Source organism: Magnolia sinica, chromosome 5 (assembly GCF_029962835.1).
Source record: "Magnolia sinica isolate HGM2019 chromosome 5, MsV1, whole genome shotgun sequence".
Classification (NCBI taxonomy): domain Eukaryota; kingdom Viridiplantae; phylum Streptophyta; class Magnoliopsida; order Magnoliales; family Magnoliaceae; genus Magnolia; species Magnolia sinica.
The window spans coordinates 113,514,122-113,586,210 of record NC_080577.1 but is presented as its reverse complement, the minus strand read 5'-3'; the positions used below and the strand labels follow the sequence as shown (position 1 = coordinate 113,586,210).

The 72,089-nt window shown below is 39.8% G+C and overlaps 3 protein-coding genes and 1 long non-coding RNA gene across 5 annotated transcripts; all 4 read left to right on the top strand.

Moving 5' to 3' along the window:
- The first annotated feature begins 11,866 nt into the window (after positions 1–11,866).
- Positions 11,867–19,759, top strand: LOC131246792 (small ribosomal subunit protein uS7-like). Its single transcript, XM_058247202.1, has 4 exons — positions 11,867–12,019; positions 17,818–18,089; positions 18,178–18,381; positions 19,516–19,759. Exons 1-4 carry the CDS (start codon positions 11,942–11,944, stop codon positions 19,568–19,570), a joined length of 609 nt encoding a protein of 202 aa, XP_058103185.1. The 5' UTR covers positions 11,867–11,941; the 3' UTR covers positions 19,571–19,759.
- Positions 19,760–21,160: 1,401 nt separating this feature from the next.
- Positions 21,161–58,826, top strand: LOC131246791 (signal peptide peptidase-like 2). The gene is made up of 14 exons (XM_058247201.1): positions 21,161–21,428; positions 22,531–22,689; positions 22,822–22,933; positions 23,065–23,184; positions 27,605–27,753; positions 34,727–34,909; positions 48,681–48,715; positions 48,835–48,991; positions 52,211–52,264; positions 52,418–52,510; positions 54,060–54,202; positions 55,985–56,055; positions 58,065–58,148; positions 58,277–58,826. Exons 1-14 carry the CDS (start codon positions 21,285–21,287, stop codon positions 58,369–58,371), a joined length of 1,599 nt encoding a protein of 532 aa, XP_058103184.1. The 5' UTR covers positions 21,161–21,284; the 3' UTR covers positions 58,372–58,826.
- Positions 41,028–46,220, top strand: LOC131246793 (uncharacterized). The gene is made up of 2 exons (XR_009171506.1): positions 41,028–45,253; positions 45,321–46,220. It is a non-coding gene; the product is annotated as an uncharacterized LOC131246793 (long non-coding RNA).
- Positions 58,827–60,699: 1,873 nt separating the features above from the next.
- On the top strand, positions 60,700–67,523 carry LOC131246790 (protein FLOWERING LOCUS D). Of its 2 annotated transcripts, XR_009171505.1 has the most exons (3): positions 60,700–62,488; positions 65,519–66,405; positions 66,981–67,523. XR_009171505.1 is itself a non-coding variant. In XM_058247200.1 (2 exons), the coding sequence occupies exons 1-2, from the start codon at positions 60,814–60,816 to the stop codon at positions 66,286–66,288; spliced, it is 2,445 nt and encodes an 814-aa protein (XP_058103183.1). In that variant the 5' UTR covers positions 60,700–60,813; the 3' UTR covers positions 66,289–66,977. The 2 variants fall into 2 exon arrangements, 1 of the variants encoding a protein (XP_058103183.1); XM_058247200.1 differs by lacking the exon at positions 66,981–67,523 and having other exon boundaries at positions 65,519–66,977.
- Positions 67,524–72,089: the final 4,566 nt, after the last annotated feature.

Here is a 72,089-nt window from a genome sequence, read left to right as displayed (position 1 = left end):
TCACATACATCACAGTGTGCCCCACAGTCAGGGTCCCACCCACCTCAATGGATCCGGTGTCTCACCTAATCCGCTCCCGGTGACAGTGCGATTTCACTGATGAGCCCATGGGGGAGAACGAAATAACGTGGCACATGCACACGTGTGTGGCTGAATCCTTCTAACCCCGAGCTTCGTGGGGCTACCGTGATGTTTCTGTTAAATCTGCTCCATCCATCCATCTTTAGTTCATTTGAAGGCATTAACACAATCATATAATAAGAGATCCAAAACTTAAGTGTGCCACACCGCGAGAAACATTGAAAATAGAAATGCCATTGATGGCCATTTACATGCCACCCAACCTGCTCATAAGGTGGGTCCCTCCCACCTGAAAAGTTTCAACGGTGGATGTCCAATCACCAAGGTTTCATACTAGCCAGACGGATGAACGGTGTGGATGTAGGAAATCAAAGTGAGCCCCTGAGGTTATGAGAATCCTCTGTAACGCTGGTTGCATGCAAGTGAAGTCGCCTCCATGGCAGAGCTGATGGTGAATCAAGATATCCGCTCGGCGGGACAGACCGTGGAGAGCCCACATCAATACATCGTACGGATTGAATGATGTAGGACGTCGAATGGATATTGCTAAAATGCGAAGTGGGTATTCAGTGGGACAACGGATGGCTGGGATGGTTGGCAGGTGTGACTCGTTCAGTATTGCAATGAATGTACTGCGGTACTGCATAACGCATTTAGATGCCTGATACGTGTACTGCAGATAAATTGTCTGTCAGATTCGTACAAGGACGTGTCATCGCATCACTCGGAGAATCTCGAGCAGCACTCACCGATGGCGGAAGCGGATTTCGTCCCAGCCCCGCCGGGATGATAATCCGTCCGGGTGGGGCTCTGTGGGGCCCACCATGATGTAAGGGTTTTATCCATTCCGTCCATCCATATTTACATATCATTTTAGGGAATGTACCCAAAAATGAGGTAGGTTTACATCTCGAATGGACCGTACCAAAGGAAGCAGCTAGCGGTGATAATGACACCCACAGCTGAAACCTTTCTCGGGGCCACCGTGATTTTTATTTTATTTTACCATCCAACCCATCCATATACCTATCCATACGAAGTCGACGTCAAATCGGCCCAACCTAATCTAACCTCAACCCAACGAAATATATTTGATTATTACTAACCCATGCAAATATGCTCAACTCAACTCAGCTCAACCCAAATTCTCATGAGGTTGGTGTTTTATTCGAAAATGTGGAATGAAGACGAGAGAATTTCTTTTTAATATTTTTTTTTTTCACACACGCACACATACCCCCACATACTTACACTGTAGTGGAATTTCATCACCTATGGGTACTCAAACCCTTGACCAGGTGTTGAAACTCCCGAGAGTCTACCACCAGAGCCAGAGTAAGGACCCGAAGATGAGAGAATTTTACTCCTAGTTTACATGTACAAAATACGCCACACTTCAGGTAGCCATCAACCATCTTAACTCTTTGCATACGGGATAGTCCATCTTTTATGGTATTTGTGTTGTTAGATGTCTTCAATTTAACTGGAAAAGGGTTTATTGATGCCAACAACAAGCTACTCAATCCCATCGAGCGTCTATCCATCATATTGACAAACCACTCGATCATATTAATAAAATTTTGAATTTTAGATTTTCTTTGTTAGACAATTTTTGAACTATTATTCAATCCCATCCAAGGTGGTTTTAATTCCACTGACAAGCCTCAATGGCTGTCGATCCTATCAGATGTCTTATTAACTATGTGCGTGGTTTTGCGTAAGTGCGCAATTTATTTCTTATTCAGGTGTGACACATATATATGGGTGTAAACGAGATTAGGGTAAATTTTAATCGAGGGCTAAATGTTTATAGGATTCGGGGAGGTGAAAATGAGAATTTTTTTGAACATTATAAGTAATTTTATCTCTTTTACCTTTTTGCTTTCATAGCAATTCGTCATTGCTTTGTGCAATGGTTTTTTTCCCACCAAGGTTATTTTATATAAAATCGTTGTTGTTTGTAATTGCTTTGTTTATATTTACTTAATCTTGTGTGATTTAAATTTGAAATTTGCTTTCATAAATTTATAACCGTTTAACAAACAATATTCAAAATAGCTAGATTGAAACAACATGACCTATACAGCGCAAGTCTAAAGAGACTGTTAAAGAGATTCTTAAGAAGCATATGGGTAGAATGTTGGCGGGATAAGTGATCCTAATGAATGTGTCACACATGTACATTGAACATGGATAGTTGCTCATCTCACTTTCCATTTTATTCCATGCGCAGATGACCTAACTAATCAACAGACTTGCTTGCTTCTTAAAAAAATGTTTAAATATTTCTTAACTTGTGACATTTCAAAATTTAGGTACGACGAGTGAATACATATTGTATGCATGATCATACATTGCTCCATGTTGTGTCCCACCTATGTTTTTAATGGAAATGATGTTTAAGTGTGTATTGTATGGTGAAAGTGAGCAGCCTCACTAAATGCATGGTGTGGATTCTACATACACATCACAGGTAGGGCCCCATACAGCCTGAATGGTACAACAAGCATCATGTGCTGGAACTAATACATGGGATCATTCCCCATCGACTTCTTTTCACATTAGCAAACTGGTGAAAATAGACCTCAAGGGCCGTCATCATCCATGTGAAGGATTTCCTCGTGCTTAGAATTTGTTCAGATTTTTTTATTGGCCCCAGGCCTAGGCCATTGACAGGTCACTTGTCCATAGGCCCGTTAATGGGCTGGGTTAAGGTTGAGCCAAGCTTTGTCCAAGACCCACTAGCAATTTTGAACCTAAGCCCAAGTCCAGGACAAGCTGAAAAGTCTGTCTCAAGTCTGTCCCAAACATTTAAACAAAGCCTGACCTGAGTCCAAGCCCTGAATATCTATGTCAGTAAATGATATTTTGATGTACCTCGTGTGTGAAACAGAGGGATAGAAATGAATGAAAGAAAATGGGAAAAATTAGAGGTCGTTTGGTACCATGGATTTAGAAGGATTTGAGGGGATTTCAATTCCCTTGATTGTTTAGCGCAGAAAGTAATTAGGGATTTCAAATCCAAGGGGTTTCAAATCCCCTCGAAGAGGGGGGTTTGAAATGCACCGTGAGAGTTTGGATTACATCTAAAATCCTTTTAAGAGTTGTATGTGTAACATGTATGTCACCATACTATATTTCTATTTCTATTGGGCACGTGGCTTACTAATGATTTCCCAAAATAATTAGATTATCAATTGCATCAATATAAATACTTTAATATTGTAACACCCAGCCCATCCAGAACAGTGTCCTGAGGCGCCCACATGGGAACTGCTACAGGACAGCACGATTAGACCACTCGTGTGAGACATACCTTTAACAAAATTAACTTGGGATATGCCACTAATGCAGTCGAGTCTAATTATGTTCGGACTGAGCGCGAACTGTAAAGCCGGTTTGCCTGACTGTACTTGGTGGCTGCTTGTACAGGCCGTGTAACGCCCAAGGAAAGGCAAAAAAATCTAAAACTTGAGAGGCCATAAGCCTCACTGGGCTTGTGGTCCGTCACGAACTACGGACTCAGAAGACGCCTGGAAACGAAAAATTCACGCCACCTAGTTGGCACTTGCCAAGTGCAACTCGCCCCGGCCTTAGCCTAAAGTTAAAAATTTCAAATCAATGGCCCTTTGCTTGAAACAGAAAAATGGGACATTTCAGCCGTCAGATCTCTTCTAAATTTACATCGAAGGTTGAAAACATTTCTATGCACCCATCCACAAAATCTAAACCTCGATCGTGGAACGGTGATCGTTGATCGCAAATCGGACCCTTGCGATAAAACCCCACATCCATTTGATGTCAAAATTTGCACAGCCCTTCATCGGGCCGTGAGGCACCCATCCTACAAATTTCATGACCAGGGTGTCATCAGGGCAACCTCAGCAGCAAAAAATGGGGTCCCACAGAGCCATTTGAAGGGATTAATAGAACTCAGGGCCATTTGGCCCAAATCCAGAGTATAAAACCCTTTAACTCTCTCTCCCTCACTCACTCCCACAATAGATTCCAGCAATGAAAGAGGGAGAAGAGAAAAAGAAGAGAGAGAAGGAAAGTGTGGTAGGAGGTAGGGCCCAAGGGACCTGGAATCTTGGAGAATCTCCCCCATCTTCCCCAATGAATCTCACATCCACAACCAAAAGCAAATTCCAGCTAATTGGGAGGTAATCACCCATTTTTTCTCCATAAATTTATTTTATTAAGCTAGACCTTTACATGTGCCCTAACATGCGGATTTAATTAACTTGAGACCTCGTCAAATCGACCCGTGAGTTCGGCACCCCTGGGACGACTCCACAAGCTCTCAGCAAACCTTAGGTGCAGACCATTATTCTTAGGTGACCAATTACCAATCTAGGATAAACTTAATGATTATGGATGCTAGGTTGATGTGCATGTGCAAATTATAGGAATATCTATCTAGGAACCTGCCTGATAAGTCTGCCTAACGTGCGTGCAAAGATAAATTGATGTTAGATTAATCTTCAATATTGTTTAGACTTGGAAACTATGCTGCATGTTCATCCTTGCATTTGATTTCCCGTATATTTTTCCTTGTTGCTTGCATGACTGCATGACTGCATTATGAATGGCTTATGATTTTCTTGTATCTTAAGAAATCCAATACCATATACATGCATGTCTAATTTCTACTGCTACGAGTAGTTTATATTCACTTTGGTATCCTGAAATTTATGTCTCGACTAATTGTGTGTTTACTCCATTACTACTTGAGGATACATCATGACTATCTTGATATGTTTAGGATTGTAGCTCATTATCTGGGCTAGTTGAGAATCTATAAATTGTGAGGACAGCCCCGTCGGTCGGGCTGTCCCGTGACTAGAATGACCAATTTGGGCAGACGCAAATGGACGACAAGAGTGGGACTCCGTGGGTTACTTGCACCCGATGTTGTACGTTACGTGCTCACCTAAATTTGGGCGGTTTGGTCCACCAACTGACCAACCATGTTTGTTAACTATGTTTGCTCACGCCTGTTTGGAACTTGGAACACTCCACACCCACGGACGTCCACCCGGAATTTGATCGGGAAGACCGCAGAAGCCTATGGAACGGTACGGTCTAGGATACGGGGCTTACATGCTGGGGTGACGAGCCTTTCCGTAGTGACCGCGAACGATCCCGCCTTCTAACACTCCTCACGTGCTTTCATTGGGGGTGAGGGACCCAATGAGATCACAAATCGTGGAGCCTAAGCCTCGCAAATAGTTAAGGGCATTGATATCGTTAGGGTGTACCAGTTTCTCCAAATTTGTAGGATGAACGGAATTAACTAAACACTCGGCTAACACGTTTATGATCATATCGCATTAGTTAGGTTGGCGACTCGGCAGTTGAGGTCGCAATGAAGGAGTGTTTGTCATGCACGAATGTTAGATGAAGTCGCTTGAGGGATTGGTGTTGGTGAGGTCATGCATCATACCATAATTCATACATACACATTAATAAAGATTAGTTAGAGATTTGTGAATGTATGCCTTTCATTAATTTTATCATGAAATTGTTATTTGATGTAATCTATTGCTAATGGCACCCGCTGAGTTGATTAGATGCAGGTGACGCGGAGCTCGACGAGCCGAGCGGGGTGAGCATAGACGAGGAAGAGGAGCTTTTCTATTTCCAGCTTACGGGCTGGTCTCTGTAAACTATGCGAGCTGACTATGGGTTGTTGAACAGGGGATTTAGCGCACAATTTCTTTTAGACATTTCATATGTGTATTTTGTCGGGCGACGCCTTGTGCAACTCATTTAATGTTTCCTATAAACTCGTATTTCTTAGCCGCCTTTATTTCAGGAGAGTAGTTGTGGTTGTGGTTTATGTTCTAGTCGATTTCTTTATTGCTCATTTAAATTGATTTGTATATAAATCACTACAATTAGGATATAAGTAACACCTGGAACTTAGAAGTCGAGTGTTGCTCAACCCCTAAATTTCATAGCGTTACAAATATGATGATTAGCACCATACAAATATTATCCATGTAAATCAACGGTAAAAAATTGTTGGTTAGTCTCTAGGACATGATTTTGTGCTTGTGGCCCATCCAAGGTTTGGAATTTTATCATTTTCGGGCAAAACATATATTTCATAACCATTATACCAAACATTACGTACGTTAACTAATTAGAGATATTAAAGTTGATTTAGTAATTATATTCAAGGCCCTGTAAATATACCATGCATAACTACTTTTGGATTAAAGTTGATTCCCAGTCTAGGGTGCTATACACAACAAGGGGTTGTTTGGCACTGTGGATTGGACGGGATTTGAGGGGGTTTCAAATCCCCCAGTTGTTTGGCAACATAAAGTAACTGGGGGTTTCAAATCCCGTATTTGAGGGGGTTTGCAATCCACAATGAGAGCTTGGATTACACCTAAAATCATTTCAATAGTTACACGCGTAACATGTGTGTCACCATACACTATCAATCTATTGGGCACATGGCCCATTGATGATGATCAGCACTGTCCAAACATTGTACATGTAAATCAGCACCGTCCAAACATTGTCTAGCACCGTTCAAACATTGTTCATGTAAATCAACAATTAAAAATGGTTGGTTAGTCAGTAAGACATGATCTTGTGCTTGTGGCTCATCCGAGACTTGGAATTTCATCGTTTTTGAGCAAAGCATATATTTCAGCGGGCTTATCACAACCATTGTGTCAAAAAATTACATATCTCAATAATTAGAGATATTAAAGTTGATTTAGTAATTAAATTCAAACCCCTATAGATACTTTTGGATTAAAGTTGATTCACACTCCAGGGTGCCAAACACACTGGGAGGATTTTAAACCCGGGGGGTTTCCAATCCAGGGGGTTCGGAATCCACGCTCCCAAACAGGTCCTAAGAGGATTTTAAATCCATAGGATTCCGTATCCACACTCCCAAACAGGCCTAGGTTTAGAAAAGACACATCGGGGCAGGCTGGGCAATGAGCTTTAGGGTGGTAAGCCCGAGTTCGGCCCGATTTGCAATCGCCCTCTTGATTTAAGCCCTAGCCTCCCGTCGGCCGTCGGGCATGATACACCACTCCAAACCCAGCCCAATACAGACCAAGCCTGATGGCCCCTCGAGACTACCCGGCCCATTTACAACCCTACTTCTCCCGCTGCGTAGGCCGGAGGAATTAAAGAACGTGAAGCAAATAACCTACCCCAACAACCAAACGATGCTGGTGACAGGCTATAAAAGACCATGACCCATGCCGATTTGTTTGGTCTTGAGTCCAGTTTGGACTCACCCGAGTTAGGCTGAATCAGCCCGACTTGCTGAGCCAGGAGTGACCAGGTGGGTCCAACTAAGTCCGACTGGACATAGACAAGTCACATCGGACCCATCTAGATCTTAAAAAAGAGGAAGGGATTATTTCAACCGTTAATTAATTTGGCTCTTTAGCTTTGAATGTGGACGGTCACTATAGCTTCTGTATAATCGACGGTCACTATAGAGACTTTTCGGACATTCCTGTCTAAAGGTAGCCAGCCCTATTACATAAACGATCTGGGTCATTAAAAAAAACTCAAACCCAGCCGCTAGAGTTGGGATGTATCTTACTGAAATACGGCGGGATGTATTCGAGCAGACCTGAACCTCTGAACAGAGTTCCCCTTCGGGATTCCACCATGTGCCGCTCCATTGGGTCCACATGCTCAGGTGGCCAAATGATCGGAACCGTCCATGTTCTGGATGAAATGATATGCTATCTTACCCTGAATGGATGGTTCAGATAATCACTTGTGCGGATGAATTTTAAAACATTGAAAATTATTTTTCTATGGCTCACATTTATCTCCAAAAATCAAAGGCCACAATCATCAGTCATCGTGATTATTGGATCATAGCTTACATATGAAAGCACTTTGAAAATGGATGGTTCAAATCGTCGGACCATCACAGCATGTGGACTCCAGTGGCTGGCGATCCTGAGCGGAGAGACGCACAAAAAGACGGACAGTGATTTCCTGCAAAAGCCTTTCGCAGGAGGTTAGTGCGATGGGATGCTAGGTGGGGCCAGCGTGATGTTTGTGAGAAATCTACTCCGTCCATACATTTTTCGAGATCATTTTAAGGGTTGAAACAAAAAAATTAGATGGATCCAGGATTCAATGGGCCACACGAGAGTGAGAACTGGATAAAGAGTTTTCCACCGTTGAAACCTTCATGGGTTCCACCTTGATGTTTATATGCCATCCAAACCGTCATTTCCACTGGGATGAAATGAAAAATAAAATAAAATTGGCTTGGTACGAAACTTTTGTGGCCACATAAATGTTTTAAAGGTGGTCATTGATTTCCCACTGTTTCCTCTCGTGTGGCCCACTTGAAATTTGGATCCGTCTCATTTTTTGTTTCATATATCCAAATTTTCTCGAAAAACGAATGGACGTGTTGGATTTCACAAAAATATCATCGTGTCACCCACATAGCATCCCAGCGAAGGAACTCGTGGGAAAGGCTTTTGCAGGAAATCTGCGTCCGCAGAGGTTACTTTGGCAAGCTGAGGGCCATGTGAGTAGAACTTTCATGAGATCTACCCCGTCCATCAGGTATGTTGCCTAATATTAACCATCGAAACCAAAATTCATGATAATCCAAGATTTAGGCAGGCCACAGCATGGGAGCAGTTGGGATTGATCATCTACCATTAGTTTTGTGTAAGGCCCACCATGGTGTTTACATGCCATCCAGTCCATTCATTTGATACTGACCCAGAGTCATAGTATTTCAAAACTCAGGTGGGGCATAGCATATGAATTTATATTTTTTGGGAGGGGCACACCTGATTGTTGAAGCAGCTTATTTATTTGGATAAAGGCCAAAGATAGGGGAACGGATTGGCTACTCCCCCTGTCACCGGCTCGTGGCTGATGGTCGGTGCTCTGTGGGCCCACCATGACGTATGTGCTTCATCCATTCCGTCCATTCATTTTTACATATCATCTTAGACCTAATTAAAAAATGATAAGAATATAAATCTCAGTTGGACCACACCAAACAAAAACAATAGTGATTGGATATCTACCATTAAAATCCTCCTAAGGGCCACTATAATGTTTATTTGACATGTTGATTAGGTCATACAGACCCGGATGAAGGGAAAAAACAAAGATCAGCTTGATCCAAAGCTTTTATGCCCCCTAAAAGTTTCTAATCTCTCATGAAATCAAATGATCTAAGAAAATAGATGGAAGCATGGTTGAAACATATACATCATGGTCGGGCCCACAGAGCACTGACCATCAGCCATTGGCTGGTGTCAGGGGGAGTAGCCAATCGGTTTTCCAAAGGTAGCGTCGAATTCCTGATGGACGGTGTTTCATGGGCATTAAGTCTTTTCACGTTCAGATACATACCGCGTGGTACGCCAGCGTTTCTCTCGGCAGTCAAACCTCGTTGCCACTTACCTGGTAGAACTGGAACACAACACCTTTCTTGTAAAACGCACAAACTCTGTGGAGCCCACCTTATAGTAAATCTAATCCGTCCATCAGATGAGAGACCTTATTCAAACCGTACATACAAACAATCAGTACTATATAGAAATAATATGGGCCACACCTGGAAAGAATGTAAAATTTCTCGTAGAGACTTCTAAGTTAAGACGATATGGCCTACCTGAGGCTTGGATCAGGCTGAAATTTTTTTATTATCTTAAACTGATCGTGGTCATTTACACCTGATTAATGGGTTTGGTGAAAGATACACGCCAAGGCAGCCTCACAAACAAACCTATGGATGTCATCCCATTCCCAAACTTCCCTGTGGTATGTCTCACGTGAGATTTTTATCTAGCTGATTTCTTTTCTGAGAATTAGTATCTATGATAGAACCTGATGGACGGAGTGGATCTGACATATACAACATGGTGGGCCTCACAGAGCTTGGTGTCTTACACGCATGGTAAAGAGTGGACGCGGATTATTGTGAAAGCCTTTCCCATGAAGTTCCTCCACTGGAAACTTAGGTGGGCCACAATGATGTATTTGAGAAATATATGACGTCCATCCGTTCCGTGAGCTCATTTAAGTACTTGAGACTAAAAGCGACCAGGATCCAAGACTCAAGTGAGTCGCACTAAAGGAAAAGATGGGTAGGGAAATTCCAACCGTTGAAACCTCCCTGGGTCAACAGTAATGTTTACATGCAATCTATACAGTTCATAACGCCATTCCCACTGGGATGAACTGAAAACACAAATATTAGACTGATTTAAAACTTATGTGGCCCCACGAATATTCCATCTGTGAACATTCAATCCTCACACTTTAGGTCCACTTGAATCGTGGATACGGCTCATTTCGCATGGAATCCGCGACCGTGGGTTTGTTTGGTTTTTCATAATACAGGTAAATTGTTGTAAATTACAGTAAAAAAGTAATTATTGCATTCTTTCACCTGCTTGGAAAGATTCAAAAATGTTGACTTAAATTCATGGGCTCCACTATAATGTATATAATATATTCATGTCGTTCATCCATTTTATTAGAATATTTTGAGGCTTTATCCGAAAAATTTAAGAAGATCTAATGTTCAATTGGCCCACATGAAAGGAAACAATTAACTTAATTTATCCACCGTTGAAAGTTGATTCTTTTATTGGGCCCACGTCGAGGTTTATTCACCATCTAACCTGTTCATAGAGTCCCATGGACATGGATAAGTGAAAAATATAAATATAAGCCTGATCTAAAATTTTTAAAGGCCTCACCAAGTTTTTAATGGTAGGCATTTAATTCTCATAATTTTATGTGGTGTGGTCCACTTGACCTTTGGATTTGCCTATTTTTTGGGCTCATGCCTTAAATTCATTTGGCATAATGTATGGGCAGTGTGGATAAGCCACATACATTATGGTGGCCCTATATTTATTTTACAAAATTCTCAATTTGAGTACTTAAAAAATAACTAGTCAAATCAACATTGAGATAGATAAAGGTAGATGAAGGTAATTACCTTGGTAAATAATAATTACTCATTTACAACTTAATTATACTTGAGGCAGGAAACCAAACAGGCCTTGTAGGGGTGAACGGATTGGCTACTCCCCCTACCATCAGCCTCGGTGCTTTTGTGGGCCCCACCATGATGTGTGTTTCATCCATGCCGTCCACATATTTTTAAAGATCATTTTATGATATAAGAATAAAAATGAGTTATATTCAAATCTAAAATGGACCACGTTACAAGAAACAGTGTTAAATGAGCATCAACCATTAAAAACCTTTTGGGGCATAAAAGTTTTAGATCAAGCTGATTTTTTTGTTTTTTTCCTTCATCTGGGCCTGTATGAATTAATCAACAGATTGTATGTCAAATAAACAGTACAGTGGGCCTTAGGATGATTTTAATGGTGGATATCAAATTACTATTGTTTTCGTATAGTGTGGTCCACCTGAGATTCACATGCCTATAATTTTTGGAATCAAGCCTAAAATGATATGTAAAAATGGATGAACCGAATGGATGAGACACATACATCATGGTGGGGCCCACCGACTACTGGGCTGGTGGCGGGGGAGTAGCCAATCTGTTTCCGTTGTAGTGGGAAGCGGATTGGTTGGTGTACCATACACCAGCTATATAGATGCTGTAGACGAGTTGGCAAAATGGATGGACGGTTTGGATATAACACACACCTCATGATCAGACCCAAAGGCAGCTATACAGCTGGTGTGAGGTACATTAGCCAATCCGCTTCCGTTGTAGAGGATCCCGGTCCGACCTCGTATATAAATATACATACTCGTCGTCTGTGTCTTCGTCTAGGGTTTTAGCTCCGCAGCGTCGTCATCTCTTTTCAGCTCCGGACGCCATCTCTTTTAATCAATGGCGGTTGCTCCTGCTGCTGCTGGTGCTCTACCGGAGGTGAAGCTTTTCAATCGGTGGTCTTTCGATGATGTTGAGGTCAGTCGTTTTGAGTTTTCTCTTTCAAATCTCCCTTTCTTCTCAGCTCTCCGTAACTCTTATCCTTTTATATCTGATAGATCTGATCTTCTGTTTCTTCAATTGCATCTGAAACATAATCCCAGAAAGAAATATGTGATTTTTCCTTTTTTAATTTTTGTTTTTGCTCTAGGCATCAATCTCAGTGGTAGGTTAAGGTCATCTAATGCAAGGAACGATCTTTTCTCTCTTTCTTTAATGTTTGTTAAAAGTTTGGAATTTTAAGTGCAGCGAAGGAGATAGTTGTGTGCGTGTGTTTAATTGCTTATATGTGATGATGAATCCTTGAAAAGAGACATTGATTCGGCTATTGGCTGATGTGATTTCTCTTTAAATTGCAAAGGATTTCTGAGCTGCATTTTCAAATTCCTCTTAATATCAATGCATGTGGAGAGATGAACCGTCTAAAAAAAAGTGGAGAGAGTATACGGTGTATCCTAAAGCTAGGAGAGGGGAGAGGTGAAGCGGTTGTAAAAGTCAGGTTTCTTTTGACGAGCTATCCTGATGCAATCATGTCCCTTGGAGAGATTCCTCACTGTGTGCTACAGCTAGTGTTCAGGTCAACCCAAACCTGATTGACCCAACCCGAGTTCAGGTCGGGTTTGGATTGGAAAATGCCAGCCCAGTTTGAAATTGGGTCCGGTTCGCGCTGAGCAAATTCAGGTCGGGTTAGGGTGGGTTGGGAATGATCAGATATATTTGGGTCGGGTTGGGTTGAGTATAGAGGGATATCAGTTGGGTTCCCTTAACCCGAACCAACTCTAGCTACATTGGCTACAGTGATGGTATGTTTTATCTTGAGTCCTAGCGTGGATTGGTGTTTTAATATGATTTAGTGGGAGTTTTTTATTTTGGTTATTATCATTATCATTGTTATTTTTGAGTTCTAGTATGGTCGGGAGTTTTAGTATGCGTTTTTTTTAGGAAGTCGTCAGTAAATGGACATCATTAGGAATTTGTTTCCACCAATTAGGAATAGTTTTAGTTTCACTTTGAGACATGTACTTCAATCAGTAAATAGGCAATTACGCCATGCTTCTATAATTTTACGACATAGGAAATTATTTTCTTGAATTTCGTGAGTTTGGATTTTCTATACAACTGTTGGTGTTACTCTGTTGGCTTTGAGTGGTGAAACCACATGGATATCTTTCCATTTATCACCTTTCTACTTCAAAATGGTATATGGGATTTACTTTTTGCAATTAGTTTCAATCTCTTTCATTCTACTTACATTATTTCATGTATTAGAACCAGTTATACTGTTGTGAACTGAAGGCTTTTCTTTCTTGCTTTGTTCTCTCTTGCCCTTTTCCTTTCCCATATTCCTCCCTTTCCATCCAAAATCCCTCTCCTTACCTCAAATCGAAAAAAATAAAATTTTAAAAAAAGTTTCCTTTCTCAAATCCCCCCCCAAAAACCTGTACCTCCCCCTCTGCTTAAATCGTTTTCTCCTTTTTTCCCCTTATCTGTCCATCCCAAATCCATCAAAAGCCCATTCCCCAAATCCCACATGCACACGCACCAAAAAAACAAAAATCCTATCCTCAAATCCATACCATAAAAAATGTAATTGTTCTCACTATTGGTTCTAATCACAGAGATATAATAGAACATAGAAAAATTCGGAGACAAATAATAAAAGAGAAAATGAACTGGAGAGCTAAGGCACGTCATCGTCATGATTATAAGGACAAATTTACCCCCACAAGGAAGAATCCTCAATGCACTAGGTCTCAATAGCTTTGTTCTCGGGACAAAACAATTCTCTTTGAAGATAGATGACTTGGGTCAAGTGCACACATGATCACAACCAATAGAAGCTTGAGTTTACTCTCTAATTTGCCCACAAAGAAGGATGTAGGGAAGAACAGGAAAACAAGAAGTGGAGATAGAGTTTTTCTATATTTTGAAATAGAAAAACGAATTTTTTGATAGAGGTTACTGATAGAAGGCCTTAGACACGTGGTGTACGCGTGGCAGACATGTGGCGTATATACTGATATGTTGATGCATGTGTGGTGGTGTAAAATAACTTTTGGCGCATGCGCGACAACTTTATGCATGCGCGTGACGTCATCTAAATAGAGAAAAACAAAAGTTGTTTGAGTCAAAGATACTATATCGTGCCTCGCCACAATTGTGGCCTGACCCGGTTCGTGTGTGAAGTTGCTCTCAAGGTATGCTCTTAGTTTTCAATACAAATTGCTAGCAGAGGGATTTAATATAAAGGCTTTCTCATTTCATTTTTTATTCAATGTCAGACTAAAATCATTACTATAGAACAAAACAAGAAACGCAACACTAAAAGACAACAAAAAACACTTAAGTTTTTTCCTTAATTTTAAATCCAATTTTCCAACAATTTTTGTTGTCATCTCTTAAAGTTCTTCCCATGGTAAATCTCTCTTATAAGATTTTTCGAGATGGTTGCCATAGAGATCGAAACCTTTCAAACAAGTTGAAAGGAACACCCGAGTCATTGATTTAATTCACAATGACATGTGACTTGAAGAACATTGTAATGCATGAGGAAAGAAGTATTTTTTAACTTTTACAGATGATTACTACAAATATGTGAAGATATATCTAATTAGGAGTAAAGATGATGAAATGATAAATTTGCAGACTATGTAAATGAGGTGGAAAATTACCTAAATAAAAAGGGGGAGATTCTAAGGTTTGATAAGGGTAGAGAATATTCATGACTTGGTATCATTTTGTGAATCGGAAGGGATAGTACATGAGATAATTGCGCCTTATTCACCCTAGCAAAATGGCATATCAGAAAGGAAAAATAGAACTTTAATGGACATGGTAAGTGCTATGCTTTCTAGCTTTGATTTATCTTTTAACTTATGTATAAAAGCCCTCTTAACCACATGTCACATGCTAAATCATGTACCTCACAAATACTCGGACTAGACCCCTAATGAATGGTGGAAGAATGGAATTCCAAATTTGGCGTACCTAAAAGTGTTAGAAAATCTAGACATTTATGTTTGATGCATAATTTAGTCAAGCAATGAATCAAGGATGGAGTAATTATTTATGACTTTGTAAGGTCCAATGATAATTTAGTTGATTTACTAACCAATGTATTAGCTAGAGAGTTAGTGATAAACATATCGAGGGGAATGGGGCTAAGTTCCACTTAAATAAACTGCCGACAATGGTACTCAACTTGTATGACCTAAGATCCCAAGAACTAGGTTCAACGGGTAACAAAAAGTAGCTTTTGAGTGATATGATATTAGCACTGCAAACTTATAAGCCTAGGGCTCCATTATTATGATGTGGCTATGCTATAACTTGTAGTGGGAAAGGTCAGATATTGTCCTTAAATGAGTTCCATAACTATGATACAGTGGAATGTATAACTAATGTACATTCTTGATAGACTCATCTATACGAGTGTGGAAGTGGGGTTGCTTCCCATGAGAATTTGGACATTCTTTAGAGTGCTCATTAAACTGGGATATAGCACATGGCTATAACATTGCTGGCTTTGTGAGAATTTCGAGTTGCTCGAAAATGTTGTGTGTGATGTATCTGGGTTGTTTCCACAGGGTAGTTCAAGACTCTCAAGTCACCACCTGACAAACCAGATATGTTTATACTAGGCAAAGTTCAAATGTCTAGATACCTTTGTCTTTCAGTTTTGCTTTTCGTATTGTCTAGTATTGGTGATTTTAGTTACATATTGAATTGAAAGTGGGATGAGAAAGCTTTTATATTAGATCCCTCTTCTAGCAGTTTGTATTGGAAATCAAGAGTATATCTTGGGAGCAACTACGTGCGTGGAGGGTTGCGGTACGGTATAGTGTCTGTCTTGAGCAACTTTTGCTTTTTCTTTGTTTGGATGACATCACGCGCGTGCATAAAGTTGCTACGCATGCACCGAAAGCTATTGTACGTTGCTACATATGCACTGACGTGTCGGTACATGTTCCATGTGTCTGCCACGCATATGCCATGTCTCCAAGGTTATCTTTGGTAACCTTTATAAAAGAATTTCGTTTTTCTATTTCAAAAGATAGAAAAACTCTCTCCACTTACTATTCTTCTTCTTTTCTTTATATCCTTTGTGTAAATTAGATAGTAGATTCAAGTTTTTAGTGACTGCGATTGCATGTGCACCCGATCTAGGCTATCGATCTGCAAGAAGAGTTGATTGTATTCCGAGGACAGAGTTGCTGAGATCCAATGCATCGAGGATTCTTCCTTGTGAGAGCAAATTTGTCTATAAGACAATGACAATAATGTTCATTAGCTCCCTAGTTTATCTCTCTTTTATTCCGTCTTTGCTTTTTTCTATTTTCTGCTATATCTTTCTGGTTATAACCAACACTCACCAACCAAATCCCATTAAAAAACTAAATGGCAATTTCCCAATTTTTTCAAAATCTACTGCAATGAGCCAACCCATTCTTTGATGTTGAGATGTCATTGAGAGGCAAACTCATGGGCTCTATGCGGTTCTTCTTATTTGGATTCCACGTGTACGCATTACAATTATCATTACTCATCTTCGAACTACCAAATACATATGCCTGTCACAAACTGAGCTTCCTATTGCCATAACTATTATCCATCTTCCATGGTTATTATGGTGAACCATGTCGATACTCATCTATCTCCTCACTACAAAACACAACAATATTTTGAATATTGAAAAATATGCATTCATAAAAGCCCATATGAGGGATCTAGGAATGTTGAGAAGACATGGAAGGATGAGATGCAATAAATCAAGGAAGAATTCAGTGAATGAATAAGAAGTTTGGCCAAGCATGGATAGCTTGCGGGTGTAGGAGTAGTGCAACGGATCTCAACCTGTTGTATCTGAAATTTCAAAGGATGATGTGTCTAGCCAAAGTGTCAAAATCTAAGATGATACACACTGAAGGTCAAAGGTCAGATCGGCTGAAATGTGTCAAAGGATTGACATATGGAACACGTGATGGATCTATGTCTTTTTCAACGGAAAAGTTGATTGATGACTCAATAATCATATTGGCAGATCCTACGAAGATTTGTAATGTTGAGATGAATGTGTTAGTCCCATCCCAACAACAATTGGAGTATGCAGCTCAGAGACTTGTGGAGGCTGGACTGCATAGGATCCCAACAGTAAATGGTTGCCATGAAGAATACTCATTCAAGCTTCAACCCTTGCATGCACCACATATTTTTGGGAGGCTTACAGTCCTGAATATGTTCATTCCTCTTAGTCATCAATCCCAATTTTTTTAAATTGGAGATATTGTGATAAAAATATCATTTCTTGCCTATATGTTTAGAGATCATGGCATTCTTATTATGAATGAAGATATCAGTTTCTTCAAAAGAATGTTGCGGTATGACTTTTTTTTTTCCCAGACAATTCACGTATTTGTTGTTTAGTTCTGCATGTACTCTTTGGTCGATGTTTGTTTTCCTTCTGAACGCTTATTTAAGTTTTTTTTTTTTTTTTAATGCCTGATATTTTGATTATTTGTTTTTCTTCTTGCTTACTTTTATGCTTTAATGAGTTTTTGCTGGCTGATTATAACACGACATTGGCTTTTACAACTAACATGGATAGGTAGTGTGTGTTGGTTTGACTTTGCACACATGAATTTAGCCATGTGATCAGACATTCTGCTGTCAAATCTTTGTATTCGGGTCCCATGAAACTGCAGTGCCGGTTAATATTGTCTTCTAATGTAATTAGGCATCTTCAAGTGATTTTGTTTTTCCTCCATGTGGTTTTGCAGGTCAGCGATATATCCCTAGCAGATTATATTGCTGTTAATCCTGAAAAGCATGCTACATTTGTCCCCCATACTGCTGGCAGATACTCTGTCAAAAGGTTCCGGAAGGCTCAGTGCCCAATTATTGAGAGATTGACAAACTCTCTGATGATGCATGGTCGTAACAATGGCAAGAAACTGATGGCAGTTCGCATTATCAAGCATGCGATGGAGATCATTCATCTTCTTACTGATCAAAACCCAATCCAAGTAATCGTAGATGCTGTCATCAACAGGTGGCCTGCCCAAACTTTAAGCTATTTATAATTCCTAATTTTTTCACAAATATCACTTCTTAACTTTCTATTTGGCTCTCTCTATTAGTGGGCCGAGGGAAGATGCTACTCGGATTGGTTCGGCTGGTGTTGTGAGACGTCAGGCGGTTGATATCTCTCCATTGAGAAGAGTTAACCAGGCAATATATCTCCTCACGACTGGCGCTCGCGAGAGTGCTTTCAGAAACATCAAGACAATCGCTGAGTGCCTCGCAGATGAGCTCATCAACGCAGCTAAGGGTTCTTCCAACAGGTATCCCACTTGAATTTTGTCATTTTTGTTTTTGATCTCTTTTCATATTAATCTTTCTGAATGAAAGAAATATAGTGTTGGGTAATGCATTTGATCAACCCGATAAATTTTGTACATGTGGCAACGGCCTTTTGGTGATTCAGACGCATGGTTATGGATGACCATGATCAATTAGATGATTGTAACTGTCCACTTGACAATGCTAAATGGGGGGTATTGGTGTAATTCTCTGATTTTTTTGTTGGAGCTACGATCATCTGGCATAGCCCATCCTAGGATGGGGACATCAGATCAGCAGCCTAGGTACAAAAAGGTGGGGTCCACCTGTACCCTGCTGGGTTGAACAGTAAATGCCATTTCTTTCAGTCCAACGTACTAATCTTAAGGATTGTTTGGGCACCAACAAAATCATTTTTGTCAAAAACAGATTTTCAAAATTCTAATTTGCATAGCCTCTAGTTTGAGAGTCAAGCTGGTTAGTCTATACCCTCGCTAGAGGGACACCCTGGGCCCATGACCTCAAAAATTGTACAGGTGGGATATCTGAAACCCACATTAAACCTTCCAAATTGTGGGCCCCCCAATTGCCGGAGGTAGCGACCTGCTGATTAGGCTATTTGGATGTTGGGTCAACCAATGTGGGGCAAATTGGTGCAACATGTGCTGATGGTGTTGATTTATGGGGATATTTTCTTGTTAGAATTGTGGCCAATATATGTGATTTTGGGATACATTTCGTCCATCCTGGTTCCCTAATAAACAAGCGGTTCAGATAGCCTGATTGCAATTTTTAGTTAAGCAGTCTGAACATACATAACAATCAAAATTATATGAAATCGTTATTTATGGTAGGGTGGCTGAATGATCAATTTATTCTAAATTGCAAAACAGCAAATTACTAGGGATGCATTTGGTTGCACCAAATATCAATATCATGAAATTTCATGACATTTAAAGATGCAATTTCCAATAACAAATAATTGCAATCATGAAAACTTTCTTATCCTAACAGACCAAAGTGTCTTAGGGTTTGATGTTATCTTTTTGCTTTTTTGTTTTAGTTTTTGGAGTTGTTTGTTTGCATTATTTGAACATTGGGAATTAAAAGCAGCATTTGGTGTTGTTTGTTGACAGCTATGCGATCAAGAAGAAGGATGAGATTGAGCGAGTTGCCAAAGCAAACCGTTGATTCCCATGCCCTGTTGAGCAAGGGCTGGCTCGTTTTGAAATATATTTTCTTCGATTTTGTCATTTTTTTCCCTTTTGTTAAACATTAATCTATTTGGATTTTAATTTGAAGCAGTTTTGATTTATATTTTGGATATGGAGTTGAGACCAACAAAATATTGTTTGAAATGATTCTGCATTTTGGCTTGAACTCTCTGCTTGGTTTTGTTCATGTCATAATCTATACTGCCAAATTCCTAGCTTTTGTTAGCCAAGTTTCCGGCTGGGATGTCCGAGCTGACAACAGAACCCCTGCACATGTCATCGATCAGTAACAGTCATCATAGAATTGTGGTCGAATTATGGTCCTTCCCCGGAAGAGGGAATTATGGTCCTTCCCTGCAATAGGGCAATGGGCCATGGCCTGCCTGTTGTGGTCAGCCCCTGTTGGAATTCGGATTGCTTTTGCTTTTGCTTCAAGCCAAAAGGCCCTGTGTGGTATCTGGGACATGAGAATGCTTCAAGGCCATGAATTTGCATGGATTCGATTGGACAATGTTCGAGGTCCACAGTTTGGGAATCAAACTACTAAACTACAAATTCATGGATTTTTAATGGTCTATTCATCCAGGTCTTTGTGACCTTATCAACAGGTTGGGTGGCAAATAAACATTCTGGTGGCCCCTATGAAGTTTTTAGCTGTGGGAATTCAATAACCCCTCCAAAGTTTTTAATGGTGATCTGCTTCATTTTTGGGATCATGTTGGGGATTCAATAACCCCAATGAAAATTTTAACGGTGGGGATTCAATAACGACTGTTTGGATCTGCGTCATTTTTGGGATCATGTCAAAAAAAAATGAGCTGTTAAAATGTATGGACGGTGTGGATTTAAGGCATGTACATCACAGTTTGCCCCACAGGATTCCCCAAGCATCCGGCTCTTTAATTTCATCATTATCATTTTTTTCCCCAACCCCAACAAAAGTAAAAATCAAAGTAGCCTTGTGGTATACTTTATAGAAATGAACATTTTTCAGCACACATTAATTTGATCCGGAAAAACTGATGGACGGATTGGATGCCATGGGACACCACGGTGGGACCGACAGATGTACTGGCTCCGACAGACCTTCGTGTTGAAGGAAACATTAAGCGGTGAAACATTACCGACCCCCTACCAATCTTCTTTTCTATCTGAATATACTCAGATACTGGGGCGGGTGTGATAGATGATACACAGGCACCTAGAAATTGCTTACGTGGCATTTATGCAGTCAAACTAAACTGTCCGTGGTTCCTGGTTAGGGTTACCATGAACCTAAAATTACGCTTGATTGATTTGCTGACTATCAGGTTGGTGGACTTCATTCAACGGTTAATAATGAAAATTAACCAATGGCCATATTTGAACTAACGCCCATGAATCAGAGGTTAGGATTGTTCAACCCGTCTGAATTTGGGACTGTGACTAAGCTGCAGTGTCTTCCACTATTCAGTCGGTCTAATGTTTGTTAAGGTATGCCACGTTGTACGATTTCTGAATGCCTGTGTACCAAGTGTCATACGCCGCCAGAGTATCATACTTAACTACCTCTTCTACTTCACCTCTTCTTAGTTGTGTGCGTGCCGACCGCTTCTTCGGTTATTCTCAATCTCAGGCAATCGAGATTCTTTTCCATCTAAAACGAGAGAGAGAGAGAGATTTTAGGGTTTGTTTCTGCAGGTTGGTAGGAAATGGGGAGAAGCAGCTCCTTCGCATGTCTTCATCTCATCATTTTCTTCTTCATCTTGTTCCTGAATCTCTCCTTCGCCGATGAAGTCTCCCATGACAACGAATCCGCCCCGAAATCGCCTGCGTGCAACAACAAATTCCAGCTTGTATGACACTCTCTACTATTAGTCTAGCATGGATTCTAGCAATATAGGAAGAACATAACCCTCATCGTCTTCCCCTTAATTCAGCGATTCTCTATGTCCCACTTTGAATTTTGCCGTTCGTGGTTTAGATTCCAGCGAATAATCTAGTGTGGAGGCTGTAATCTCACTCCCTGAATGGAGATCTTTGCGCTGGATGGCCTGGGCGGTGTTGATGTGCTGCGACTGTTGGATGGGGTGGCCCAGCTGTGGATTTTGATGGACCCGATAGTCATCCTGATCAGATTGATCCTACCCTTGTGATCAATATACAGCATCGACAGAGCAGCCACAACAAGCTGCTCTGCAGCTTGCCCACTTTGTCAAGTGGCATTGGTCTTTTAGATTGTTCGTCGTCTTATTGGGAGTGGAAGTGCAAGCTCACAATTTAGCGACTTTAAGGGTGTTCTGGAATTGATACTTTAGCATAGGCTGAATAGCTGATTGCCTGATGCTGAATACGTCACACATTCCCAGATCACGACCTTTCAAAACCCAAACAGGTGCATTGTATATCGGGTTGCATAGCCTTTTGCAAAGTGCAACGTTGACTCTTTGGCAAGGTTTTGAAAATCGGTCATGGTATCACATTCCTATCAGGCCTCTTTGAACGTGATATGGGTCTGATACTCGGCCTGCATCACTCAATATGGGCTCTGATACTGGGTTGATCTGGGATCGTATCAACCTGTATCCTCTTGGAAAGTTTGTCTGTCTGCCATTATTTGAAAACCTTGCTCTTTGGGCTTGTCTGTGTATCAGGTGCCATTCGTTTGTGCAGGAATTTTATTGCAATTGTTATATTTGTTCCTGTAAGCCCTTTGCATCATTTTTGTTCATTTCATGCTTCTCTATTTGATTCATGACACATGACTTTAAGACCCGGCTTCCCCCCCTCCCCCCATCATTATCAATGTTTCAAAATTATTCTTAATACCAAGGAAAGCAAGGTTTCTCTCCTCTTATTTTACTTATTCATTTATGGGATGTTTTAGAATCCCTGCTGTTGTGATGTAAGATTTTGCTTCTTTATGGATGCGAGGGGTGCTGATTTCTGGTGCTTTAGGTTAAGGTGAAGAACTGGGTAAATGGTGTAGAAGCTGAAAGTGCGGTTGGATTAAGTGCTAGATTTGGCTCTTCCTTGCCACGTCATGCAGACGAAGCACTCAGAATGCCTGCCGTTTTGGCAAATCCTTTCAACTGCTGTGCCAATTCCTCTTCAAAGGTCATTCTTTTTCGGTTTTCCGGTTGAGCTCATGCTATTGTCGTAAAGCATGGCACAGAACATTCCTGAAAATTTCCATTATATATTTATTTTGTGATTCTTTTTGTTTTGAGAAAGCTCTCCCCTATGCAGTTAGCAAATTCTATTGCCTTGTCGAAGCGGGGAAATTGTACTTTCACAACTAAGGCACAAGTTGCACAGCTAGGTGGTGCAGCTGGCTTACTGGTGATAAATGACAATGAAGGTAGTTGTTTCTGATGCATTATAAAATTGGTGTTTTACTAGATAAGTGTTTGTCTTTATATTAAGGTGCTGGTTATTTATCCAGTTTCCATGCATACTCTGATATTTTCACTTCTCCGCGTGTCTTTGCAGATCTTTATAAAATGGTGTGCACCGAAAATGATACATCCCTAAACATTACGATTCCTGTTGTTATGATTCCGAAGTCAGCAGGGCAGATTATGAAGGATTCCTTGGACGCTGGAGGGAGAGGTGAGTCTCCATGTTCAAATACTGTGTCCTTAGTCCTTATTTGTTATTTTGTCTGTGAGTTTTGATGCTGTTCCACTGGCTATAGGTTTTTGGATGTTGATATTTTTGTACTATATGCTGCTAATTGAGTTTTAGTTCAGATGTTAAAACTTGAAACTATCAAATGGTTCACATTGTTGACCCACCATGCAGGGAAAGCTTGCTTTGCTTACTGTTAGTATGCATATTTATTTGGTGAATATTTGATGCTAGCACGGATCTCCTTTATAGACTCTAGGTGGATTACTGTCTCGGTCTACAAGAAATTCAGTTTGGTTTGAGTATTAGAGACTATGGGTTTGGAATCAGCTAAGGGCTAAGCAAATATTATCCAAGAGCTTTGCTAAGCAGACACACATACAAGGCAGCACATGGGTGCAAGATCCAATTGATCCTTTAGAAGGTACCACAATGTAGATGTCCTGGCCCAAGAATCAGCTCGGTCCACATGTCAAGTGGGCTGGAGTTTATAAAACAAATGTACAGCTGTGAAAAACCCATCCACCTGTTTCTAGTATTGGGGCCAACCAGTTGAGTGGACCAGAATTATTTTTGGCAATAGCCGACATGGTTGGACCCACCTGATGGATGCACGGGTTTTATACCTATTGGCCTTGCCAGTGCATTTAATGGCTTGTACATGAGTTTCCTTGTTCATGAATGCGGGCTTAACAAGGCTCATTCAGGAAAGAAGTTGCATTAAATCAAAGTTGGTTTGAAATTCTATTCAATTTAGTAAAAAGATGCTAGATGTCAACATTAGTTTCTAATTTTGATAATTATTCTTGTTAGTTTCTATTTCTGTTATCATTAAAAGAAAAAAAAAAAATAAAATCTATTTTCAGTCAGAAAATTACGGAAAATTATATAGTGTAGTTGAAATTAGTTTGTAAATGCAAGCTAGAGGAGAAACCCTAGGCATGTTTTGAGTTTTCTTAAATCTGAATTTTCTTGAGTGGTGAATGGGCTATCATATCTCTCTCTCTCTCTCTCTCTCTCTCTCTCTCTCTCTCTCTTCTCTGTCCATCATCTTCTCTCCCTATCTCTAATCTACTTATCTACACTTTCCCCTTGATATTGTATAATTCTTAGTTGTATTGTAAGTTCTTCTTTTATCTTTTGAGAGAATGGAAATTTTATTGAAGAAAAGCAAAACAAAAAACAAAAACAACAAAATTACAGCTCTTAAACTTAGAAACACAATAGGCCCATTTGACAACAAGCAACCTAGAACAAACCAAGACATATTATAGTGAATTGCTGCAGCATATTTCAGTCATTGTCTGAGGAATCGGTTAGCTGATTTGCTACTTGCTTTTGCATAACTTGAGGTTCCATCCAGCTGTTTACTGTAAGTTTCAACAGAATACTAGTTTCTGTTGATACCATTGCTTTATTGGCTCCAGTAGAATTTGAGTGCTATGGCCTTTTTGCAATACTGGCTGTTGACTAAAATTGTAGTAGTAGCGGTCTCTGCATCAATATTGTTTATGTTCTTAACTATGTTATCTGTTGTTAGACTATTCATGCCATTCATAATCATCATCATAGCCCTGTCCCAACAATTTGGGTTAGATTTATGAATTTCATATCATCAATCATTCCTATCTAAGCCTTTATCCTTGGTAAATGAACAAGCTTTCATATCCCATCTCACCATCACAATCCAAGTCCATTTAGGCCTTTTTCTGATTGTCTTTTAAGGCCTTTCCACCCAATCAATGTTCCCCTCATTGGAGCCATCTCCTCTCTTTGTAGAACACTTATGCTAACACATCTAAAATTATTGCCATTTTTCCTAGTGCAACATATATGCATTGCATACTGCATATTATTTAAACAGGTCATTTGTTGCTTGCATCATGGTTTTCCTTGATATTATTATGATTTTATTTTAGGGTTGTTTGGATGTGTTGTATGGAAATTTGTTGGAACATTAATTCCATGGGATCATTTTCTTGGAGAATTAAAGAATAAGTTTTCTTTGCTTTGGTTGACAATAGAAATCCCTTGGATCTGTAACTAGTATAACAACTCTCAAATTATGTGGAATTTATGATTAAGAGAATTGCATGAGAAGAACTTGAATATGAATGGGACCCACTTGAGCAGGAATTCTCAATGCTCAGTTTGTTAAAAATGGACCATTTTGTATGGCCCATGCACTAAAAATCTCCCAAAAGAGCTCAGTTTTTTCTCCCTAATTCTTCCCACCCCGATGGCGCCTTCTCACTGCCTTTTGCAACTCTTCCCAACTCATGAGATGGACACTTTGCTTCTCTCCTCTTTTAAAGAAATTCCTTCGAAGTTGATCAATCTTCAAAGCCAAAGCTGTTGGCGTCTTAAAGAGGGCAATGAATTAAACTAAGAGATTACAAAGAGCATACTCGATAAGTGCAATTTTACCTTGCAAAGAAAGATATTTCCCTTTCCACATCGTGGTTTCTTAATCCATTCATTGAATCTGCTTTAAAATTACCCCCAAGACAAAGTGCTGGATATGAACTAGGGAGATTTACTTTTTTACATCCCAACCAATCCACCAAGACCTTGAACTATTTTCTGCCACCCTGCAACCCTTTTACCCAAATTCACACGAAGGCCAACCAACGTATGCTTCAAAAAACTTTAGAACTGGGACTCAATGAGCTGGGCCTGGGGTTGGCTTGGGCCCGGATTTTTAACTGTTCAGGCCAGGCCTATTCAAAATTTTGATTTTGCTTGGTCTGAGCCTGGCCCATTGACAGCCCTACTTAGAACACCTTTCAGATTTATATATTTTTCCCCTTATAAAATGAGGGAATAATCTGCAAGTTGAAGGTTGGACACCACCATTTTTGGCCGCCAACTCCAAACCTTTAATAAGGCTAAAGCTAAATGCTTTGTTCCTAAGCAGACTTGGCTCTCAGCTACAGAAGAGGAAAGAAGTGGGGTAACAGATCCCCTGCCAGGGGCATCTAGAACTAGAGAAGCAATCTGTTGGGGAATTGTTCACCAAGATTTTTTTTAAAAAAGAAGCCAAATGCATTCCTTTATCCACCGTATCCACCTGAGGCCAAAACCCTTCCAGATGGGTCATGCAGGGCTCAACTGGGGACTTTTTTCAGGCTTGAGATTGTGGCATGAAAGGAAAGTTCTTCCTTATGGTGGCTTATTCTTTTTGCTACTTTTTGGACAATCTATAGCTTGAATGCTTATTCCTCCTCCGTCTTCAAACAAAGACCATCTCTTCTACTTCGTCTTTGTCTTCGAACAAAGAACATTGCTGCCGGCCTCACTATCCTTTCTTTTGGAATATAGCTTGGTATAGAGATCTACTATTGTGCTTCTGACTTGGTGCTCCCGACTTGGCTGTCAAGTCGAGTTTTGTCATGTCAACTAAGTCAACCGAGTAGTTACCAAATTGAGTTCTTTTTTTCTTTTTTAGCCTTGATGAAGTATGATTGAACTGACTCGTATGCATCAAGTTGAGTTTTCAAATATAATTTTAAGCATGTTCTGTATAATCAGTAGACTCACTTATAGAGATACATATTTTGCAACACTTCAATCCTGTCCAATGGATGGAATGAAGTAGAGAAAAGGAAAAAAAAAAAGTTAACTTTGCTGAAGGGGTCATGGCATCACATTACTCTTCTAGATACTATTTATACTTGTTGGAAAGACAAGGGATTCCCTGCACTCCACTGCATATAATCAATGTCCCCAGGCAGTCCACTGAGAGTGTGTAGCCATGGCTTTGAAGAACAAAATGAGGAATTGGGTGAGTCACACCAGAACAGACTAGATCAGAACGAGTCAGGGAGAGTTGTACTGGTTCCGGTCTCTGGGTGAGTCAACACTCCAATGCTGCTATTTATAACCATGTGTGTGGAGCTGGGTTAACATACCATTTAAACAACTTCAACTTAGCAGTTACTTTCTACGTTTCTTGAAGCAGGGAAACCACAGCGAGCACACGTAGATGCATACACAAATTTCAAAGCTGCACAACTCCATTTATGGGGAGGTTCATGTGTACCCCTTTCATATTTGTTTTGGATTTTGTGCTTCCTGTTTTTTTGCCTTGGTGTGTTGATCTGCTCGTGTCTAGTGACTCTAGATGGGGTGCATCCTGTATTAACTGATCTCGCCCTCCTGCAACTCTAGCTACGCATATTTATGTGTTTTTACTTATTAGTTGCTTTTGCACTCCCATTTTTAGCTTCATGAAGTACTCTTTCTCATATATCTTGTTAATGTCAAGGCTGTTCTTGCACCTTAGCAGGTGGAATCCAGTGCCATCTAAAAATAATCGAATATGCTTATATTCTTCGCTTCTAGTTTGATCTATTCTATCTTTACCTGAAGTGCATTGTTGACCAAATGTTTCTCACTGCAGTGGAGCTTCTGTTGTATTCTCCTAGGCAGCCAGTTGTGGATTTCTCTGAGATATTCTTGTGGCTGATGGCCGTTGGGACCATTGTTTGTGCTTCCATTTGGGGTGACTTTATTGCGTGCGAGCAGACTGATGAGCGTTATGATCAATTGGTGAGAAAGTGATATTCTTTAGATTACTCTTACTCATCATCTGAAAGTCCATGTCTAATTTCTTACATGCGATTTCACTGTATCCAAGCTTGCTTTTATGTCACAATCTAGACATTCACTAGCTGCAAGAGCACTTGATTACTTTATAGTTTATAGGAATATCCTTCACATGGGCGTTTAACAAATACATGTGCCCTTATCACTTAGTCCAAGTTGTTCTTTGATGCAGGATGGTTTTCTAACCTAGGATGATAGATGAAATCAGGTTTTCAGTTTAAAACATGAGCAACAAAAGTATGAAATTTCAGCAACCTTATCATAAATAAAACAATTACTCAAATAAGCAATTACATGTAATCCTAGGCTACCACATGCTTGTACAAAGGAACTGGTAAGATGTTAATTCGAAATAGGCCCAATGGAATTAAGAAATTCCATCCAAAACATGAGGGTAGAATTATTTTAAAGGGAATCACCTGAGTCATAAAGGGATTCTAAAGTGTTCTAGATTTAGGGAAATTAGTGTTAGGGTTAGAGTTTGGAAATTAGGAAAATCTGAAATTAGGGTTTATATGAAAGGAGATCTAGGGTTTTAGGTTAGGGTTTGGTTGAAGAAATAAGAATAAGGATGTAAGAAAATGGCTGAAATGAGGTCCACAAAATAGTTTGTACAGACTGTCCGTCTAGTTGTATGAACGTACGGATTCACACATATGGCCGGACTTTTTTGTTGGGTATAGGTTGGGATGGTTTGGGTTTTAGAAGAAAAGGAAAAAGATAAAGAGAGTAAAAGAGAGAAGAGATGAGAAAAAATACATTTGGAGCTTAAGAAGAGAGGAGATGGATGAGTAGGGTTTCACACCAAGGTAATTTTCATTCGGATTCACACCGAATGGGGTTTCACACCACATTCTCCATAAATGCAAGAGAAAGAGGAGAACTTCAATCTTTTTCATTAACATCACATTAAAAAAAGGGCTAGTTTTGGATGTCCAAGCTTTTATAGTCTAAAAGTTGGTCATTTACAAAAAGACTATTAATGAAAAACTTTTTTTGCTTTTAACCCCCTACTTTGTAAATTACAAATACCCCCCCTGTAAAAGCATAAAACCAATAAAACATGTAAATAAAATCTCAAAAACTAAACTAAGTGCTCAAAACAAAAATCACTACAATCCTAGGAAACTAAGACTATCCGATGAACTCTGAAGACGTCCGTGATCACGGCAGGCCATGATCAAGTCGCATCCAACGGTCCAAAAACATCCTCCACGCAACTCACATATTGTGTGGGGTCTTCGGCTCCTCGGGACTTGAACGGGCAGTTGCCTAGCCACAAGAACACTGGGGCTCGAACCCTCTTCTGATATGTGCGTCATGGCATCCATAATGTGATGTCCCTATCATTCTTGTGCTAAGGAGACAATTACCAGCATTCTTTGATTGACACCTCATTTGATGGGGACATCTCGCGTACATGCACGCCCCCCACCCCCTACGCACGTACGCAAGGAGAAGGAGGGCCCCACCATCGATTTGGATCGATGACGACGTTCAGGGAGGGCCTCCTATTTAGAAGACAGAGTTTTGGTTTGTTGGAGTGGGCCCGATATTCAAGTAAAGCCCATCATGAGATCTCATGATTGTGGCCCACTAGTCTGATTAATCTCATATTTTAGGTTTTGCTTATTAATGTTATTTAGAATATTACGGATGGTTTAGATTTCTTTGATTAATTTTTATTTCAGTTTACTTCATCGCCAAGTAATAGGTTGCACACATGGCATGGGTTTGGGGTATTATGGTTTTCTTATAAATAGGCACCCCTTGTAGCTTTTTGATTCATTGAAGTTTAATAAAAAAATTCATGCATTTTTTTCTATTCCTCTGAGTTCTCGAGTTGTGGAAAAATCCAATTCATCGAAGGGCTAACAACCGTGGTGCGAAGCCACATCTATCCCAATCCGCCCCTTCCCAATCCGCCCCTAACTTCTATCATCCATCACCTTCTACAACCATCCTCGCTTCGAATCCGTCAGTTTTTGCAGCCGTTCTTCTCCCTACAGTCAGTTTCCAGAATCTAGCTCTGTAGGATGGCTGAAACTTTGATGGAGCACAACGCATAGACGCGCATCTGATCGCCACACAACTTTGGGGTTTTGAAGTCCTCCTTTGGCCGACTAGAGCCAAGGAGACACTTTTCGCATTCGGCGCCCCCTCGCACATGCGGCCAGACCCCTACGCACATGCGATAGGCCTGGCCCGCTGTCCGCGTGGGGACTATTTCCAGGTTCTGATTTCCTACTATTTTACTCCTCTCATACCTCTTTCTCCTAACCCTAACCCTAGATTGCAATACTTTCAGTTTATTTGCCCCTTTGCTAATCATAGGGTTTTTTGAATTGAAATTGGTGAATCCCTTGGACTGATTGCTGTGCATGTGTGGATGATTTTCACTTTCCTTTGAATATCGTGTGGTTAATAATTTTTGTTGATCCAACCCTAGCATGTGTAGGCCTGGACCTACACCGATTCCCCTTGTTTGAATGTTTGAACTTTTGTGTGGGATGTGGAAATTTTATGTGAATGTTTCTGAATTAGTTTGATCTAAAGCCTGAGATCTTGCATTTCATAGTTAATTTTCATGTCTTGCATCATCATTCTTTGTTATACGTTTTCACAAGCCCCAACTGCACATGATAATTAGTGGTTGTTTGGATGCCTGTAAAGTCATTAAGTTGTAATCTGATTACAGGTGTAAAGTGTTTACATGTGGTCTTGTTTGGCTTTAAGTTGTAATATGATTACAGGGAAACAGTTGGTGTTTGTATAACTTGAAATCTGTTTACAGCCTGTAATTAGGTATTCGCTCACAACAAAGCTCGGAGTGCTAAATCCTTTACAAATAATCAAATGACATAAAATATTTTTATATAAGATGGATCATTGGGATAAGCCCAACTCAATAAAGCTTGTGGCTAATTTTTATGGTAAATAAATCATTTGGTGGGCCCACTAATTCAAACACGGCACTAAGGTTTGATAACATCCCAACGTATGAGAAGTTTCAACCCTAGCAACAATAATAGAGAGAAAGAGAGAGATGATCCACAACTCTCTCTGCTTTGAAAATTTTCAAAAATTATAGCCGTTGCCTGAAATCCCTTTACCTGTAATCTGAAACATGACTTTTTCTCATGTTTCAAATTGCAGCTTACACCCTGCAATCTGATTACAAGCAGATATGCCCATCCAAACACCCCCTATAATCTGATTACCTGTAAACATATTCCTACTTAAGGACTTTACATGCATCCTAACGACCCCTTACTGTAAGAGGTTTGCTTGAATACATCCCGATGTATTGCAATATGATACATTTGAACGTCAGCCGTTGGAATTATGTTCCTTTCAATGACCCAAAACCGTTTATGTGATAGGGCTTCTCTTGGATGGGGGATGCCCCCAAAAATCTCTCAGATTGAATATTTCAACCCGTTGATTATACAAAGGCCATGGTGACCATCCATTTTCGAAGCAAAAGAGCCAAAATTTCAAACAGTCAAAATAATCATTTTGAGAGATTATATTTATTGTTTATCCACCATAAAAGATGAGAAACATTGTATAAATGGTCTGAATCATTGGAAGACAACCCGGATTCAAGGGCTATAGTCCCAATGTATCATATTGCAATACATGGGGATGTATTCGAGCAAGCCTCTTACCAAAATGGTTATGCCATATTATCAGAGATACGCAACAGATAGGCAAATTGACCTATTATGTTTCTTTACTAAATATCTGACTCTTTAGAAAGTGTTTTTCAGTGCAAGAGTTCATTGGTTATATAGGAATGGGCAAACTCATATCAGGATCCCTGAAGTCCTAGAAAAGATCACCTTAGAAACCCCTAAAGTAGTTGGATGTGGATATCGGGCCAAACAATCTTGTAGTCCTTATTTCTATATCTTTGGATGCGAAACTACAACTTTATTTTGTTTTTTATTTATCATTTCAGAAATGCACATATCTTGAGCAAAAAGAAGAAGAAGAAGAAGATGAAACAAAACAAATGAGGTGTATCCAGTATTCTTTAATAAAAGGGTACTTCCATTAATAAGAGGAGAGGCTTATAATCATCTAAGCCTTGGGGTCAGTTACACGAATCTTATTCTGCTAGTGCACTCTATCAAGGGCCATATTCTCAAAATTAAACCATACATCATTAAGTCTTTTCTTACTGCTTCGCTCCATGCCCTTATGGGCCTTCCCCTTGCTTTTTTAGAACCAATTCATTCTGTTGTGTAATAATGAAGTTATGCAAAAATCTAAAACTAAAATTATATAAAGTATAACTAAAATTATATGAAGTATGCTTGCAGACATTGCATGTGGTTGCCTGGCTGCAAGTATCAGGCTAGAATATTCTGCAATAGTCCTTTCTTCTATATCTTTAAATGTCAAACAACAACTTTATTTATTTATTTATTGTTTCAGAGAGGCACCTCCATTCATAAGATGCTTATAAACAAAGCCAATTACCATAATCCGAGAAATTTTAAAATTAGAAGTATCAGAAACATGCGCACACATAGACAATTGTATCTGTGCATGTTTGTTGTTAATATGAGTGTTTGGTGACTGGGTGTTTAGGTGCGTCTGCATTTCTGTTTGCAGGTACATGAATCTGTGTGTGTTGTTTGGGGCAGGAATTGATATGATTCTTACTCTGGATCATCTTCATAATAGGCATCGCATCATTGTCAATGGATGCTTAAAAGTGTATGCGAGCTGGGGAATCGGTAGGCCATCTCTTGATTGATTGTCCTTTTGCTATGGATTTTATAATTCCATTCTCAGTCTGTTTGAGGCTTTTGAGTTGATCCAGAATTGGTTGACAAATTGTTGGAAGGGGAATTATGGTTTCAAGTCAGAAAGGGTGTAGAATCTTGTCACTCTTCCTGTGGTTTGGTGATCTATCTAGAGAAGCAAAATAGTTGGGCTTTTAGGAATAAGTGTCAGAGTATTCCTTAGGTGGCTAACAGATTGAGAGAAATGATCGTTTATTGGGCATTGATTTTTAAAAGGAAATTAAGCATTTCCAATGATTTTTGAGAAGAGGATGGTTGGAGGTTATCGATGACAGAAGTAGCAGCCTGTTTGTCTCCACTTTGTTCTCTGCTTTGAAACGATATGTGGAAGCTCAATTTCTACAAAAGTTCTAAAGTTAACCTAGGTCCATCGAGGATGGGATGCGTCATTAGAGATGACCAGGGAGATATTTGTGGTGGTTGGCTTGGTCAATCGGGAGCTCTGATTCTAATGAGGTGGAGGTCTGGGCCGTTTCGTAGAGGGTATGCGTGAGTTCATCCGTCTTTAGGTTCCTATTATATTGGATATTCGGCTAATGCAATCGGATGAGTTTTACTTTCAGTTGATTACCCTTGGTGTTTCTCCCGGCGAATAGAGGGGATTAGGGAAATTAAGGGGGTCATCTTGGTATCCTTTTCTCATTTCCATTGGGCAATTAAGAATGTAGTGGAGGTTCTGATATGCAAATCTTTTGGTTGGAGATTCCCTTACTCTTTGTTCTTGAGTGAGATTGAGAAAGAGGGAGCATGAAAAGGAAAGAAGGGCTCAATAGATGGCGACGTCCCTACCCTCTTCTCATCCTATTATTAGGGCTTTCATAATAAATGACAATAATAAATGGGAAAGTACAAAAATATCCCCCAAGTTATTACATAAAACAAAGCCCATGTACTTAAACGCAACTCTAACACATCATCTTAAGGACTGAAAGCGTAACTAATAATGTGAAACAATAGAAACCATAATCTCTCCACGTAAAGTGGGCACACGGCTACATGTGCGATTATCACAGTCCCTCAAACCCTCGTAGTTTCTTCTTTGCTTTTTAAAATTTTTAATTTTTTTTTTTTTTTTTTATGAAATCTACTCGTAGAAAATAAAATAAAATAAAATTCATGTTACCTTAAAAGAGAATCAATATTACATAATATGACCAGTCTCTCTTTGTGCTTCTACATTTCTTCTTCAGTTTCTATTCCTTTTTGCATTCCAGATATGCTTCTGGCAAAAAAGCTTTTTGTGCCATGCATGTAATCTCAATGTACTTTGCTGAGTGATTTGAGGTTTGGATTGCTTATGATGAAAGTTGAAACCTCACAGCATTTGCTTTAGTTCTTAAGCTGCCTTTACTTTTAGGAACTTGCTTAAGCAATATTCGTATTACTTATGATGAAAGTCGAAACCTCACAGCATTTGCTTTAGTTCTAATGCTGCCTTTACTTTGAGGAACTTGCTTAAGCAATATCTTGAGAACAAACATTAACATCTGCTTGGAAAGGCTGTTAGTGAATCTTTTGTACATCTTTTTATGCTGATAGTTTTAGAATATGTTGATTTAGAGGGGAAATATGATGGAGACAAAATACTTGCTGAGGGCGACTTGTCAAACAATCAGTTAAGGGCATTGGGCTCTGTGCTTGTATTAACAGAACCTCCCTAAAGATCAAAGTCATATCTGGTGTTTCCGGGAGTAACCTGGTGATCCTCCAAGCATTTCTTCCTTGTTAGCTCATCATACAGCAGCTAAGGATCCCTCTCAAGTCTCAGTGACACACCTTGTACTCATGATGCCTATGTACTGTGAGAATCACACATCCGTCTTCAAAGCTTCCTTGAACGACTATATGCCTATTACTGCTGGGTAGTGGGGTATATGATAACATTTTAAATTCTGCATGGGATTCCAAAGTCTTAACGCTTCTAATTCTGTACTGGACTTAATGTTGAAGTTGAGAATTCAATGTTGGTATTTCTAATTTGTACTCCATCCATGTTCAGAAGTTGTTTATCAAGTTTTTTGGTAGATTTTGCTTTTCAAATACAACTATAATTAGGGACAATATGCGTTTTAAATAATGCATTTGCTTTCATTGGCTAGGGTGCACCTGATACTGGAGCTGCCAACAAGGATGATATGGAGAAGGAAATTGTAGATATTAATGTGAAGGGAGCTATAATTTTCGTCATAATGGCATCCGCTTTTCTAATGCTACTCTACTTTTTTATGTCTTCTTGGTTTATTTGGCTTCTAATCGTGTTATTCTGCATTGGTGGCATTGAGGTATGTGGTACTTTCAGATATATCCACTGTATTTCATTGTCGGAATTCTGAAAAGTGCATGATTGAATGATGGTAGATTATGAACCATGTGTATCATTTGTTTTGCTGAACTAAACCCCCCTGGATTTTAGCATTCATATGGACATCTTTCTTTTACTACTAAAATTGCTCTTATTGGTATTCTTCTTGGGAAATAATAGTAAACATGCCATTGGAGGTTCTGCATGTTTTTTGGCCATTCAATTGTGATTGATTCTTCAGTTTGCAGACCCATGACTTCTATTAACCATTGCATACTTTAAGCTGATGTTCTATTTCTGAAATGCATTCTGTTGCATTGAACTAGTTCTTTTGGCCTTTCAAGATGGCCCGTTAACTGTACTTGATTGCTTAATGAAATAGTTTGATTTGGAAGCATACTAGAAACAAAGAAACTATGGCATAGGATGGATGCATTCCCTTACTATGTCACTGTCTTAAAAAAAGAGAGGGTGTTTATCTTATTTGTGCAAAAGACCTTGATGGACCAGATCTCATTCCCCTCTCCGGAAGATTTTTCATCCATGCTTTGGGGTTCCTCTTAATAGCCTTTTTTTTTTTTTTTGCAAATTAAACTTCTTCCAGCATTTGATGGCATCATTAGAATCTAATTTTCGGAAGTAATGAACAGAATGAACAGATCGAGAATTTCGTTTACAACCCTTGAGGCCTTGACTACCCATGCTTTACTTCTGGAAGATAATTCCTGGAACCAAGACTGTTATGAGTGATGACTAACATCCTAACCTTCTTTGTCAGCTTTATTGGAACATCCTTTGGTTTATCCAATCCTGCAAAAATAGGTGGAGAAAGCGACAATGCAAAGTCTTTACAGGCTTTCTTTTACATTAACCTACTTTCATACTGTAATGGACCAGGAGGTTATAGTCGTATATTAAAGGCCAACAGCATCTACAAAGTCCATCTGCACTTGCTGAGTGAAAGGTTAACACAACTGAAGTGGCAACTCATCTCATCCATTTTGCAGAGGACATTCTTCCTCCACCAAAACCCCATTGCTTTAACAAACCTTGGATAGAAATTGCTCTTCAAGGACGAACAACAGAGTTTTCTCACTCTTGGGGCCTCAATCAGTTTTGAGGAGAAGCAATTGCAGCTTGCCTCCTACCTTGGTAGGTTTTGCTAGAATATGAGTAGGCATGCAAATTCAAATCGACTTATCCTTGGTCTCCCTGGCACAAGCTAACTACATGCCTCTTTGTGCTGATGAGGTTTCTTAGCTAAATAAATTATCCCTTCATAGTCATTGATTGAAACACTTTTTCTTTCTTTCTTTTAAATAAATTTATCTGCACCATTGTGTTTGGGAATTTCTTTTCTTCCATATTGAGCCAGGTTATCTTTCATTTTCCCTTTTACCATTGGCAAAGTGAGTTATGCTTGTGAAAGGAAGCAATAAAGCTTATAGTGTTCTCTCATTTGTAAAAGCTGCTTTCATATTGTTTTCTTCTTGTCATAGTTAAACTTCTGTCATTTGTCAAAGGTGACTGGGAACACTCATCTTAGGCATGCACACTTTTCTTGTATTAACCATGTTTGTTAACTGCATACATTTCAAAAAAAATTTTTTATTAACCATATTGTTGTATGAGTATCTTCTTCTTAGTACAATGTGATGGCCTAAGTGCTTTCCCAAGCGGTAGACCATATGGCACTCGACTCACAACCGTAGTTAGCAAAATGGCATGCGACAAAGGAAAATGGTACAAGAAATGATTATGTTTAATTTGCTCTCGATTGTTAGAAATATTGTTAAAATTTTGGTAAAAAAGCAAAAATGCCAAAAATCAAAGAATGACAAGTTCAAGTTTAATATGGTTTTGACTCGAAAAAAAGGTGAAAAAACGGCTACGTATGTGCATTTGTGCCTTTTTTGTTTTTGAAAGATCATTTGTCTTATATAAGTAAAGTTAAAATAAAATTTTTTAATTAAATAACTCACAAAAAATAATGTGTATAGATAGTCAATGGTGTTCTTTGCCTTTCTCAAATCCTTTCTTTTCAAGTAATCCACATGCAAATCAGTCTCTCTCTACCAAAAAATTCTACTCAAATTTATCAATGGGTGGTGACCACCAATCTTTATTTTTTAAGTTGTCCCCAAAAGTTATTTTATTGAAAGAAACTTGTTTAATTCGGTTTGCCAAAAAAAAAAGAAAAAATACTTCTTTTTTTTTTTTTTTTGCCAACTTATGAAATATATGAAGTTTTCCACGAGTTGTTCTTCTTTTTTTTTCTTGAAAATACAGAATTTGAAATGGAGTGTTTTGCTAACTATGCTTACAACTCCTTTGTGGACAAGTCTACCAATACTTGGAACAGAAGAGTAGGTACATGAGAGTTGAAGGCAAGCAACGTTTGTAGTATTGGTATTGTTACATGTATTGCTGGCTGGGGATATGGAAACATGTATCAGTATTGCCAATATCCAGAAATGTATCGTTGACAGAGGGAATCATTGGGGAAACACAAGGAAAATAGTGGATTTTCTTAATGAAACTTCAAGAGATGCTAAAATACACATATTTGCATATTTAGTAATGAAATAATTGCAAAATAGGTGCGTACAAAATAAGTTTCTCTTTAATGAGGGTCTAAAAGCATGTAATGTAGACTCAGGGAAACATTGGAGAAACATGGGGAAAATAGTGGAATTTTTCAATGATATTTCAGGAGATGCTAAATTACACATATGCATATTTAAGAATCAAATAATAGCAAAAAAGAAGCATATTTGCATATTTAGAAATCAAAAAATAACTTTCCCTCTAATGGCGGGTCTAAAAGCATATATTGTTGACTCAGGGAAATATTTGGGAAACATGGGGAAAATGGTGGATCTATCCATCCATCCAACAATCCATTCGTTCATGCACATACATATACAAACACATCCATGATCCATCCATCCAACCATCCATGGATGCATACATACATACATACATACATTTGAATGCACAATCCGTTCATCCATGCATACATACATATTTCATGCATGTATCCATTCATGATCCATCCATGCATGCATACATATACACACATACAAATATGCATTTCATCATACAACCATGCACCCATAAAAAAATTGAAATGATTTTTTTTTTAATAAACAGATTTTTGGCGATATCGATACATTGGCGATATTATTGAAATAACACCGATACATTGGCGATATTATTGAAATAACACCGATACATTGACGATATAAGCGACACCTAGAATTTACACAATTGAAAATATTAGCGATACATTGGCAATATCGATACATTAGGAATAAAAAATACCGAGCGATATACTATTGATTCCTGGATTTTTTGATACTACCAGTGTTATTGGTATCACCGAGTTGGAGATACCAATAATATCTGGGATATTATTGATAATATTTGGGATACTTGGAAGTTGGAACAATGAAGGCAAGATAACTTGTATTGCACTAAGAACTCAAGAGAGCTTACAACTTCAAAGGTTGGTTACAAAATGAGGACCCCTCATCCTTACATAGGCCAAAGAACCTTCTAGACTCCCTCCAATGGCTAGGATGGCTCCATGTGGCAATCATCCGGCCAATAACACTCTAGAAACCTTCTATAATACTCTTCATCACTCTCTACAAGACTACACTAGAGAACTAGAACTTTTTAGATATTTCTACACCACACAACTCTAGCCTTCTCTACATTCTATGTACAAAGTCTCTGAGCAAACATTGGCTAAGTCATTAATTTAGCCTCGAATGATCAGTCCATGACAATCTCTAGCAACTATTATGTAAACGCTCTCGTTAGCCACTTATCAATTATCTCTCGTGTTGGTTCCTTGATGTCTCATCATGCCGTCCCTTGTCACCCTCTATTAGTTGCAAGGATGAGTGGTTCCTTGATTGTCACACCATGCTGTCCCTTGTCACCCTTGATTAGTTGCAAGGATGAATGGTTCCTTGATTGTGACACCATGTCGTCCCTTGTCACCTTCGGTTAGTTGCAAGGATGGGGTTATCCCAATTGTGGCCTTTCCTTCATGCTCCATCGGTACCATACATGGATGCCCCTCATCCAAGATGCACATTGCCCCAAGTAGGGCTATCAATGGACCGGGCTGCTCATGGGCTTTTGGGCTAGGCAGCTATTTGGGCCGGGTTTAGGCTCTTGGTCTATGGCATGGGCTTGGGCATATGAAAGCCTGAAGATTAATGATGGGGCTTATATGTCTATTGCCAATAGTTCAATTGAAGTGAATGTGTGGGATAGAGGTACAGAGCTTGCTTGAGTCTCTCAAAATGAGATTTTGGCCTTTTGCGTTATGTATGTATCAATGAACATGGGTGATGTAGCATGCATGATTGACTTGAATTTTAATACCTCTGATCAATGTTGTAAAAAACGTTACCGTATTGCAAATTGTAATAGGGGTTGAATCATATCGAATTGTATATCGTATTGTAAATTGTAAGATGTTTTTACTAAAAAATATGAAAATTATAAATAAATCAGAAAAAAATTAAAAACTTAGCAATCATCCTTTTTGCCATCAATATGCTCTGGGTAATACCATGTCATGATTGTGTTAAAGGATTCTTATCTCTCCATTTTTTATTTTTTATTTATTATTATTATTATTATTTTTTGGTCTTCCAAGAAATTTTCCTTAAAAAACATAAAAGGATCCTTTAATTATTGATGTTCTTGTTACAGTTCTTGAATGTAAAATCACATTGGAAAAGTGGCATTTGATTCTGTACACTAACGAAAAAAAGATATTTTGTTTCCATCATTCCACAATATATGTAAGTTAACATGATCATAACCATCCATAAAAACATTCCAGATAAGTCACACATCAAGTTGGTGTTCCGACTAGTTAAGAAGTAAGAAATCATAAAAAAAAGCTCTATGATTGAACGTTGAAGAGAAGATATATCATTTAATCTCTTATAAAGAACAAAATAAAATAATTTACCTTTCCTAAATGATTCAGTTTTTTGAAAGGTTTTTCCTAAATGATTCTTAAAGCCCTCATCAATTTAAAAACATAAAATGAAAGCTAAGTGATGCTTAAAATAAAAGGAAAAAAATATATAATTTGAATCATAAATCAGGGTTTGAATCGTAAATTGTAGGATTCAAATCATAAATTGTCATATGGCATTGGCAACAATTTGGATTTTTTTTTTTTCTATGACATGCACTGGGCTTGGGCTGGCCTAAATGATTTTGGGCTGGGTTGGTAGCATGAAGCCCGACCCGATCCGGCCCTTTGACAGCCCTAGCCCCAAGGAAGAGTACTAGAATTGCCTTTGCCTCACCCATGAAGTCCATGCATAAGATGACCTTGGAATCATCCAACGTAATGACAAAGAGACTTGTTTTGCAGACATTCCCACCAACGTGTAGCTCCATGCCCTTGGGCCACACTTGAAATGGAATTTTTTTTTTTTGGTGTGTGTGTGTGTGTGTGTGTGTGTGTGTGTGTGGGTAAATACACCTTGAATAGGTTTTAGCTGATGCATTTAGTTGGGATCGGTCTTAAATGATGATGATGATGATGACACCTTGAATATGTTTGGCTTCTTGGTTGCATTTATCTCCCTTGCATCCTTCACTAGTGTCAAACCTTGTTGCTTCGCCTCATCTCATAAGATGAAGTTGTGGGTCCCTTCCATGTCCGTCATATATGTCCATGTACAAGGTATCGAAAAACGGTTACGTATTGGCTGTAACAGTTGTTACGTACCCATTATAGAAAAATGGCCCGTAACAGCCCATTACAGTTTTATTTATTTTAATGGCTGTAATGTCTGTTATGGCCTGTATCGTAACAATTCTGACGGTGGTTGTTATGGCCATTGTTACTGTTGGCATTATTGAATACCTTGCCTCTAAGAGGCTAGGCTGCCTTCACCACTTGTCCTTATAACATAGTTATGAACCTGATTCCCAGCCCCTCGTCCACCTCCTTGTTTTGCTCCATTTGACATACGGAGTTGTCCCAATGCCTTGGTGTCTCTTGATTTGTTCAAGGACATGGGATCAGGTATACGCATCCTTGGGGTCCTGTATTGGCCATGGCCCTTTTTCCTAAAGCCTGGTCCCCTCTCATCTCTTCGACTTGCTACTACAAGAGTGAGGGTCTCTAAGATCTTAACCTAAAAGCATCCATCCCAAGGTTGAGTATCAGCTAAGCTGTTTAAGGTGCCCAACATTTCCGACTAGTTCCTCAAGCCCATTGTCGACTATCTCCAAGTTTTTTCCCATCACGTCAAACTTTTGTTGCCATACCTAGCGACGAACTCCACTTGTATCAGATGTGCCTCAACTGCGGCCAACACATCGCGGGACCTCTCCTTGCTAGGTTGGCTAGGTCCAACACCCTCATGCCCATGTGCTGGATTGCTTTTAGTCACCTCCAGTGCCTTAGTGCTCCTCTCAATCCGCAAGTGTTACGTTTCCATTCATAGCCACCATCTGAATACCGCTTGTTATGGCCTAACTCCTAAGTGCTTCCCCCAAGATTAGAGTCATTAGACCGTGTGGCAGTCAACTCACAACTCCTTTTTGGACAAGTCGACGCTAACCACCCAAGTGTAAACTAGCTACTTGGAAGAGGAGAGAGTGCGCTAGAGTCGAAGGCAAGACTACCTGTATTGCAAAGCACAAGAAAACTTACAACTTCTGTGGTTGATTACAAATGAGGAGCACTCCTTGTATAGACTAATCTACCAGTCTATCATCTCTCTTTGCTCAAAATCCCAGCAGCAATTGCTACAAAAATTGAGAAAATTCAGCGGCAGTTCTACGGGGCGCTGCTTTAGATAAAAAGAATTTCCACTTGGAGAAATGGAAGTCCAAAAGGCAAAGGAAGCACCTTCCTTTGCCTTTTGGACTTCCTTAGGCATTGGCAAGATTAGGGAGAATTGTAGATGCTTGCTCGGTGAATGTTGGTGGTGCTTCTGTATGGAAAGAGATGTTTTATGGCGTAAAGTGTCATCATGGAGAAAAATGGTACGGCAAATAGATGTTGGGACTTGGGATGCAGGAACCCCCATAAGATCTCAGGTTTCCAAAATCTGGAAGGATATAGTTGGCGTGGGAGACGGTTCGAAAACATGGGAGAAAGTATTGCGAATGGATCCCCTAAAGGTTTCTTCAAGAGCTCTAGAGGACTGCGATAGGGAGACCCGCTTTCCCCGTTCCTCTTCCTAGTGGTTGGGGAAGCCCCCATCCAAAATGTTGATCAAAGGTCAAGATGAAGACATTATCTCTGGTGTCTCTGTGGAAGGAATGGACAGGCCGATTTCTCATGTGCAGTTCACGGATGATACTCTTATATTTTGCAAAGCAGATCATGAAAAAGTTAGCAATTTGCGAACCATCATTCTGTGTTTTGAGCAGTCTCGGGTCTTAGAGTGAATATTTCTAAATCCAAGATGATTGGGGTGAACATGAAGGAAGAAGAGGTCAGGTCCTATGTTGAGTATTTCGATTGTTCAGTGGGTTGTCTTCCGACCACTTACATTGGCCTTCCACTTAGTATAGGGAAGCCCTCGAAATCCTTATGGGATAAGATAATTGCCAGATTTGAGAAGTACCTAGCTAGATGGAAGTGTAGATACTTATCTCTAGGTGGTCGAATCACTTTAATCAAGGCAGCTCTTTCAAACCTCCCTCTATACTTCATGTCGATGTTCATATGCCTGTCTTCGACTCTGGCATCTCTAGATAAGCTTAGAAGAGATTTCCTATGGCATGGCAAGGAAGAGAAGAAAAAATTTCACTTGGTTGAGTGGAAAGAGGTGTGCAAGCATATTCAAGAAGGCAGGACTGGTATAAAAACCCTAAAGAGCGTGAATCGGGCCCTCTTAGGAAAATGGACCTGGAGACTAGGGACGGAGGACGGGACTTTATGGAATACCTTAGTCAAGAATAAATATGGGAGATCAGAGGATGGTTGGTGGACAAAGGATTCCTCAAACTACAGAGCTTCTTCGATATGGAAAGGGGTGTTATCCATAAAGAAGGTCCTGAAAAGGATAGGAATTGCTATAGGGAAAGGGGATAATACTTAATTTTGGTATGATAGTTGGGTGGGCGATACTACATTGAAAGATGAATTTCCCCACATTTTCCGTATTGCCTCTAATCTGGCCAGTTTGGTAATTGATTGCTATTCCATCCTTAGGGAGGATGTGGTGTGGGGTCCAGAATGTAGAAGAAATCTCCATGACTATGAGGTTGAAGAATATATAGCCCTTCTTAACCGCATCCAGGACGTCAAGTTGGACTAGTCAAGTGCGGACAGAATTGTTTGGAAAAGCGACAAATCTAGAGTATTCTCAGTCAAATCTTTCTATAGGAGTATGGAGGGGGATCCCTCGAGAGGAGAAGAGACCCATACTAATCATGTTTGGAAATATAAAGCTTCTCCTAAGATTGTGGCTTTCAGCTGGCTGGTTGGTAAAACGAAAGTCCTTACAGTGGATAACTTGAGAAAAAGGGGCATGATTATCACTAGTGTTTGTCTATGCTGCATGGCGAGCGAAGAATCGGTGGACCATCTCTTTGTCCATTGTCTCTGTATCACTCGGATCTGGTCAGATTTCTTATCCCGATTTGATATCGGTTGGGCCATTCCAAATTCTGCTGGTAATCTCCGTAAAGCATGGCATGGTCCAAGATTGGGTATTCAGAGGAACGAGTTATGGAGAATGGCCCTTCTCGCTATCTAGTGGACAGTGTGGGAAGAAAGAAATGGAAGATGCTTCAATGGTATTTCTAATCCGTCTGATTCCATTGCTTTTAGAGCAAGGAGATTGTTAGTTGAGTGGGCCTCTAATGCAGATAATTTAAAGGGCTGTAATCTGCAGTTTTTAGGAGTGTAGCTTGCCCGCTATATCAGCGGCTGTCTTATCTCTGTAATTTTTCCTTTTTAATATAAACCGTGATCTTTCAAAAAAAAAGAAAGTATTGCGGGAAGGTTTTAAGTTTTCTGTCAACTACAGTGATTCCACCTATTTTTGGGAAGATGTATGGTTGGATCATTGTTCCCTGGCAGACAGATTCCCTAATCTCTATAGATTGGTTCGTGAGAGACACATGTTAGTAAAGGACTGTGACATATGTTGGGCGAAACATATCACGGAACAGTCCTTGGAAGAAATTTCAAGAACAAGGAAATGGAAGGCCTTCAGGCTTCGTTATGGATGCTGAACGGGGTTTGACTCTCGCCTTCATTAGCATATGAAATAATTTGGAAATGCATGAAGTCTGGAAAAATTTCAGTACAATCCTTTTCTTTTCATATGATGAAGCTAAATCCCAGTGTGCTGCCCGCTGTGGAAACCAGCTGCCCCTATGAGAGTCTTAGAGCCTGTTTGGCGCATGGGATTAACTGGGATTAGGTGGGATGGAATTGCTTTAGTGCAATGATTACCTGGTGTCAGGTATTGTCTTGAAATCCCTCATTTCAAAGGATATTGCACTCCATGTATGGAATGTAAATGTTGAAAATGTAAATCCTAGAGTTTACAGAAATCACGTTTGGATTAAACCATGGAAGTAGCAGAAATCCAACATCAGTGGAAGCACACTGTTTGGAAATACCACACACCACCAAACATGCTAGTGTGTTGACGTCAACAAGTGTTGTGGAACCCACTGTGATGTAACTGTTATATCCGCACCATCCATCCATTTTGCGAAGTCATTTTATGGCACGGGCCCGAAAAATGAGTCAAATCCAGAGCTTACATGAACCACACCACAGAAAGCTGTGGGGACAATGACGCCCACCGTTGAAACCTTCCTTGAGCCCACTGTGATGGTTATTTGCCATCCAACCTGTTCATAAGGTCACACAGACCTGGATGAAGGGAAAACACAAATATCAGCTTGATCTAAAACTTCTGTGGCCCCCAGGAAATTTTCAATGGTAGGTTTTCAATTCCCATTAATTTCTGTGGTGTGTTCCACTTGAGCTTTGGATCTGCTTGATTTTTGGGCCCATGCCCTAAAATGATCTCGAAAAATGGATGGATGGTGTGGATATAGCCCATACATCATGGTGGGACCCACATAACTTGCTGACATCAACACCGCCATTTGCTGGATTCGAACAGTGCAGGAGTGGGATTCCTCATATCCTTTTCAGCACAAGGCACATTTTCCAAAGCATATAAAGCTAATACCTGTTGGAGATAGCAAACAGCGTGTGGGGTTTAAATGGTGGGATTTTCAATTCAATCCCACCTAATCCCAGTTAATCCCATGCGCTAAACAGGCCCTTAGTGTTCATATGGACTGTGATATGCAAAAATATTATGACGGTTGATAATTTGCAAGGGCTTAGTCTGTAGCTTATGAACAGATGTGTTATGTGTAAAGTTGATGCAGACCAAACGAGAATGCATACCACACAGAACAGTTAAGAATCTTCTGCTCACCATGGTATTAAAAAACGGTTACGTAATGGCCGTCACTTTATGGTAAGGGTGAGACCTGTTACCTGATATGGGGTTGTGACGCTGTTCTAAGAAAATGGCCTGTAACAGGCCTGTAATGGTCGATACATGGCTGATACATTTCCTTTTAAAAAATTGACTGTTACAGGGCTGTAACAGCCAATATAGGGGCCATAATGGCTGTTATGGCCTGTATGGTAATGGCCATAAGGCTGCTTGTTACGGCGACTGTTTCCATTATTGAATGCCTTGGTGCTCGCTTCTTCATTGTCCAACTGCAGAATTGGTATGGAATTTCTTTCTTAGGGAGTTTAAGACTCCCTGGGTCACAAGCACATCCCTGGTTCATCTTTCAAAAAAAAAAAAAGAGTGCGTCCCTGGCTGAGGATTTATTAGTTGGTGCAGCAGTCCATTCTCCAGCATGCGAAAGATTCTGTGGAATTTGGTGCTGTTTTTGATCTGTTGGGAGATTTAGAAAGGAACAATAAGATTTTAAGGATATCCACATTTCCACAGAAACTATGATTGAGAAAATTAAAGGATTGGTCGTGGATCAGGCAGTGTCAGTGCCGAAAGCGAGGGGCTTGCCTAGGTTTGGGATAGAGTCTGATTTGTGTAGTCTTGTGGGATAGTTTCGTGTTTCTTCCCCTCAGCTAAAAATTTCACTTAACAGTGGTCTCGGGCCTTTTATTTGAGCCTGTTTTGTCCTTTCTTCCTGTTGCTGTATTTTCCTTCTTCAGATCATCAGTTTAATGAATTATTCGTCATTTGCTCAAAAAAACAAAAAAACAAAAAGAAGAAGAAGAAGAAGAAGAGGCTAGGATGGCATCAAGACCAGGTACATTCTAGAAACCTCCTAGAGTACATTACTTGCTCTACAGGACTCTACCAGAGAACTCTAGAATATTCTAGAGATCTCTATACCATCTGTATGCAATTCTAGCCTTCTCTAGAGTTCTCTAGATTATGTATGAAACCTCCAGTTTATAAAATGAACAAATATTGGCTAAGTCCCTGATTTAGCCCCTTGTGAATGATTGGTCTGTGACATTAAGCTCTTTAAAAAACCTCTCTGATAGTGTACTGATGCAAATTTGCTGTTGAATAGACGTGTTCCAATGAGAGATCTATAATAGAAATGAAGAATGTTGAGTAGAAGATAGTTTGACTTGCAGTCTAGAAACAGAGAGTTAAGTGGGCAAGTGGGTCAATTGAGGCAGAGGCGAATCCAAATCTGACCCATTTAATAGCCGGGTGTAGATTTAAGTCTGGGTCGGGTCCAAGTCCAAATAAGCCAGTGGCTTAGATTGGATCTCTAAGAGGATCTAGACACAACCCATTTACCTATGGGCCGTGTATAAGTTGGATTGGGCTAGTTTCTAATTCCCTATTTAATTTTGACATCCTCTTAAGCACCCATGTTTCATTTGGCAGATTTTAATATTTAGTCAATACCATAATTATCTCAGTGGAAGGGTTTTCAAGGGTTTGTTCTAGATCGAGTTTGGGTCGGGTTAAGGTCAGGTCTATGTTTGGGTGGTCCACATCCACCCATTTAGAAGTTGGGTTGGGGGTGGTTCTTAATTATGAAGGTCCAAGTTGGTTTTGGAAACTTCCAAGCAGACTGATTTTGTGTAGGGTGCAAGTTGGTTGGGTTGATCCGCCAGGTCTTTGGACCTTAGTTGCACGAACCTCCTAATTGGTTGCGGCTGCCGCTTCAGAATCGTGCTCTGACTCCTACTTCCTAGCCTTTTATACTTGCTAACATTTCGAAACAAACGCTTCCCCGCTCCCGCACCCAAATCTGTTGCCGTTTCACTTCACGCTTCCTGTAACTATACTTTCGACCCGTCTCTATGATAAAAGTCTGGATATAAAATTGGACCCACTAGGTTTGCATCGTGGTCCAAAATACCATCCCAACTTTTGCCAAAACCAGTTGTAAATAAACTCAGTAGCAACTAAAGTTTCCTAAACAGTCTTCAACTATTAAAGATCTGAAACTGTCTTTAACTAATAAAATATTAGAATGCTTTTGGGATGTTTAAATTCCCCAGGTACTGGAAAATTCAAGGAAGTCTAATTTCCCCTCATCTTCTTCTTGCTTGGTTTGATCGATATAATGGTCTCATATGGCATCAGGTGCCAGTCTATTCCAGTTCATCACCTATAGTTGATGATAGTGATGCTGCCCTGTCTCTTGTGTCAGATGAATCGCCTGAGTGATTCAGATCATTGATCCTACGCTGACTGTCCAAAGTAGTCCTGTTTTTGCTGCTGAAGGAATCATGCAAATCTCAATTGTCATTCATAAGCATAGCATCATTGATCATGTTATTAATTATTATTATTATTATTATTTTTAAATAATACAAAAGCACATCTAATTGGTTTAACCAGTTCTATTTAGGCTAAGAACTGCATCTCTGCTGTTTCCTTCTCTCAACATCCTTGAATTTGATCATATTATCGAAAGGGTAAACTTTGCAGGAACTGATCTGGCTTTATTCTTTTTCTTCTGGATATCGTCTTGTATGCAAGTCACTATATAACATTACTTCAGATAAATGTCCTTTTGTGTATGTCGGCAGTCAGCACACTCATATTCTGTAATATTTTCACCTTTTTGTAGGGTTCTATAATGTTTTCATTCTGTCGGGGGCTCGAATCATCCTAATTGGATAAGCTTCCATTCAACATTAAACCACCACCTGCTTTCTGATAATTAGGGCTAGCTAATGGCCAGACATGAGCTGAGCAAAAGCCCCTGATAGGCTGATACCTTGGTTAAAAAATCAGACCTGAGACCTTTCCAAGCCTGACAATTTCCACCCTACTTGTATGCTTTTGTTTGTGGCCATGTTGAAGCAGTTGTTTTACCCCCTTGATTGTTATAAGTGCATGATCCAAATTGATAGTACAGCTTCTATTGCTGACTGGTACAAATTGCAGGGTTGTGGATGTTACAAAATTCTTTGAGGTCTAAATTTTAGAGCCTTGATTTTCTTCACTTCATTTTACTGCTCTCTCTCTCTCTCTCTCTCTCTCTCTCTCTCTCTCTCATTTCCTTATGGTACAAAAGGGCTATTACCTGTACCTATACCTATGAATTTAATATGATAGACTGTGACTGTTGAATTTACTGTATTGCTGAACTGCTGGATATATATATTTTTTCACTTCGAATTTAGTTGGGATCGATCTATACTACTGGTGTACTTCTAATGCTCATTTGAAATTGTCCGCATTTCTCAGGGATTACATATTTGCTCAGTGATGCTGATTTCAAGGTATAGAAGTGTATCCAGTGCCATTGTGATGCCACATGTCATCATGTTTTCCTTTGTCCATGTACTTATTTTTATTTATTATTTATTTTGTGCATGTGCCTGTTTTGTGCTCCTTCCAGAATATGCAGAGACTGTGCTCAGAAAACAATGAATCTTCCTGTTCTTGGGGAGGTTTCAATTTTATCTACTGTGGTTTTACTATTCTCTGCAGCATTTGGTATTTTTTGGGCTGCAAATCAGCATGCATCATATGCCTGGGTTGGTCAAGATATTCTTGTAAGTTATCTTCTAGTATCCCTCATGGTTCTCTTTGTGCTGCTCCAGCTTTTCTTTAAATGTTTTGTTATGCATGCTCAATAATTTGGGATCTCTCTCTCTCTCTCTCTCTCTCTCTCTCTCTCTCTCTCTCCCTCCCTCCCTCCCTCCCTCCCTCTCTCTCTCTCTATGTCTGTGTGTCAAGATATTCTTGGAAGTTATCTTCTTGTATCACTCATGGTTCTTTTTGTGCTGCTCCTACTTTTCTGTAAATGTTCTGTTATGCATGCTCAGTAATTTGGGGTCTCTCTCTCTCGTTCTCTCTCTCTCTTTCTCTCTCTCTCTCTCTGTTTGTGGTGGGTTTGGCTTGTGATGATGAGCTATCATCCCACCCAAGAGCAGCCTGGTAATCAGTGCACCATAAAACAGGTGAAAATAAAGAAGAAAGAAAGAAAAAGAAAAGAAAATAGAAAAGAAAGCAGCAGCAGCAAGCTTGATCTGTTTATGCATGAGGATTATACTGTGATAGAACTTAGAAATCTTCACATACATAACCTCAGATAGAGCTTAGCATGATGCACTCAAAGCACATTTAGGTCTCTCGTGCACTCGACCTTCTCTATTTGTGCATGTTGATACCCTTTCCAAGCACGTGGTTGAGGAGACGAATCTTGTCTCTTTGGTGTAGCATCATTTGCTGAGCAGCTGTTGTTGCTTTGTTTTACCTAGTATGTGGATGTTCACAGAGATCGTTACTGGTATTACTTTTCTCTGACCTTGTCCAGCTACTTTTCTCCGGAAAAATTGTAGCTGTTGTTCTGGTTGTGTTCTTTGAGGATGTTAGACATTTATTATCACTTTTTTGTCAAATTCTTCTTTTCTTTGATGCAAGTGCTTTAGTTCTGACTTGACCACAGTTCTGTGAAGTCGAGTTGCGTTGTACTTGGAAGTGGTTTTGGAATGAGACAGTAAAAAAGTGCAGGAGAACTTATGGTAAACCAATATTAGGATCCTTATATCATTGTCATCATCATAGAAGCCTTGTCTTAGCTAACAAGGGCCTGTTTTTTTTTTTTTTCCTTGTTTCTTTTTTCGGAATGGTTTTCGTGGTCACCTTTATCTGTTTGGCCAACCATTCCTATGGTTTTATCTTTGACAACTGAAACATAAACATATGCAAATATCATATTTAATGGTTGTGCTGATTAGATGTTCATCTTTCAATAATCCCTGGGCTCCAGGAATAAAGGAAATTATAAATAGTGCACTAGAGGTGGATGTTGTACTAGTGATGACTAGCTTTAGTAGCGAGAGAAGGATATGAAGCAGGAGCAGGATTGATGAGACATGATAGGTATATCTATTTTGAAAATGGGAGTTGGAATAGCACCTTAGAAGACGCCTGTCCCTACAAACAGTACTGCAAAAAAAATTTGGCGAGTTACTTTCCATTTGACAAAGCTTTTATTTTGGACACATTTAGGAGTTTCCTTTGCTTACAAGCACTATTTGAAAAAAAAAAATCTGCCCAGTTGCTTTTGATTTGAAGATTGTTTTATTTTGGCATTTCCTTTTTTTCTTTTGGAAAGATAATGGTATTTTATTAAAAGGAAGTGCCGAGATAGTGCAGACGACTACAACCCAAGAAGAGAAGCAACATTAGAATCCTCAAACACCTTTATACAAGAGGCCCATTCCACTACAAAAAGCTTTGCCCTACCAAAAACCTCCACCACCAAACTACCCATATTCCGAAAGCATTTTGCATTTCCTTGTTATTTTTTCTGCCCAAAACTTGTATATCTATCTGTCCACTTGAAAATGTAAATGCATGTCTGTTTTCTATTGTTATATGGAATGGAGACAGATCAGTTTAGTCAGGTACCCTCTGATTGCATCCATCTGTGGTGCTCCTCTTGTGGTTGTGAGTTGTGACCAGTGTTCAAAATATCGGTATCACGTTATGTATCGTATCCTTGGGATATAGATACATATTGGTTATCCCACGGGATATATCATTTGTATCGGGTAATTTATCACACTTAAACATTGGGAAAATGGTTGAATTTTTCAATGATACTTCAAGGATTGTTAAAGGTGACCTTAATACACACTTTTAAATCATAACATCTAAAAAAAATAGGTTTCCTTTTTATAGGGTCCTAAGCTATGTGTTGTCCTACTAAACTAATGCAACTATATTCAAATTGAATACATAACATTAAGAGTGTATGTGATAATCATTTCATCAAACACTCCTAAATACTTTGAAATTAGTCTCAATTGACAACTGGTGGAAGGGAAATTTTCAAAAAATATATATTTTAATAATGTATTATTATTAATTTTTAATTAAAAAATGCTTTTTTGAAAATTAACAAGGACTTAACAAATCAGTATATCAGCCCTCATACATGCTTGATTTCATGTTTGGGGTGCAACATTGCAAGCAATTTGGGAGAGATTGGGGAATTTTTGAATTTTCCGCAAATCAGACCACCTACACTCAAATTTCGAAATTAGAGTGTATGTGATGATCATTTCATCAAATATTCCTAAATACTTTGAAATTAGTCTCAGTTGACAGCTGGTTGAAGGAAAATTTCGAAAAAAACATGAAGAACATGAAGAACCAATGGATATCGAAATCAAAGCTCCAACTCCATGATTTTTCATGCAAAACATGAAGAACCAATGGATTTGTAACCATTTGACAATGATTTAACATAATTTTAACAAAAATGGATCGGAAATTAAAAATGTTCAACGGATCGAACATGTGGGATATATCGGCACTACCTGTGCGTTTCGTATCGCACAGGTGGGATACAAGATATATCATGGGATCTATTGGCCGATATTGTCGATATTTAAAACATTGATTGTGACTTGGTTTGGTCAATGATCATGCATCCTTACCACTCTACTAACCACTTGTATTCTCTCTCCATTCCTTCTTTCTGCAAATATCTGCTTTATAAAAAGAGAATGGAAATGAGGACCCATTCTTTTTACCTTCCAAAATTGGTTCTAGAGCTACTGATGGAATTTATTTATACTTTCCACCCTATCTGCTTTTGACTGAAGTGTCAAATATGTCAGTTAAGTTCAAGTACTTTCTTCTTGTCTATTAGAATTCTCTTTCTTATTTTCATCTTCAACTTGTATAAGTTTTGTATGAAATGTTTCAAATTTGTTTATATTGTTATTGTAATTTGATAATCTCATACTTCTTGACAGGGCATCTGTTTGATGATAACTGTCTTGCAAATGGCTCGCTTGCCAAATATCAAGGTGCACTAAAATATAAAGTTGTTGCTCCACCTTTTGCTTGTGTTTTCACTGTTTTCTTAACAAATAGATGATATTTTATTAAGCCAAAAGGAATTAGAGGAGACTCCCTATCTATTCTCATGTTTGAGTTTGAACCATTATTTTCTTCTTCAGGTCGCTTCAGTACTGCTCAGTTGTGCATTTTTCTATGATATATTTTGGGTCTTCATATCGCCGTTTATATTCCATGAAAGTGTCATGATTGCAGTAAGTCGTGTTCTATTTCTTTACATTTCTGTTATGCCCTTTCAGCATATGCAGGATTTTCTTCTTCTTCTTCTTATTATTCTTCTTTTTTGTTATTCTTCTATGCATTGACATACAATGGCGCATTCAGCATTTTATTCAATGGCGCATGAAATTTACTGTCTTGTCATGTGATGATCATGCAATCTGCTATTGCCTAATAGCATATTATTCTTTCTTCAAACTGACAGTTTCTGATTGAGATATGAATTTTCAATTCACAGTTTCTCGTTTTTCTTGTTCACTGATACAGATTTAATAACCTTAGATGAGAAGTCGAGGCATGTGAATGAAGTAATCACCTCAGTTTCTGGATTCAGCTGTTCTGATATCGTTGAATTCTTATCACTCTTTCAGATTAAACAGCTAAAACATTACAAGAAACCACCTGCAAGATCGCCAGCGAGTGCTTCTACTTTAGAAGGCTCTAACCCTCAACTACAACTAAAGAAAGGATGAAGCCCCTTAGAAGGAATAGAATCCAATTACGTTTCAATCGGAAAAACTGTAAAAGATGCCGTGGAAATGCCTTGATCTATCTATTTGATCTTTTTCTCCTCAAATCGCATCCTTCCAAGAGAATAAAGGAGGAAATCTCAATCAGCATGATCATAGGCCTTTTCTATGTCTATCTTACAGTAAATTCTATTCTTACCCAACCACACAACCCCCCCCCCCTCTTTCTCAATCAACATGATCGTAGGCCTTTTCTATGTCTATCTTACATTAAATTCTATTCTTACCTACTTTAACCTTGAATCCAAAATTGATTAGGCAACTGGAATACCATCCAAGATCTGTCTGTCCTTAATGAAAGCAGGTTGAAAAGATTTAAATCACAAAGCCCAAGAGCTCCCACAAAGAATGGAGAGAGAAGATGACAAAAGATATCAGAAAAAAGAAGAGTTAGAGTTGGACTTCCCTTCCTCCCTTGCATATATCTTTAAAACAAATAATGACCAAAGTACCCCTCACTTATTACAATGAGATAAGTACACTCTAAGTGTAACTAGATACAACTAAGGGCCTTTATGAACAAAAACAAAGACAGAATCGTATGGCCTCATATGCCATTCATCTAGATGGGCCATACAATCATAAGTCACCATATTAATCATCATTAACAATTATAAGGTTGTATTATAATTAACACTGCAGTTGGGATTTATTGATACCCACGAATAACAGAAGACTCAATTGAAATGGTGCATTGATAGGACACTAGAGAGAAATTTAAGTCCGTGCTGTCATTGCAGAAGCAAAGAAGAACACTCCACCGCTTAACATTGAAGTCATGTATTTTGTAAATGGAAGATTTTGTATTTACTAAGCATATCAATAATCACATAAAATTTTATTTCTGTTTCTTGACATTTCATCATCATTCATTATCATTGCCTTCTTTATTCTGATCACTATCAGAGATTAAGAATGTCCACGAAAAACATCAGTAGATATATTGTAATGAATTGCAAATTCCATGTTACATTTGTAGCTTTGTGATTTTTAGGTTGCTAGTGGAGACAATAATGGTGGGGAAGCCATTCCCATGCTTTTGAGGATCCCTCGATTTTTTGATCCTTGGGGTGGCTATGATATGATTGGCTTTGGGGACATTCTCTTCCCCGGTTTGCTGGTTTCATTTTCATACAGGTACTATTGTAACTCTGTCATTGTTATGTAGAGGAATAATTGTTTGACACATCGCAATGAAGTCTATTTACTTGTGTTGGGTTGCATGCTTTTCATGATTTAGAAGCATTGTAATTTGCAGTCAAATTCGAGTCACAGAGTTCTGCGGGCAAGGTCATGGCCCAACTTACTTGAGAAGAGTCAATCTTGTCATGATTCAAAGTATATATGATGTTACAGAGAAGGAATATTAAATTGTACAGTAGCAAATGTGTATTATGCAATGCGTATTATATTTTGTTTGTTTCAAGTCGTACTTGAAATCCTCAGTTAAAAAAGAAAAAGAAATAGTATTTGAAACAGTTAAAATATTATTTTGGGGGAGGTAAAGCAGATAATAAGAATCAACCATTCAAGTTTTTTTTTTTTTGGCCGATGCTTGGTCAGTTCAAATTGATATCAATCCCACTAACAGATCCAATTAGAAGTCCATTTGGGAGTACTTCTAAATGCCACTTTAAGTTCGTAGACCTTTCATAGTAAATTGTACAAGTGTTCAATGCCCCCCATTATATGTAAGAATGATCACATACAGCTCCCAGCATGCTCAACTCACCACGTTGTTCCTTTTTTCCTTTCCAATGTATCATCTACGTGGGACATTCGAGCATGCAGAAGGCGGGAACAATCATGATGATCACCTGGTGCAGAAATCATGAAATGGTGTGGTCCATTTGGCGAGTGGATCAGCCTGTTTTTTGCGCCAGGTGATCACCATGATATTACCACCTTTTGCATGGCTCAGATGTCCTGTGCATAGGACACATTGGCGGGGAAAACGTAGAAGCATGATGATCATTCTGGTGGCTGTATTTGGCCATTCCTCCATAAAACATTTTATGTATTATTATTATTATTTTTTGAATAATCAGCATGGAGATTACATTCTCAGTTAACTCAGTTGAAAACATATCATAACTCTCATTGGTATGAAATTTAAAAAATGAATGGCACAACCACTAGTCTCCCTGCGTCTAAAACCAGGCAGAAAACTTTGGAGTCTTAATCATTGTATGCATGCTACTGATCTGAGTTTGACCTTGCTGCTGGAGTTTCATCTCTGTCGGTGTAAGATTTCCATGATGTTGTCAAATTGATTTCTGATTGGTTTGGATATTGTCGCGTTAGTTTTGAGATCTTTCTTTGCCTGGGACAGAATGATTAAGGTGTCAGGCTTTGCTTTTGAGCTGCTTTTTGGTATTCTGATGTAAAGATTGTGATTCCCATGTTCATCATGGTTTAGACTCGAACATAAAGTTTGATGATCAGAATCTTGTATGATGATGTAGTTGTTCAACTTCTTGCTGTTTGTATTTGCAGTGGGCTTTTGTTAAACAGATACATAAAATCAAATAAGCAGACATTAAATGGATTTTTTTTTTAATGATGTCAGGGTGTCCCCACCCCATTTTAAGGCAGGACTAATCCCTGCTGATGCACGCAATCACCCGCAAACCACGTGCATTGGGTAATCCCGGGGAGGGGAATCAAACTCGTGTCTGTGGGGAGCAAACCCACGACGCTAGCCATTCGCCCAAACCCCGTGTGGGTTTAAATGGATATTTTCTTTCTTACAGTTTATAATGCATAGTCATCATTAGAGCCTTGACCCAACTATTAGGGTCTGCTATGGTTTACAATACGTATCTTGGTTTAAATTCTAGTTGTACGTATTCTTGTTTCTAAGAAATCTTTTATTTTAGAACCGTTTGTATTTATGATGGGCTTATGCTGTTACTGCAGATTCGACAGATCAAATAAGAAGGGTATATTAAATGGTTACTTTCTTTGGTTGGTATTTGGCTATGGATTTGGTGAGTCTCTTTGCATCCTGTTTCCTTTCATGTTTCCATTTCTCCATCTTGGAATCATTTACAACCATGATTCCTTTATGTACTATAAAATAGATGACGGTTCTAATGATCACAGCTATCAGCTTTTGTTGTGATTCTGATTGGGGATTTGTATAATATAAGGCAGGCCAATTGAGTATATTAGAAATGTGGATTCAGGGTGGACTCGTTTGCATCTAGATACAACTTTCTTAAACAAGTAACACTGATACACACACATCAGGCATGTCATTATCATCATAATGATCATCTAAGCCTTATTCGAATTAATTGGGATCGGCTACACAAGTTATGTTCTGCCGTTCCACTCTATTATGGCTACCCACATCCTTTTGGGCCTTCTCCTTGCCCAATTAGAGCCTTGAAACAACTCACTGCTAATGGTGCATCTCTTGTTCTCCGTTGCACATGGCCAAACCATCTTAAGTCTAACGCTCCTCATCTTATTACCTATTGGTGCTACTCCTTGGTACTTGCTAATTTGTTCATTTCTAATCCCATCCTTCTTCATCTTGCCACTCATTACATCTCTATGTATTAAATTTCGCTGCTTTATATGTTTTATAACTGTAAGTTGATTGAGAGAAAACAGATTATGATCCTGCAGCTAAAATTACAAATAAATAGGTCCTTGAAGTGTTTTGGTTTATTAGTTTAGATGTTGAAGCACGATACAGGTTTTTACGTTTTGTTTTCCGTACTCTGCTCCTGATTGTTGAGGTCTATACAGCTGAAAGTTTCACCTAAATGTGCACTCAAGAGTTGAAAGTTAGCTCTGATAAGTCATTACTCTAGTTGGGCTGCTAATCAAATATTGCCTTTGGATCAGTGTATGGCTGTATTTTCATCATGTTTTGGAAGCATAAGTTTCCATCTTGTGAAGCACGATTATATTGGATCAAAGTAAAATGTGTGGTTAGAGTTAGGTATGTCGTGATAATTTTAGTTGAAAAATGTGGATTATTCTGCTTATCTCATATGCCAAACCAACTTGCCCCTACCTTAACTTCTCCAAATCATCTTGCATGTCTTGTATTGGAGTGGCCCTCTCAATTTGACTTGGTCGAGTATGATGGGTAGAAGTGTTTATTAATGCAGGGAAAAGCAGATGTACATTAGGTAATCTACTAATGCTGCGTATATTGTTATTTGTAGCCACAATTCTTCGCTATTCCAAGTAACACATTTTCATATACGTTACAAATTAGAATTTGTATATCTTCACTTCTGTTAGAGATAATGGCAGTTGACCGGCCCTTAGCTGTATGAAATGAGTAGGATGTTTCTTTCCTTTAATATCATGTCTATTTTTGGTAGAAAAATGAAATAGTTCTCGTATTGACAGAAACTAGTGAAGAAACACCATATTACATATTACAAACAGGTTCCCAGATAGACTGTACATACACATATTGGGAAATGATTCCATGGATATGATACCACCATATTCACGGTGGTAAATGGGCCCCATGTGATGCATGTGGAACACTCACTACATCCATCGTGCATGCCTGCGTCATTTGGAGATGGACCCAAACATCATATTGAATGGAAACTCAGGTGGGTGAGCAGAAACAGTTGAGAGTGGGACGCATACCATTGGTTTGCACTGTGCCCCACTTGAGTGTTGGCATGGCCTGATTTTGTGGCATCCCTACATCTAAGGAAGTTGTTTTGAATAAATGGGTTAGATCTGACATTCACATCGTGGTGGGCACTATACGAAACCAAGGATGGGCGTCCTTTCTCAACTGTTCCTTGCCGTGCACAATGGTTGGAATGGTTCTATAACTTTTTATTTGGAAATCACATGGGGCCCATTTCAAAATGCTACTACCCCCATATAACGTTACACCTCTCTCTCCCCACATGGGGCACATTTCAAAATGTTACCCCCATATAACTCTCTCTCTCTCTCTCTAGCAATGGGTTTCCGTTGATGTGAAATGGGTCTTTGGCTTCTTTTGCAGGCCTCTTGCTTACGTATCTTGCTTTGTATCTGATGGATGGGCACGGCCAGCCTGCACTATTGTACCTTGTTCCATGTACATTAGGTAATGTCTTGAACTTCATTGTTTTGCTATTTAGATGATATTAGAAAATGTAATATCATCCACTCGTCATGCAAGGATGCCATCAAGCATGCTGACTTTCTGTTCTGATCCTTGGTCTTCTCATCCAGGGCTTATTGTGATATTGGGTTATCTGAGAGGTGAGCTGAGAAACCTGTGGGACTATGGAAAGGGCCCATCGACTGAGACTTCGGCAGAGGCTTGAGCATTGCGCCATTTGCATCTCCAAAATGGTGAAAAAGGGGCAGCCCTTTGAACAGCTGCTGAATCCACCTGCGACAAGATAGTGTAAAACACGCCCATTTTACTTCACGGATCCATACATTGGTGAAGACCCTGTGACGGAGGAAAGAGAGAGTTCTGCTCAAGATAGCAGAATCCAAAGGTGGAGGAGATGAAGACATCCAGAGTCCCCTTGTAGTTTATATCAATATACAAACTCCCATTGTAGAGCTAAATTTAGGGTCTTGCCACCTTATAGCTGTTATTGGATTTGTATCATTAGATTGGAATCTGGTCGCAACGAATTCCCTTCAATAGAACCATATGGTGCTGTAAATTTTTATTTTTTTAAGAAAAACTTGTGCTAATGTACTGCCAGATAACACAACAGCTCTCTTCTTCAAGCAAGAATTAATCCTTGATTAGTATTTCCTTTCAGTACTGTTGCAGCAATTGTGCAATTTGTGCTTTACCATTAAGATCGCAACAGTCCATAATCTGGGTTGAGGCACCTGGGCAGTTGATAAATCTCCAAGCCCGAAACTATCCAGCATGGGTTGTAATTTGATTGAACCTGTGCATAAGGGCTCGATAGAAACCAATAAAGGGTGAGGATTTGATCACACAAGACATCATCATAGGAATTCATCTAACACAAAAGATCCAACCAACGACAATCTGCAAAATCTCAGGTAATAAGAAAAAATCAATCTCTTTTCTGGGTTTGGGACAGTCGTTTCTCAGTCTGGGGTTCGAGCCCAGCTTACCTATAAAGAAGAAAAAGAAAAGGAGTCTTTTCTCATTCATTTATTTGTAACAAAAATATCTAGCTGTGGAGCTGAGTCATATGATCTGTAACTTCCGCTTCTCAGGACCTATAATGCTATGTGTGTGAGATTGTTCCCCTCAGAAAGGAACCCTTGGTGCCCTCAAGGTTGAAATTTGGAAGTGTTTGGTCAGTCAGTTATCATTATGCACAGTCAAAGCTTGAGCCTGGCCAGCCTCTGTTGTGCAATTTCTGGGCTGTTCATTAGGTGTGTCCAATCCCATAACAAATGATATGTGACCAAAATGCCTTAGAAAACCATAAATGTAATGGCATGGGCCATTCTTGGGTAGGGGACTGATAGGCTGAAAGTCCAACAGGCTAGCCTGCCCCATTGATGTCTATTAATGCCAAGGCACTCATAGTCATACTGCATGTACCTTGTAAGAGGCAGGGTTGGCAATGGATCGAGCCGCCTGCCGCTTCAAAGGCCGTGCTTGGGCCACCACTAAACTTGGCCCTAGGGCTGGTCTTTAGCTTGGGCTTGAAATCTAAGATTGGCTAGTTTGAGTTAGGACCAATGTTGAAGATTGATTCACTCATTTAAATCTATGCATATTGTAGATTGTTGGCCATTGAAAGATCTTATTTAATAGTTTAAAATATATATGCTCAGCAAATTATGTTATTTAAAGGCATTAGTTCTTTAAAAGAGCATAATGGTTCATTAACTTGCAATTGCCAATTGTAAACCATCTGTATATGTCTTCTCTAATTTATAGAGCTGGCCTTGGCCCGACCCGATTCGGGTGCCATAGGGTGAGGGCTATGGTCAGGTCCTCTTTTAGTTTGTTAGGGCTTGGGCCAGGCCAGAGCATAGGGCTCTAGTGCCAAGACAGGTCTAACCTCGGCTCGGCATAGCCCGGACCATTGCAACCCATGGTAAGAGCTACGTACCTCTTCTGGCCAAGTATGATCACATGCGTTCGTATGTACGTTAATTACCATACATTTGAGCTGAATGAGGCCACATGTGACTTTTATGTGGAATCTAGACTGTGCATCTGGTGGCACGCTCATGGGAACCGTAGATCAAAAGAATTATCCCTGTCAAAAAGCTCATGTGGGACATGCGGTAGTAACTGACCTACAATCATGCCTACAAACTATATTCAATTGTTGTGGGCCATCTAAGATTTGGTGTCCCTTAATCACAGAGGATCGCATCTGATGAATGGGATGGATGATACATACGAAACACGAAGGACCCCACATTCTATTTGGAACTTTCAACGGTAGGCGTAGCCTCCTCAGTGTCCCTCACTGTTTCATTTGTCGTAGACCCCACAACAAATAGATCAGCCTAGATTTTGCGGTCGAGGCCTTTAATCGGGAGGAGCATCTAGTGGACGGTTTAAATGTCAGTCATACATTACGGTGGAATCCAAACAGCTCGCACGTAAACTCTGTGTTCTAACCGATTCGAACCGAGTCGAGTGAGTTAACGGAGCTAGCTCGGTTCGTATCCAGCGTGCGCAATCCGATTTCACCCGACCGGCCTTCTCCAACCTCTCTCTCTCTCTCTCTCTCTCACAGCTGATAATCTCCCAACGCTTTTCTCTCCATCAAATCCAAAAATCCGAGAAAGTAAGAAATCAGATGTCAGAACAAAACCCTCCATCAATTCCCCATATACAATCCACAACCCCTTTCCAAACCTCCCTCCAAATCCCTTCTCCTTTCCTTCCCCAAAACCCTAACCCTAACCTTAATTACACAGATCCCTTCCTCTCCAAGCGCAAGCGCACCAACGGTAGTAGCAGCAATCGCCGCAAGCTCCCATTATCTTCCCCATCTCTCGGTACGGACTCCTCTCTCTCTCCATCTCTTCTTCCCCCATCAGAAACTTCAAATCCTCCTCCTCCCGACGTCTCCGAAGAGATCATCTTCATCAACAAAGACGCCACTTCCGAAGCTCTCACCGCTCTCTCTGCCGGCTTCCCCGCCGACTCCCTCACCGAGGAAGAGATCGACGCCTCCGTCGTCTCGTCTGTTGGCGGCATTGAGCAGGTCAATTACATCCTCATCCGCAACCACATCCTCAGCCGGTGGCGGGAGAACGTCTTAACCTGGCTCACCCAAGACTCCTTCCTCGACGCCGTCCCGCTTCACTGTCATCTCCTCCTTGATTCCGCGTACGGCTTCCTGCTGTCCCATGGATATATCAATTTCGGTATAGCCCCTGCAATCAAGGAGAAGATCCCTGCTGAGGCGAGCAGGCCGAATGTTATCATCATTGGCGCTGGTTTGGCAGGCCTCGCCGCCGCCAGGCAGCTGCTGGCGTTCGGGTTCAAAGTTGTCATCTTGGAGGGTAGGAAGAGGGCGGGTGGGCGGGTTTATACCAAGAAAATGGAGGGTGGGAATCGGTCAGCTGCGGCTGATTTGGGGGGGAGCGTCTTGACGGGCACGCTTGGGAACCCACTGGGAATTTTGGCCCGGCAGTTGTCCTGCCTACTTCACAAGGTGAGAGATAAGTGCCCACTGTATAGGCCAGACGGGAAGCCAGTCGACCCTGAGATGGATTCCAAGGTTGAGAATGCTTTCAACCGGCTCTTGGATAAGGCTAGCCGGCTCAGGCAGCTCATGGGCGAAGTTTCGGTTGATGTCTCTCTTGGGGCGGCATTGGAGACCTTCCGAGAGGTCTACGGTGATGCTGTCAATGCAGAGGAGATGAATCTGTTCAATTGGCATCTGGCAAATTTGGAGTATGCAAACGCGGGCCTGCTTTCAAAGCTCTCGCTTGCGTTCTGGGACCAAGATGATCCATACGATATGGGTGGGGATCACTGCTTCTTGCCTGGTGGGAATGGGAGGTTGGTCCAAGCTTTGGCGGAGAATCTGCCAATCTTTTACGAGAAGACAGTGAATACGATCCGTTACGGTAGTGATGGGGTGCAGGTTGTTGCGGGCAGCCAGGTGTACGAGGGAGACATGGCGCTTTGCACAGTCCCGCTAGGGGTCCTGAAGAGTGGTTCAATAAGGTTTGTACCAGAGCTTCCTCAGAGGAAACTCGACGGGATAAAAAGGCTCGGGTTCGGGTTGTTGAATAAGGTCGCAATGCTGTTTCCTCACGTTTTTTGGGGCACAGAGCTTGATACCTTTGGTCATTTGTCCAATGATCCAGCTCGCCGGGGGGAGTTCTTTCTGTTCTATAGCTATGCAACTGTGGCTGGTGGCCCACTTCTAATCGCACTTGTTGCAGGGGAAGCTGCACACAAGTTTGAAACTATGCCCCCAACTGATGCTGTCACCAGAGTTCTTCAGATTCTCAAGGGTATCACTCAGTCTCATGATTTTGCTTGGCCTTATTGTATTTTAATTGCAAGTTTGAAAATGGAAGCATGGGTGATCCATAACGGTAACGGTGACAGCAAAGGCCACCGCCGTTACCATTACGATACAGGCCGCAACGACCATTATGGCCATTAAAAAAAAAATATTGGTTACGGGCCGTTATGGGACCTTTATGGGCCTGTTACACTTTATTTTTCAGGTAACAGCCGTTACGGCCATTGTCCAGTAACGTGTAATGGTTACCGCTGTTACTTAATGGCCAAACTGCATTTACATTCCTCTCAACTCCAACATGGAAGTAACATCATCACAATTCAGAGCACATTCTTCCAACATAGTAAATAAAACCAATTACTGGGATTTGGCCATAACTAACTTTTGCAATTCAATTAAATAGTGCATCTAAATGCAGCTTTAGTGCTGATGCAAAAGTATCCATTATGAAATGGGCCGCCTTCCATTTTCAAGCTTGCAATTCCACTTAACAGTTTGGCTGCTCATGTTATTGTGATTTGGTCATTTCTTCTATCTTGACTAATTATTTCAATTCAACTAAAAACTGCATTTAGACAGCCAAAAGGGTCGTTTGGATGCTTGTGCCACTCCTTAAGGCAAGGATATCCTTGTCCAAGGAGCCTGAATTGCACCTTTGTATGCACCATTCACTTAAGTCAAGCTTGTCCATTTGAACCATAGTGACAAATCTCATTCTCAGGAATTATTTCTGGAAATTTTCAGATCTTGAGGATTTTATTGGTTTATTATCAAGAAAATCTCACTGAAAATAAATTAGTAAATAATTTAAATGTTAAATATATGTGCACATGTCGAAATAACATAAATTTAACTTCAAAGCATGATAATTTCACAATGAAATTGTGAAAACCTAAAATCTGTAGAGATTTTGAAAATCTTCAGATATTAACACAGTAATATCATTTGTTTAGATTATTTTTTTATGAAAATATTAAGATTTTCAAAATCTCGATGATATTTGTTATACAAGGCTCTGTTCAAAAAATTAATATTATGCTGACAAAGGGGGGTGGCTGGAATGCAGTTATCGAAGACAAGGTTGTCCACAAAAAGTGCTCTACTCCACATCCATAATTGCAACTACTCCATGTCGATGCTTGTTCAAACTTCAACATTGGCCTAGGAGCGAATTCACTCGACCACTGAGAGGAACGAGAATGGACTGGATGGACGGTTACTCGAGCTACTTGCCCACAATTCTATGATAAATTCATCGAGATTGCCTTTAACCAAGGAGGGGGGCTAACATCTACTTGTTTTCCTTACTGGTTCTATAGTTGACCATGATAATGTAGTGGTTCTGTCTGCCCCTTCTTTTCCTTCAATACCAAAACAAAACAAAAAAAAAAAAAAAACAAACAAATGAGAAGAAGAAGGAAAAGATTAAAAATGGAAAAAAAGAGAGGCCATAAATGACTAGGTAACAGTGACACCTAAAAATGGAAACCGAACCCCCCCCCCCCCCCCCCAAAATTTTTTTATTTTTTAAAAAGAAAGTTGCAAAGACAGGATCTGAATCCATGATCTCAAGTTATGAGCCTTGCGAGCTACCAAACTACTCCACCGTGTGCTAAAGAACCCCAAATCTATGGGTTCTGCCCACCCTGAGTGTGCCCCCGCATCCCACAGGCCACCTCACTTGAGTCCGGTGTGAAAATGCCCCTGCATTAATCACCTTCGGTGAGGAGTCTCGAATGCGAGACCTCCTGCTCTGATACCAATTTGATGCAGGAAAATTAATCACTTGCTCTAAAAGCAGGTCCTCAGTCGAACCCTCCTCGTAGCCCCAAATCCATGGGTTCCGCCTCACAAGTCACACGAGCCACCCGCCTTATATGGCCCCAAATCGCATGGCCGAGTGTGCCCCCACATCCCACAGGCCACCCCACTCAAGTCTGGTGTGAAAATGCCCCTGCATTACACTGAGCAACATACTCATTGACAACCTTGTCCATATGCCCAAGTTTAATACGTGGACATCCTTGTTTTAGGTGAGTTGGCCATGCATCCAAACAACCCTTAAGGTGATGTAGCTAACTGAAGAAAATCGGCAACCACATGCAACTGTATCAAACCCCATGACAAAATCATGCCCCAAACACACCTAATACAGGATAGAGATTCTTCTACCACTGATGGAAGGGAAAAATATGCAAAAAAATCAGCGAATAATCGAAGAAGCTCTCATCAATTTTGATGGCCTGGATCATATGCTCCACGCGTGCAAATATGCAATTGTACAAACCCTAGCCCAAGGCTTGCAGAAAGATAAGAAAATATATCAAAAGTTGAAAGACTATTTTTGTTATTGAGTTGTATATGAAAGGGAATAAAAGAAAAGCCCTAGAACTAATTTGGGCCTTACATCAAAGCATAACTATGGGTTGGATATTATAATCTCAACCCTACAATTTTATTTTAACGGGAAAAGAATAAATTATCCCTATCTACTCAAGTGAGACATAAGCAAAACAAAGTAAACTCAAATTCGTCCAAAAATAGAGTAAAAATCATAACTTAAGAAAAATGCCACCAAAAGACACTTTTGTGGACCCGAAAGTGTACCACGGGTACCATAATGCATGGTCCATTGATGAGTCTATGGGTTTGGTCCATTATGGAAGGTATTTGGGCCCTTTCTGTGCTCTAATCCATGCCAAAACTCATCGGCAGTAAATCATCCCGATCCATCAATATTAAGTCGACCTTGTTCTCATCGTAAGGGTATACCCATAGTCTGCACAGGATCTGTGCTGTATCTTGGCTGTCACATTTTATTAAACACCTAATAAAATATCATTTTCGTCATTTTTTATTCTATGTTTTTATGAAAATATATTATCCTTTCTCACCCTTGTTAGCACGAAATATAATGTATAGTCTTCCATTTTCCAAAAGATACCAACAGAAATATTCTCTAGCAACTGACTAGATTGGAAAATGCTCTGCTTCTTCATTCTCAATCTCAAAATAGGTATTTATGAGCCGCAAGGAGTCAATGTTCCGGATCCTATTCAAACTGTCTGCACTAGATGGGGCTCTGACCCATTCAGTCTAGGATCATATTCTCATGTCGCGGTGGGGGCATCAGGTGATGACTATGATATCTTAGCAGAAAATGTGGGAGACGGGAGACTTTTCTTTGCTGGCGAGGCTACCACTCGTCGATACCCTGCGACAATGCATGGTGCATTCCTTAGCGGTCTGAGAGAAGCTGCTAACATGTCTCACCATGCCAATGCTCGAGCATTGCATAAAAAATTTGAAAGAAGCCCATCGAAGGATGCCAAGTCTTGTGCGGTTCTTCTTGCAGATTTGTTTAGGGAACCCGATCTAGAATTTGGGAGTTTTTCTGTTATTTTCAGTCAGAAATCTTCCGATCCCAAGTCAACAGCGATTTTAAGGGTCACATTTGGTGGATCACGGAAAAAAAGTAATGATGGGATGAAGCCAGATCAACAGCACTCAAATAAACTGCTTTTTCAGCAGCTTCAGTCACATTTTAATCAGCAGCAACAGTTCCATGTTTACACATTGTTATCAAGGCAACAGGCACTTGAATTGAGAGAGGTGAGAGGAGGGGATGAGATGAGGTTGAATCACCTGTGCGAAAAGCTAGGCGTGAAGTTGGTGGGAAGAAGAGGTTTGGGACCTGCTGTTGATTCTGTTATCGCCTCCATCAAGGCTGAAAGAGGCAACCAAAGACCTGCTTCGACATCTTTAGCCCTGAAATCGACCGAGTGAAGTGATCTAACTATACACCTATCTGCATCCTTGATCAGAGTGGTACTTAACTCTGTTGGTCCATGGAAGATGAACGCCAAAGCAGAAACCCTGAGAAATCTTTCTTGCGTTGTTCAGGTACGTGCAGATCTTCTATTAATTATTATTTTTTCTGTTTATAATTTCATTCCGTTTTTAGATTTTCTTCAGTAGGAGCTACAATTGGTCAATCTGTGAGAGGAATACATTGATACTCTGGTAGAATGTGATGGACGATATGCAGCCACTAAGAAATTGCTCAAAAAGTGCTTACACGCCATACAAATAATTCAAACCAAACCCTACAAATATGGGCACCAGTTTAGATATATCATGAACTAATAATTACTCTTATTCAGATATCAAAGTATTAGATTGCTGGACATTTATTGAAGGGTTACAAACGAAAAATATCCAATGGTCCTATTTTAAAAAACGAGTTTCCACAAATCAGAGGTTAGGATTGTTCAGCCAACTTGATTCTTATTCTGTAACTTAACAACAGTGGGGTCCACAATTTAATCAGTTTAATTTGGGTTAAATAGACCACATTTACTATTTCTAAGCGCCTGCATATCAAGTATCATAAACAGCCAGAGTATCAAATAACTCTCCTATCTGTAATTCATTCAGGAAAATGGAAATTCTAAATTCTGCATATTTCCTTGTCCCAGGAATGTATCAAAACTCACATGGGAATCATTCTTGAAGTCTACAAGGTTTTGAATAGCTTGATTATGGCACATGTCACTGAGCTCCTTCTGTTGGACTGCATCAAGTTACTTATGTTATAACACTATGTATTCTTTTGATGATTCTTTGAAAGAAATGGTACCTGAAGATAGCCTCAACAACTGTTCATGTCAAAAGCTTGTGCTTTGTATCAAGCCATTTATATCCATTAGGTCCACCACATGTTTCGGGCTACCATGCAAAAAAAAAAAAAAAAAACCATGGTGATTGCATGAACTATAAGCTTGCCTTGAGGAAAGATATTGATGTGTAAATTCTCATGTTACATCTGATATAGTGAAGATGTATCCATTGTATTTTGAATCAAATTCAAGTTTGTGAGGATATTGTATATTTTCAAGTAACTAAAAACCTCATTGCTGCTGATGCCGTGGAATGTTGGTCTTGAAATATTGTTTGTTCCTTTGTCTATATTTTATTTGTGATGATGAGCAATAAAATTTACATGCTTCACTGTTATTATTATTATTTTTTGTTACACACACTTGACTGACAATATATTTAATCCGATATTAATATTTCTGTCATCTTTCATACATGCACTCGTGCACGCCGGCATGCCTCCTGTGCAGGAGCCAGTTGGTATGAGGATTCACATCAAACTACATATGCCTACTGAGTTTGAAATTATTATTATTTTTCTTCATCTCAAGCGTTTGAATCCCTTGACTATGACGGCTCCATCCATCTGTTTCACCAGCTCATTTTAGGACTTGAGCCTAAAAACAAGGTAGATGAAGAACTCTTGAGAAATAGTGGAGATGGAAGCACCCACTGTTGAAATCTTACTAGAGCCCACCATGTTCTTTTATATGCCACACAACACCTTCACAAGGCGATTCCACAGCGGTGAAGGCAAGACACAAATATCACCCTGATCCAAAATTTTTGTGGTCCCGAAGGTTTCAGTGGTGGATGTTTGATCCCCACTGCTTCTCGTGGGGTGGCCCCCTTGAGTTTTGAACCTCGCTTGTGTCTAGACCGCTTCCTCAGGGGGTGGATATAACACAGACATTGTGGCTCCCTAGGAGCTTAGGGTTGCAGGGGATTCGGGTTATATGAAAGTCGTGCCTGTGAACTATTGCCCATCATCATCATCATGAGGTCCACCATGTTCTGTGTCTCATCCAACCCACACTGCCATGTCAGGCCTATTGTATCCTTAGGTGGGCCACATGATGGAAAACGATGGATAACCAGCCAAAAAACCTCCAAATTCACATGGTGGCCCACATGATGATTGGATTGGACAGATTTTTGGGGCGTCCAACTTTCATGGTGGGACTAGCTTGATGGAGAGGTTGAAGGCCACGCTATACACACACCCAGGCGGGCCCACACGAACCTCGTAGAATAAGCTTTTTCACTAGCCCATGCCCGACCTTGCAAAAATAGCCCAACCGGACCCATTTGAAATTCATCAATCCTGACCCAGCCCATTTAATTGTAATCAGGTAAACGATGCCCAACCAAAGCAGTTTTTTATATCAGCAAGATCCAGGGTTGTATGGGCCACTAGATAAGTGGACAGTCCTGATTTTCAGTCCACTGCATCTAATTGGTTGGGCCTTCTCAATCGGCTCATCAGTAGACCTCAATTACCAGATTTTTATTTATTATTATTTTTTTAATTCTTTTAAATGTACGGTTAGCATTGAAAATTGATCCATGATCATTTAAAAAATAAAAATAACCTGAGTGCATATTTCCATTGTGAGCCAAGCTGGGGCCATCTAGTCCAGTCCATAAGCGTCCCAAGCGAGTTTAAATCCAAGCCCAACGTATTTACTTAGATGGTCCATATTTTCTAGCCCAAGCCCGACTTGCTACCCATTTAGCTTTGGATTTGCCTCATTTTTGGATTTATTATCTAAAATGATCTCACAAAATGGATGGACGGTATGGATATAACATATATATCATAGTGGGGCCCAAAGACCTTGGTGACTAAAACACACCGCGGTCAGCAAACCACGGAATCCTCTTCCTTCTCACTTGCATGGTAAAAGAGTGAGTGACGATGGGAAGTGGGCCTTAGTTCGTTTTTTATGGACCTTTAGATGAGAAGAGAGACATGGACATCATGGCAGAACCCTCTCCACAGGACACCTGGCACTGGCAGGGTGATGTGCAAATCAGGCCCACCTAATTGATGGTTTTTATCTCAAATTAGACAATCCTATCCATCTGTTCTGTATACTTGAAAGTGACGGTGGAAAACAAAAGGAGTTAATAGTCAGACATGCAGTGAGGTAAACGGTAGAAAAAGTAATGGCTACGATTTTATAATGGGTTTTATATTTGAAACGTAGGCCATCCGTCCTCGTGCCACGTGTCCTGGAGAGAGATGGCTATACCAAATCATCTTATCATCTCTCATCCCACGCATCACATGTTTGAGCCGCGTCAGGGCTATTCAATTCAATTACGTGTAAATGAAACTGAAAACATATTAAATTGCAATTATTTACTTGGTCCTCTTTCTGAATAAAAATTGTCCCCTACCTTCTTTTTTTGTTGGGGGGGGGGGGCGGACAAACGTCCACCGTTGATTACGGCCTTTTTTCCATATCGATTTGAGGACCACCAAACGGATGGCTGGGATAAGCAGCGTTTTGCAACTGTAAGCCATCCATTTGTATGCTTGTGACATTAGATGGACCATCCTGATCCACCATTGCATACTGTTGGGGTCCCTCATGTGGAGGTGGGCCTCTGCATGCATGTGTATTTTGGCCGAGCAATGATGGAAAGAGTACATCTCCACATAGGATTTACAAGGGTCTTGATTATTTTCTCCAAGGATTGTGCTGGAGATTTTCTACCAGTCCTAACGTGTAAAAATATCATTTTTTTCTCGTATACCTTGTAATCCATTTTTGAATATTGATATAGTTGGATATAATAATAATAATAATAATAGTATCTTAATAATTATACTTCCATTATTTCTATTATAATAAATTTATGTCGGGCTGAATTTTTGTATCAAGGCATGACATATGATGGCACGTTTAATGGACAGATTGAATGGCATTCACACGTAGAGTGGAACCTGCAGAGCCAAAGAGATCCAAAGTATGACATCACTCCCAAAGCAGAAGAGATCCAAAGTATGATATCACTCCCAAAATATAACTCCTCTGGTAAAAATTGCTCCACCTCTCCATGCCACTGTAAGTTATAATATTCTTAATTGCATTAAGTCGGCTGGACAGTCTAATCAATTGATATAAATCCATAATACACTGATCCCACAATCCAATCAACCATCTTTTTCATAGACATCTTTTTTTTCTTTTTCTTTTTTTTCCAAAGCCACATATGGATTATAATTTCCTAACACAATTAATTCTTTAGAAATATAAGCAAATTCAAAGTGGACTCCAGTAAATAGATGGCTCAAATTGTTCATTGAACCTATTTTTGTATAAAAAATCTTGACCGTCCATATTAGAGGCTAATCAGATGGTTAAAATTGTTAGATATTAGTGATATATGTAGGGGTGCACATTGAACCGGTAGAACTGGGAACTGGACCGGAACTGACCAAACGGTCCAGTTTGGTCTAGTTCTAGAGTATACCAATTCTGATTTCGGTTCCAAAAATTAAAGAACCGTTTAGTTTGGTTCAGTTCCAATTTGGGGGTATGTAGAACCGAACTGAACCGAATGCATAAAAACAAGTTCACGACACTTTAATTAGGGGTGCCCAGCAAAGGGAAAGAAATTAGAATGAAAGTAAAACTAAAACTCATAGTATTCGAGACTTAATATAAATAGTAAACTTACTATTTATAAACAGTCGTGATGTCTACTAGTGAGCAATGTTTTCGGACAAAAATTTTTATTGTTCTATTTGGCTTAACCAAACCTTTCTCATAATTATTCTAAGATCTTTTCTCGTTGGTCTCAAATGCTTAAGACAGATGGTTGATTATTTATAATCAAACTAAAACTTACTTTTTATAGTATATACGAAATTAAAACATGAAAACGACCTTTGATCCAGGGGTTTTTCGCAATTCGGGCTGCGTAACCGACGTAGTGGGTTGGTTAGCTAAAGTAGCTCGTTCTACCCCAAAATTATATATTTTACGTCGATAACTCATTCCAATTGCGAGATACACTCGATCTAAGGTCCGACGGCCGGATCACTTCTGTCGTCGACGGGGCTATGAAACTATCCGCAATCCGCTCTACATCAGTCCCCTCCACTTCAAAAAACTCGTCCTCGAGTTCTCATCCTGCTATGTTCATGATACTCGGTCGGTCCGCGACGTTGAAAGTCCGTGAGATCGCCATGTCATCTCGAAAGATCAACAACATTAGTGTTATCATTGATCTTTCGGATGATTGGTACCGATCCGATCTTTTTATTCTTCAACTTGTTGTATGTCGTCCGATCGGAAATCGTTCTTTGCGCAGATGGACCATTACTTGGTCGCCCACTTTGAACACTTTTTGTCACCGATGCTTGTCCGCTTGCTCCTTGTACTTTTCGTTCGAGGCATGTAGCTTGGTTTGTCCCTCCGCATGAGTGCCCATGATCTTGTCAGCCATATGTTCTGCTGCAATGCTCATGCCTGGGAGCTTAGGCAGAGGGACCAAGTCTAGTGTGTGGCGAGGTAGTTATCTGTAAATAACTTGGAACGGGGATTTTCCTGTTGAGCGGTTCACCATGTTGTTGAATGCAAACTCCGCTTGAGACAAAGTCAAATCCCACTGCTTCGGTTTTTCTTCTGAAATACATCGAAGGAGGTTTCCCAACGTGTGATTTACCACCTCAGTTTGACCATCAGTTTGTAGGTGGTAGGCACTGCTGAACTGAAGTCATGCATCGAATCGAGTCCACAAAGTCCGCCAAAAGTGGCTAATGAACTTCATGTCACGGTCAGAAGTAATAGTCTTGGGAATCCCGTGTAGCCGCACAATTTCTCTGAAGAATAGATTCGCTACGTATGTTGCATCAAGAGTCTTCTTGCATGGAATAAAGTGCACCATCTTGGAGAAACGATCTACTACCACGA

Bases quoted from the DNA above. Each gene is read 5' to 3' on its own strand.
- LOC131246792 (XM_058247202.1), top strand. From the start codon at position 11,942: ATGGCGGTTGCTCCTGCTGCTGCTGGTGCTCTACCGGAGGTGAAGCTT. The intron at 12,020-17,817 runs GTCAGTCGTTTT...GTGGTTTTGCAG, and splicing joins GGTCTTTCGATGATGTTGAG to GTCAGCGATATATCCCTAGC. The intron at 18,090-18,177 runs GTGGCCTGCCCA...TCTCTCTATTAG, and splicing joins GTAGATGCTGTCATCAACAG to TGGGCCGAGGGAAGATGCTA.
- LOC131246791 (XM_058247201.1), top strand. From the start codon at position 21,285: ATGGGGAGAAGCAGCTCCTTCGCATGTCTTCATCTCATCATTTTCTTC. The intron at 27,754-34,726 runs GTGAGAAAGTGA...TTCATTGGCTAG, and splicing joins ATGAGCGTTATGATCAATTG to GGTGCACCTGATACTGGAGC. The intron at 58,149-58,276 runs GTAATGTCTTGA...CTTCTCATCCAG, and splicing joins CCTTGTTCCATGTACATTAG to GGCTTATTGTGATATTGGGT.
- LOC131246790 (XM_058247200.1), top strand. From the start codon at position 60,814: ATGTCAGAACAAAACCCTCCATCAATTCCCCATATACAATCCACAACC. The intron at 62,489-65,518 runs GTATCACTCAGT...ATCTCAAAATAG, and splicing joins AGTTCTTCAGATTCTCAAGG to GTATTTATGAGCCGCAAGGA.